This window comes from Colias eurytheme, chromosome 23 (assembly GCF_061535395.1).
Source record: "Colias eurytheme isolate Ceu_HAF_F1 chromosome 23, ilColEury1 Martin Lab GWU primary, whole genome shotgun sequence".
NCBI lineage: Eukaryota > Metazoa > Arthropoda > Insecta > Lepidoptera > Pieridae > Colias > Colias eurytheme.
The window spans coordinates 4,985,129-5,055,409 of record NC_143002.1 but is presented as its reverse complement, the minus strand read 5'-3'; the positions used below and the strand labels follow the sequence as shown (position 1 = coordinate 5,055,409).

The 70,281-nt window shown below is 35.4% G+C and overlaps 4 protein-coding genes across 5 annotated transcripts; 2 read left to right on the top strand and 2 right to left on the bottom strand.

Moving 5' to 3' along the window:
• The first annotated feature begins 9,727 nt into the window (after positions 1–9,727).
• On the top strand, positions 9,728–13,180 carry LOC149898281 (protein BCCIP homolog). The gene is made up of 7 exons (XM_090115498.1): positions 9,728–9,902; positions 10,097–10,223; positions 10,434–10,561; positions 11,155–11,291; positions 11,723–11,859; positions 12,296–12,441; positions 13,013–13,180. Exons 1-7 carry the CDS (start codon positions 9,786–9,788, stop codon positions 13,082–13,084), a joined length of 864 nt encoding a protein of 287 aa, XP_089971624.1. The 5' UTR covers positions 9,728–9,785; the 3' UTR covers positions 13,085–13,180.
• A 4,703-nt stretch (positions 13,181–17,883) lies between these two features.
• polybromo (protein) lies at positions 17,884–60,560 on the bottom strand. Of its 2 annotated transcripts, none has more exons than XM_090115648.1 (33): positions 60,216–60,560; positions 59,557–59,706; positions 58,993–59,164; positions 54,980–55,110; positions 54,289–54,543; positions 53,614–53,790; positions 52,631–52,730; positions 51,735–51,966; positions 50,819–50,928; positions 50,061–50,305; positions 49,144–49,417; positions 48,204–48,468; positions 47,748–47,846; positions 47,020–47,181; positions 45,141–45,347; positions 44,519–44,698; positions 43,015–43,163; positions 42,098–42,216; positions 40,644–40,757; positions 39,642–39,808; positions 37,272–37,338; positions 37,084–37,189; positions 36,525–36,658; positions 35,792–35,905; positions 35,259–35,382; positions 25,176–25,367; positions 23,863–24,002; positions 23,361–23,463; positions 23,066–23,107; positions 22,090–22,285; positions 21,657–21,730; positions 19,070–19,247; positions 17,884–18,567 (listed from the first exon to the last, which is right to left on the bottom strand). In XM_090115648.1, exons 1-33 carry the CDS (start codon positions 60,336–60,338, stop codon positions 18,288–18,290), a joined length of 5,181 nt encoding a protein of 1,726 aa, XP_089971774.1. In that variant the 5' UTR covers positions 60,339–60,560; the 3' UTR covers positions 17,884–18,287. The 2 variants fall into 2 exon arrangements, with proteins under 2 accessions (XP_089971774.1, XP_089971775.1); XM_090115649.1 differs by having other exon boundaries at positions 53,623–53,790.
• A 358-nt stretch (positions 60,561–60,918) lies between these two features.
• Positions 60,919–63,817, top strand: LOC149898279 (uncharacterized). The gene is made up of 4 exons (XM_090115652.1): positions 60,919–61,092; positions 61,358–61,687; positions 62,246–63,091; positions 63,605–63,817. The coding sequence occupies exons 1-4, from the start codon at positions 60,919–60,921 to the stop codon at positions 63,815–63,817; spliced, it is 1,563 nt and encodes a 520-aa protein (XP_089971778.1).
• A 1,761-nt stretch (positions 63,818–65,578) lies between these two features.
• Positions 65,579–66,868, bottom strand: LOC149898278 (uncharacterized). The gene has a single exon (XM_090115568.1). It carries the CDS (start codon positions 66,652–66,654, stop codon positions 65,644–65,646), a length of 1,011 nt encoding a protein of 336 aa, XP_089971694.1. The 5' UTR covers positions 66,655–66,868; the 3' UTR covers positions 65,579–65,643.
• Positions 66,869–70,281: the final 3,413 nt, after the last annotated feature.

The window sequence follows — 70,281 nt, the reverse complement described above, 5'->3', positions numbered from 1 at the left end:
AACTGCGATTCCACAGTCAATCGGAAGTGCTTATAAATTCCCCATTATAATATTTTCTATTCCGGGAGACTGTCCACCTTCGAGGGTGCGTGGTGCGCGGGCTGCAAGCAGCCCGCGAAGCATCCCAGGGCAGAAATCTTCAGTCAGTTGAAAATGCATAAAAATTCCCCGTCAATTTGTTAATATCTGCTAACAGCGATTCTACAGTCAATCGGAAGTGCTTATAAATTTCCCATTCAAATATTTTCTATTCCGGGGGGCTGTCTACCTTCGAGGTTCGTGGTGCGCGAGCTGCAAGCAGCTCGCGGCTCATCCCAGGGCAGAAATCTTCAGTCATTTGAAAATGCATTTGAATTTCCTGTCCATTTGTTACATCTGCTAATATAGCGATCTGTAGAATCGCTACAGTCAGTCGAAACTGTTTCATCATTTTGAGGTGTCTAATCGATAGCGGGCAGTGACTTTTCATAATAAACTGTTAAAGAGTTTACTTAAAACGCTCGTCGCTTCGCTCCTCGCTACTTCTTTGAGTATTTACGCCGGCCGCTGACGTGACTTGCTCGCTTCGCTCGCTTGGCTAGTGCGGTAGTTCAAAAGTTAACCTAACTGGCTCGTCGCTTCGCTCCTCGCTATTTCTTTGAATATTTACGCCGGCCGCTGACGTGACTTGCTCGCTTCGCTCGCTTGGCTAGTGCGGTAGTTCAAAAGTTAACCTAACTCGCTCGTCGCTTCGCTCCTCGCTACTTCTTTGAATATTTACGCCGGCCGCGGACGTGACTTGCTCGCTTGGCTAGTGCAGTAGTTTAAAAGTTAACCTAACTCGCTCGTCGCTTCGCTCCTCGCTACTTCTTTGAATATTTACGCCGGCCGCTGACGTGACTGGCTCGCTTCGCTCGCTTGGCTAGTGCGGTAGTTCAAAAGTTAACCTAACTCGCTCGTCGCTTCGCTCCTCGCTACCAATTTGAATATTTACGCCAGCCGCTGCCGTGATTCGCTCGCTTCGCTCGCTTGGCTCGTGCGGTAGTTCAAAAGTTAATAAATATTTTCTACTCCGGGAGGCTGTCGACCTTCGAGGTTGCGCGGTGCGCGGGCAGCAAGCAGCCCGCGGCGCCGTCTTTTGCCGTTGCTATTCAATTACCCTTCCTACTATGAAAATTTCCATACAAAATTTTCGAAAAAAAAAATTTCGCTTTTTAACAAAAAAATTTATATGCCTGGAAGCGGACCAAGTTTTGAAGTATTTTTTACTTCGGCGACCCCGACCTACCTGTCACCGATTCAGAGAACCATTGAATTTCGTGATGTATGGAAAATGGAAACCGGGGGTCGGAAAGAAATGCTGAGTATGTAGTTTTGTAAATCTGGCCGATTAGAGCATAGAAGTCAATTTTCAGACCGATCGTAAAGTAACCGGCGCTACCATCTTGCTTTGAAAAATTGGCCATTTTTGAAAAAAAAATTGCGTCCAATTTGAAATTTCTCCATTGCCCTGGTAGCGCCCCATCTTCCTTATCATTTTTTAGTTCTACACCCCCCACCTATCTGGCGCCGTTTCGGAGAGCCGTCGAATTTCGCGTTGTATGAAACTCGGAAACCAGCGATGGAAACTCGATGATGAGTATGCCAACGTAATGTGAGGCTCGATTAAAGCCCCTGTGCCAAGTTTCAGCGTGATCGGACCAGCGATGGCCGTTTTAGCATTTGTATGGCGGCGGCCATTTTTTCCGCCATTTTGAATTTTTTTCACTATCTGTGGTAATTGCTCGAGGTCTACTACAAGTTTAGTTCGAGCACCCCAGATGTAGCTGCTACCGTTTGCGCGGGCCGTTGACCGTCTTCGAGAGATGAGGGAAAGTTTAAGATTTCGTATTTTTCTGGATATCCTGGGAGCTGGGCGAGTACGAATGCATCATTGGTGTATTTCTCCGTTGCGCCACCTCGTCTAAATTTACGTTTTTATGTTTGCGCCAAAAATGGAAAAATTCCAAAATCGAGCGACCCACTATAGCTCCCTGGTAGCGTCCCAGGGTGGTGATCATTTTTAGTTCCGGGACCCTCCACCCAACTCGCACCGTTTCCGCGGGCCGTTGGATTTTACGTTGTATGGAAGTCGGAAACGGGGGCCCGGAGCCACTCGAACTGGGCACCGATCGATTCGCCGGCTCGAACAGAGCACGTGTGCCAAATTTGAGACGTAAGGATTCATAAACGGCGATTTTGGCAAAGTACGGCGGCCATCTTGTTTTCGCGAAAATCCCCATTTTTCTACCACCCCTGGTAATCGCCACCAGTTCCGAGCATTTTTTCTTCAGACACCCCCCCTCCAGGTGGCACCGTTTCTGCGCACCACCAGGGGTCCACTCGGTTTTCGAAGAGGATCGAGATCGCTATATTTTTCCTCTGGTCACTCGGCGCACCTCTACACGATCACGTCGTTATCCCCCCCACTTTCCACGTAGTTTCCGAGAAAACCGATGTCAGTCAGTCAGTGAGTGGTAGTGTAGCTTTATATATATATGACTAGCTGGTGCGTTGTGCGCGGGCTGCAAGCAGCCCGCGAGCCCCTTTTGCCCCTGGGTTGAAGCAATAGGGCAGTCATTAGAAAATGTGTTAGAATTCCAAGTCCATTTGTAATTTTCTGCTAACTGCGATTCCACAGTCAATCGGAAGTGCTTATAAATTCCCCATTCAAATATTTTCTATTCTGAAATGCTGTCGACCTTCGAGGGCGCGTGGTGCGCGGGCTGCAAGCAGCCCGCGGTACATCCCAGGGACAAAAATCTTCAGTCAATTGAAAATGCATTAAAATTCCCAGCCAATTTGTTATTATCCGCTAACTGCGATTCCACAGTCAATCGGAAGTGCTTATAAATTCCCCATTATAATATTTTCTATTCCGGGAGACTGTCCACCTTCGAGGGTGCGTGGTGCGCGGGCTGCAAGCAGCCCGCGAAGCATCCCAGGGCAGAAATCTTCAGTCAGTTGAAAATGCATAAAAATTCCCCGTCAATTTGTTAATATCTGCTAACAGCGATTCTACAGTCAATCGGAAGTGCTTATAAATTTCCCATTCAAATATTTTCTATTCCGGGGGGCTGTCTACCTTCGAGGTTCGTGGTGCGCGAGCTGCAAGCAGCTCGCGGCTCATCCCAGGGCAGAAATCTTCAGTCATTTGAAAATGCATTTGAATTTCCTGTCCATTTGTTACATCTGCTAATATAGCGATCTGTAGAATCGCTACAGTCAGTCGAAACTGTTTCATCATTTTGAGGTGTCTAATCGATAGCGGGCAGTGACTTTTCATAATAAACTGTTAAAGAGTTTACTTAAAACGCTCGTCGCTTCGCTCCTCGCTACTTCTTTGAGTATTTACGCCGGCCGCTGACGTGACTTGCTCGCTTCGCTCGCTTGGCTAGTGCGGTAGTTCAAAAGTTAACCTAACTGGCTCGTCGCTTCGCTCCTCGCTATTTCTTTGAATATTTACGCCGGCCGCTGACGTGACTTGCTCGCTTCGCTCGCTTGGCTAGTGCGGTAGTTCAAAAGTTAACCTAACTCGCTCGTCGCTTCGCTCCTCGCTACTTCTTTGAATATTTACGCCGGCCGCGGACGTGACTTGCTCGCTTGGCTAGTGCAGTAGTTTAAAAGTTAACCTAACTCGCTCGTCGCTTCGCTCCTCGCTACTTCTTTGAATATTTACGCCGGCCGCTGACGTGACTGGCTCGCTTCGCTCGCTTGGCTAGTGCGGTAGTTCAAAAGTTAACCTAACTCGCTCGTCGCTTCGCTCCTCGCTACCAATTTGAATATTTACGCCAGCCGCTGCCGTGATTCGCTCGCTTCGCTCGCTTGGCTCGTGCGGTAGTTCAAAAGTTAATAAATATTTTCTACTCCGGGAGGCTGTCGACCTTCGAGGTTGCGCGGTGCGCGGGCAGCAAGCAGCCCGCGGCGCCGTCTTTTGCCGTTGCTATTCAATTACCCTTCCTACTATGAAAATTTCCATACAAAATTTTCGAAAAAAAAATTTCGCTTTTTAACAAAAAAATTTATATGCCTGGAAGCGGACCAAGTTTTGAAGTATTTTTTACTTCGGCGACCCCGACCTACCTGTCACCGATTCAGAGAACCATTGAATTTCGTGATGTATGGAAAATGGAAACCGGGGGTCGGAAAGAAATGCTGAGTATGTAGTTTTGTAAATCTGGCCGATTAGAGCATAGAAGTCAATTTTCAGACCGATCGTAAAGTAACCGGCGCTACCATCTTGCTTTGAAAAATTGGCCATTTTTGAAAAAAAAATTGCGTCCAATTTGAAATTTCTCCATTGCCCTGGTAGCGCCCCATCTTCCTTATCATTTTTTAGTTCTACACCCCCCACCTATCTGGCGCCGTTTCGGAGAGCCGTCGAATTTCGCGTTGTATGAAACTCGGAAACCAGCGATGGAAACTCGATGATGAGTATGCCAACGTAATGTGAGGCTCGATTAAAGCCCCTGTGCCAAGTTTCAGCGTGATCGGACCAGCGATGGCCGTTTTAGCATTTGTATGGCGGCGGCCATTTTTTCCGCCATTTTGAATTTTTTTCACTATCTGTGGTAATTGCTCGAGGTCTACTACAAGTTCAGTTCGAGCACCCCAGATGTAGCTGCTACCGTTTGCGCGGGCCGTTGACCGTCTTCGAGAGATGAGGGAAAGTTTAAGATTTCGTATTTTTCTGGATATCCTGGGAGCTGGGCGAGTACGAATGCATCATTGGTGTATTTCTCCGTTGCGCCACCTCGTCTAAATTTACGTTTTTATGTTTGCGCCAAAAATGGAAAAATTCCAAAATCGAGCGACCCACTATAGCTCCCTGGTAGCGTCCCAGGGTGGTGATCATTTTTAGTTCCGGGACCCTCCACCCAACTCGCACCGTTTCCGCGGGCCGTTGGATTTTACGTTGTATGGAAGTCGGAAACTGGGGCCCGGAGCCACTCGAACGGGGCACCGATCGATTCGCCGGCTCGAACAGAGCACGTGTGCCAAATTTGAGACGTAAGGATTCATAAACGGCGATTTTGGCAAAGTACGGCGGCCATCTTGTTTTCGCGAAAATCCCCATTTTTCCACCCCCCCTGGTAATCGCCACCAGTTCTGAGCATTTTTTGTTCCGACACCCCCCCTCCAGGTGTCACCGTTTTTGCGCACCTCCAGGGGTCCACTCTCTTGTCCAGGGTGTTGGAGATGTCAATATTTTTCCGGTGGTCACTGGGAGCACCTCTACACGTCCACGTCGAAATCACCCCAACTTTCCCCGTAGTTTCCGAGAAACCCGATGTCAGTGAGTCAGTCAGTGGTAGTGTAGCTTTATATATTATAATAATATGACTAGCTGGTGCGTTGTGCGCGGGCTGCAAGCAGCCCGCGAGCCCCTTTTGACCCTGGGTTGAAGCAATAGGGCAGTCATTTGAAAATGCATCAAAATCCCCCGTCAATTTGTTATTATTTGCCAACAGCGATTCCACAGTCAATCGGAAGTGCTTATAAATTCCCAATTCAAATATTTTCTATTCTGAAATGCTGTCGACCTTCGAGGGTGCGTGCAGCGCGGGCTGCAAGCAGCCCGCGAGCCTCTTTTGCCCCTGGGTTGAAGCAATAGGGCAGTCATTTGAAAATGCATTCGAATTTCCTGTCAATTTATTACATCTGCTAACAGCGATTCTACAGTCAGTCGGTAATGCTTATAAAATCTCCATTCAAGTATTTTCCACTTCGAGAGGCTGCCCACCTTCGAGGGTGCGTGGTGCGCGAGCTGCAAGCAGCTCGCGGCTCATCCCAGGGCAGAAATCTTCAGTCAGTTGAAAATGCATAAAAATTCCCCGTCAATTTGTTAATATCTGCTAACAGCGATTCCACAGTCAATCGGAAGTGCTTATAAATTTCCCATTCAAATATTTTCTACTCCGGGGGGCTGTCTACCTTTGAGGGTGCGTGGTGCGCGAGCTGCAAGCAGCTCGCGGCTCATCCCAGGGCAGAAATCTTCAGTCATTTGAAAATGCATTTGAATTTCCTGTCCATTTGATACATCTGCTAACAGCGATTCTACAGTCAGTCGAAACTGTTTATAAATTACTTATTATTCAAATATTGGTTAAATTCTTGAAACGTGATCCCCGAATTTCATCATTTTGAGGTGTCTCATAGTGGGCAGTGACTTTTCATAATAAACTGTTAAAGAGTTTACTTAACACGCTCGTCGCTGCGCTCCTCGCTACCTATTTGAATATTTACGCCGGCCGCTGACGTGACTTGCTCGCTTCGCTCGCTTGGCTAGTGCGGTAGTTCAAAAGTAACCTAACTCGCTCGTCGCTTCGCTCCTCGCTACTTCTTTGAGTATTTACGCCGGCCGCTGACGTGACTTGCTCGCTTCGCTCGCTTGGCTAGTGCGGTAGTTCAAAAGTTAACCTAACTGGCTCGTCGCTTCGCTCCTCGCTACCTATTTGAGTATTTACGCCGGCCGCTGACGTGACTTGCTCGCTTCGCTCGCTTGGCTAGTGCGGTAGTTCAAAAGTTAACCTAACTGGCTCGTCGCTTCGCTCCTCGCTACTTCTTTGAATATTTACGCCGGCCGCGGACGTGACTTGCTCGCTTCGCTCGCTTGGCTAGTGCAGTAGTTTAAAAGTTAACCTAACTCGCTCGTCGCTTCGCTCCTCGCTACTTCTTTGAATATTTACGCCGGCCGCTGACGTGACTGGCTCGCTTCGCTCGCTTGGCTTGTGCGGTAGTTCAAAAGTTAATCAAACTCGCTCGTCGCTTCGCTCCTCGCTACCAATTTGAATATTTACGCCAGCCGCTGCCGTGATTCGCTCGCTTCGCTCGCTTGGCTCGTGCGGTAGTTCAAAAGTTAATAAATATTTTCTACTCCGGGAGGCTGTCGACCTTCGAGGTTGCGCGGTGCGCGGGCAGCAAGCAGCCCGCGGCGCCGTCTTTTACCGTTGCTATTCAATTACCCTTCCTACTATGGAAATTTCCATACAAAATTTTCGAAAAAAAAAAATTCGCTTTTTACCAAAAATTTTTATATGCCTGGAAGCGGACCAAGTTTTGAAGCATTTTTTACTTGGGCGACCCCGACCTACCTGCCACCGGTTTAGAGAGCCGTTGAATTTCGTGATGTATGGAAAATGGAAACCGAGGGTCGGAGAGAAATTCTGAGTATGCAGTTTTGTAAATCTGGCCGATTAGAGCACAGAAGTCAATTTTCAGACCGATCGTAAAGTAACCGGCGCCACCATCTTGCTTTGAAAAATTGGCCATTTTTGAAAAAAAAATTGCGTCCAATTTGAAATTTCTCGATTGCCCTGGTAGCGCCCCATGTTTCTGATCATTTTTTAGTTCTACACCCCCCCGGCTATCTAGTGCCGTTTCGGAGAGCCGTCGAATTTCGCGTTGTATGAAACTCGGAAACCAGCGGTGGAAACTCAATTATGAGTATTCCACCTTAATGTGCGGCTCGATTAAAGCCCCTGTGCCAAGTTTCAGTGCGATCGGCCCAGCAATGGCCGTTTTAGAAATTGTATGGCGGCGGCCATTTTTTCCGCCATTTTGAATTTTTTTCACTATCTGTGGTAATTGCTCGAGGTCTACTCCAAGTTTAGTTCGAGCACCCCAGATGTAGCTGCTACCGTTTGCGCGGGCCGTTGACCGTCTCCGCGGGCTGTGAGAAAGTTTAAGATTTCGTATTTTTCTGGATATCCTGGGAGCTGGGCGAGTACGAATGCATCATTGGTGTATTTCTCCGTTGCGCCACCTCGTCTAAATTTACGTTTTTATGTTTGCGCCAAAAATGGAAAAATTCCAAAATCGAGCGACCCACTATGGCTCCCTGGTAGCGTCCCAGGGTGGTGATCATTTTTAGTTCCGGGACCCCCCACCCAACTCGCACCGTTTCCGCGGGCCGTTGGATTTTACGTTGTATGGAAGTCGGAAACGGGGGCCCGGAGCCACTCGAACGGGGCACCGATCGATTCGCCGGCTCGAACAGAGCACGTGTGCCAAATTTGGGACGTAAGGATTCATAAACGGCGATTTTGGCAAAGTACGGCGGCCATCTTGTTTTTGCGAAAATCCCCATTTTTCCACCTCCTCTGGTAATCGCCACCAGTTCCTAGCATTTTTTGTTCAGACACCCCCCCTCCAGGTATCACCGTTTTTGCGCACCTCCAGGGGTCCACTCGGTTTTCGAAGGTGATCGAGATCGCTATATTTTTCCTCTGGTCGATCGGAGCACCTCTACACGATCACGTCGAAATCCCCCCAACTTTCCACGTAGTTTCCGAGAAAAGCGATGTCAGTGAGTGAGTGGTAGTGTAGCTTTATATATATATGATAACGGAAAAATAACAACAAATTATTTTAAAGAAGAAAGTCATGGAACGTTGTTTATTAGTGCTACATTGATTTACTTTAAAGTTAATTTTATGTAATAAAAAATATAATCAATTTATATGAGAAATATGGAAAATACTTAGAGTAAAGATATAGTATAGAGCGCGTGTATTGCACAAATTGCTTTGTGCACATCGTAGGCAGATGAGCTATAGATACTATATAGATGTGTGTGTGACAAATAGGGATGGAGAGATATCAATTGCGTGATGAGCTATCGATAAGTTATGTAAATAAATATGTATCATATGTAAATTTTATGTTCAATATGTTATTAAAGGAGAAATGTATGAATAAAGTATAAATATGTAATTTTAAATTTGTTTACCAAGTGAAGTGAAAAAGTGTTTATTCCATTTGAATATTTTTTTGTATTAATTATAAGTACTTTAAAAAAATATGTTTAATTGGAATATCAGAAAAACGTAGGCACTTCTTAAATATTAAAATTAATAAAATAAAATATCGGGTTTAGTGCTATTTTTTCAATAATAAATAGAACAATAATAATAATGTTTTAAAATGAGAAATAATTAATAATTTTAAATGAAATAACTAATAAATAATATACAAATTTTTTATTTAATTTTATCCATTCTATACCTACCAAAATCTTCAAAATCAATTTAGCGGTCCATATATCGTAACATTACATACTTTTCATTTACACTATAATACATTCGCATTCATAATATTAGAAATTGTATCATACCAAACACACCACAAAATTATTTATAATACATTTCTAGAAGAGTTTTAATTTTAAAGTAAAATAAATAATAAGTTAAAATATAGTTCTTCTAGTAAACTATCGAGTACAGCGTTGGTCAAGTCACATCACTACGATCACGTGGGTTGCGCGAGCGAGCCTGCGCGGGTCCCCTCCCACTTTCCCTTCACCCCCGCGATACTAGATTTATTTTCATATAAATAATTATAACAATCGACTTACCGATGAAATGTGATACTGGATTTCAATTTTGTGATTTTTCTAGTATCGTTTTTGCAAGATAGCACTGCACATTTCAGCATGTTTATTCGTAAATATGAATAAAATTCCAGAGCAACGCACTTCGTCAGCACTCAACCACGACTACGAACGCTCGCGGCGGGAACGTCGTGTTGTTCCCACCTGTGCCTACTGTTCCCACTTGGTTGTTCGCACTCTATAGATAGTATATTATATACTCTAAGGGAAAATAACTGTAAATTTAATCTGTGTTATGTCTAAACATTTCTGTGTAGATCTGTTATTGACGTTTGACATATTATGTCAATTGTCAGTCAAAAATTCGACAGAATCGGAATCGGCAGTCATCCGTCAAGTTTTGTTTTTGTTGGTGTCGGCGTGCAAACGTGTGAAAATGTCGAACAAAAGAAACAAAGAGATAGTCCACGATAGCGAAAGCGAAGAAGAACAAGAATCTGGCAGTGAAAGAGATTCCGATGTTGATTCTGACGGAAACTACGTCGGAGAGAAGGCAAGTGTAACATAACCTATAAGGCACATGGTATTTCACATTAATATGAGTTCTTTAACGTTTTTATTTGCAAACTAACTTTATAAATATTAAGAAAAAAAACTCATATTTTAAAATTTAATTTGTTGTAGAAAAGAATGTGATAAAACATTGCTTTATACATAGATGATTTTCTTAAAAAATGTTATTTGTAGGAGCTACAAGCTGACTTCGAAGGGCGCAATCCAGAGGACTGTGATTTTCATGGAATAAAACAATTGCTGAGGCAACTGTTCTTGAAATCAAATGTTGACTTGGGAGCACTTGCTCAAATAATTATATGTAAGTATATTTGTATAATTTAAACTAGACAAACCAGATTTAAATGCAAAGGGTACAATTACCGTACCTATTCATTAAATTAAAACAAACCATTTTAGTCCTAAGCAATTTTATTGTTACATATTAACAAATACTTTATTGAAAAAAGTGTTCAAAATATCAAAAAAACATTGATTCTTTTTAATTTACATTCAATTTTATACATTTCAGCACAAAACTATGTAGGAAGTGTTGTTAAGCAGTGCTTAGATGATGGTATCGATGAAGATGATGATGATGATGATGTTGGTGATGGAGTGTTTGGAGTCACTACAGTCATAAATATCACAAAAAGAAAGGTAAGTCTAAATATTTTTCTTTATTTTCATTGAAATAATTTTCTGCTCATTTAAACAATCTATGTTATAAAAATGAATTGCTAAATGTGTTGGTAAGCTGAAAACTAGAATGGCAGAAGTACGAGGATGATTCTTATATAGAGAAAACGTAAACATGTACTGCTGGTGGACCCCTAGTTCATTATAAAATACTTTCACTCCACTTGGGTTGATAATTTTTTGTATGTGTTCACAATTATTGTAACAATTATTATTCTAAAAAAAAATGTGTCGTGTACTAGTGTACACACGTAAGAAGTGAAACTTCTTTATAACCTTTTTTAAAAAAAAAAGTTTCACTTCAATAATTTACTATATGCAACTTGACAGAAATACATCGAATCACGCGTGGTAGGGATAAGAACAAGATGGCGCGTAACGGAAAAATGTTACACTAAATTTTTTTCCAACCCCGATAAAGAAGTTTCACTTCAACAAGTGGTGACAAAACTGACAACCCAAAAATCTTCAAAATCTATTAATGTCGTGTAAATTAACATAACTTTCTCAAGTTAAGATAAATTCTATTATATTTGATCTCTATTTCATAACAGGAAGAATCCTGCGTTAAACAAATCAGAACCCTGCTAACCACACTGGCCGATGGAAACGCTGACGAGAAGACCAAAGCACTAGTCAACAAGATACTGTCTGATGATGGCAGCCAAGTGGGGCTTGTTATTAATGAAAGGTTAAATATATATTTTTCTAATTTGTTCTTATACAATTCTTGAGCAATTTTGAGCACAAAAATTTGATTGTCTCATAGTAAGAAACTTTATTTAATTGCAATTTTTAGGGATGTATTAATAACATTACTAATCAATTGAACGCAAACTTAACAATTATTATTTTTATCCCTTTTTCGATTTTTCTTTACAATTTAGGGAAAATTGCAAATTACACAAAAAAAAATTTGTAACATCTTTTTAAAGTCTAGGTTAACCTCCAATGTTGATTATAAATTAATTATCTCAATATTATGTATTGTATTGGACGAGGCCATTGCCAACTGGCAAACGGACACTCAAAAATGGATCAAACTTAGCATATATAATACATATATGTCTAAAGTCTGTTCAAAGGCTAATAATAATAATGTATTGTAACCCTTTTTTTCAGGATTCTAAACATTCCAGCCCAAATAAGTGTGCCCCTGTTCTCCTCGCTTCAGGCAGAAATAGAGAAAGCTGTTAAGAGAAACATGCCTTACACATTCCAGTATCTTATTTGGATATGTAAAACATACAAAACTACTGGTAAGTTATTGTTTTTATAAAGTCTATTAATAACAAAAATGTACGAAAAAATGGAAAAAGTACAAAAGACAGTAATCAAAAACTTTGGTTTATGAATGATAGTGGTAAAAATAATCTAGGCCATTTATAAAAAAAAATGTCATTTATACAAAAAAAATTGAGACAAAACATTAGTCTACAAATTTAATAAAAAAAATCCTGTAGTAGGTATAATTAGAATATCATCAATATTAACTTGCATCAATATTTAAACTACTAGTGGTCCGCCTCGTCTTCGCCCGTGGTACCTGCATGTTTAAACTATCCTATCTCTCAAGTTGGATCGAACTGCACATGGTGTGCGAATTTTATTATAATTGGTTAAGTGGTTTAGGAGTCCATTGAGGACAAACATTGTGACACGAGATTTATATATATTACGATAATAATATTGCAGAAGACGAAATAGATGTGCTTTTCGCGAATCAAGAGGAAAAGCCACTAACGGACGAAGCTATAGCTAGTTTTGACGTAGATGTCACAGAACAAGCTGAACTATCTCAATGGGACTATGAAGGAGGCGCCATGACACCTTACAGAAAGGTACTTTATTTGCAATTTATATATTACTAGCTTACCGCCCGCGGCTTCGCCCGCCTTGCCTAAAACTTAATCAATTATATACTAAAACCTTCCTCTTGAATCACTCTATCTATTAAAAAAACCGCATCAAAATCCGTTGCGAAGTTTTAAAGATTTAAGTATACAAATTGACATAGGGACAGAGAAGGCGACTTTGTTTTATACTATGTAGTGATTTATATATTTACATATTAAAATGTTGTATTTTTGTTAAATTTCCATGATTTTCTAGGATTTTTTTCAGACAACGGACACGTTATTTAAAACACTATTCACTTACTAATGTAAAGTATCATGTGGTATCAAATTACAAATACTACTTTATCAAAAATACCAAAAAAATCTGCATAAATAAGTTTTAAATGTACTATTTTTCACAATTTGCTACCAAACATTAAGGCAATGTTAAGATATTAATCATACAAGTATAATTCAAAAAAGTTTTTACAACAAAACCAGCACAATTGAGTTATGAATTATGATTAACATACTGTAATTTTCTTTGACTTATATTCGATTTATTTTATTACAGGTACTTATATTCGACGGAAAAAAATTCACCCAACTCGTGAGACTTATGAAGGAAGAAGTGGAAGGTGTATAAGCTTGTTGTTAGTCATGTATTGCCTTAAGTTATGCCATACGATATGTATCGATATATTTTCGTATTTATAAGAATATAATATTTGTATTAAGCTTTCATTTTGTTTTATTTAACTGCCCTGTGTATTCAGAAATATCACTAAGTTGATAGTTTAGTTTTACATCACACTGTTTATGAGAAATTTTTAAAGAGTAAAAAAAATCGAATCCCGACTCGAGATTTGAATGCTATAAAACTAAGGCTCGATTGCACCACGTAACTTTAGCAGCAACAAACATGTTAAAGTAACGGTTAGGAAAAATAGTGTCCCTTCGTCCAGCATACTCACCATGGAATCCTGATATTTCATGAATGTCAAAAAACTGTTCTGAAATAGTGCTAAATAGTGCCCAAAGGAAAAAAATAGTGTTCTTGTACTTGCGAAGTTATAGCCATAGTTCGATGAGTATGCTGGACGAAGGTTTCGCCCAGCATACTCACCTCCGTCCGGAGAATCTGTATACGCTTCAAACATAATTCATACTTCAAAAAATAGTTCCCAAATAGTGCCAAACCACGGACATGTATCAAGATAGACTAAGCGAGTGTATGTACTTCCCGTGTCCAAACTATGTTATTGAAACTTACTTGACGCTGGCCTACACTCAGTCCGCGCTTGCAGTTCGCCAAGGAAAGACGTGAAGCTGAATAAAGTAAAATGCCGAATTGCGCCGTTATAAACTGTAGAAACTCCACAGCTGTGAGTGGCCGAGTTAGCAGAGATGTTTCCTTCCACCGGTAAGTAATTTTCTAATCAGAATATGCACTATTTATTTTAAAATCAAATAAAGAATATCTGTGGAAAACGATCGTGACAAACACGGATACCAAATCATACGAAATGATTCGGAATACATTGCGGCTTTTACTTGGCACGGTAAAGATCGCGTCGTATGATAACAAGCAATGAATAGCGTCTTCTCATTTTTCTGTTCTCATTTTTCTGTCCAATTTTGTGGTTAGTGATGTTCATTTGATGCAACAGTTCTCGATTCTAATCGATTTTATAATCGAACAGAAAAATGATAATTTGTAGGAGCAATTTTTCAGAAAAAAAGGCATAGATTTTTTTTGTCATTTAATACGACTTGACCTAGAACTTTTAAGTATTTTAATACAAAGGTACTAAAAATAAATATTATGACATGGACGCCATTAGTTAAAGTGTCATCTTGGGAGTTTTTTTAAAAAAACTCCTTATTGCTTAGACTATGTTTGTTTTTTCAGTTTTCCAAGTAACCCGAACATAAAAGGAAAATGGATCGATGCAACGGGACATAAAGATTGATTGATTGACAGTTTCATTACTTTCTTTCGATGGCCTCTCTAGTACGTAGTACATGGTAACTCAATGGGCATATGTAAGAAAAAGCTAAAACACATTAGTGTACTTGTTAGAATATTAAAAGGTTTATAACTTTATTTTATCATCCCTCTGTCTATGGTAATTATCATTTTTCTGTCTTGAATCGATTTAGTAATCGATTACGATTCATTTATTTGACTACCTCTTAGACATAGATCTAGTTTGATCTGATTTCTTTCGATTTACTTCGATGGGATAGGACGATACTAGAATCGCCGCGCGAGTGGCGGCCTAATCGATTTAGCGTAAAATGAAATTAACATCACTAAAAAGCGCTCGTGACGTCATAACGCGTCAAGGTCAGTACAAAAAATATGACACGCTTGGTTTTCATACAGATCGCGGTACTTGCGTTGTCTACTTAAATATACATGTCTGTGTGCCAAACGGTGCCCAAAAAGAAAAAACAGTGCTCGAATAACTTCGGAGTTATAGGCTTCGTTCAGTGAGTATGCTGGGCGTAGGTTCTACGCCCAGCATACTCACCTCAGTGCGCGAATATCGAACGAGCTATAGGTATAATTTACGTCTCAAAAAATTGTGCTTGAAATAGTGCCCAATATCAGTCCAATTTTTGCTTGACTTTTGACTTAGAAAACCATTAAATTTTAATGTAAACTTCTACATACTAACGTAAAATGGGGTACAGTCGTCGACACATGTTTTTGGACAAAAATATTAAACTTTTTAATTGTAGATTTTCATGTTATTGGAAATAATTATGGTATTTTCTCACATGTCAAAAACTTTCGATTAAATACATTATTATATATTTTATAAATAATAATAAATGAATGAAACTTTAAGCGTAAATGAAGTCTATTACTTCATTGCATTGTGTGTTTGTCTGAATAAAAACAGTCATTTGCAGCCAATAAAATTAATATCTTGAAAAATTGTAAAAAGGAAATTATACAGTTTCTTTTTGTATATATGTTGCAGGCAAAACTTATAACCAGTCAAAACTAGTACTGTGACATAGTTATACAAATTTTTAAAACTCTTTCCAATAGTTTCATCAATGAAAGGTTTAGCAATAAAAAACATTTTTAATTACTTACGTTATTTATTACTATTTAAAGGGCCAAAGTAATCAGAATTCTAGTTAACTAGTTCACAGCTTTTGTTAACATAAGCCGGCGTTATTATAATGATGTGCGACGAAGTAAACAAACAAAGAAACTGAGAAGCGCTTGTTCGTTTCGATTGCTTTGTGACACAAAATGGACCCTTATCACCTTCAAAATACAGATCAGTCTTGTCTAATAATCGTAAGATGTTAGGGCAGCGCCATCTAGTATTTAAACATAAACATATTCATTTGCGTCGCGGGCGCCGCGCGTCGTAAGCCCCATACCTATTGACCGTACGTGCATCCATTACTGCCACACTATATTGAACTTTATCACATGAGGAATACAGGTCAATTCCGTAAACGTTGTGGTACCGTCCTTGATCCGGAAAATGATTATTTTGAATAATTTTGTCAGTTGTAATGTAAGCATTAATAACAGCAACTTTATTTTTCATGCATGATTTACTTCATTTGATATCTTAATCCTTCAAGCGCCGTGATCTAGACAAAATATATAAAATCATTGTTCCTAGCTACCGGGGTCCCATGCGACGCGCGAAGGCTTAATCATATTATTATAAAGTATTATTAAAATAATGTGTAATTAATAATATTGCGATTCTAAAGTAAATACTCCCTTACATAGACAATTAATAATTTACACAAGACAAAAATTGTTAGAAAGAAAGTTAATAATATTGTATTCGACTGTACTCAATGTAATGTATGTAGAAGTTTACAATCAAATTTAATGGTTTTCTAGGTCAAAAGTCAAGCAAAAATTGGACTAATATTGGGCACTATTTCAAGCACAATTTTTTGAGACGTAAATTGTACCTATAGCTCGTTCGATATTCGCGCACTGAGGTGAGTATGCTGGGCGTAGAACCTACGCCCAGCATACTCACTAAACGAAGCCTATAACTCCGAAGTTATTCGAGCACTGTTTTTTCTTTTTGGGCACCGTTTGGCACTATTTGGGAACTATTTTTTGAAGTATGAATTATGTTTGAAGCGTATACAGATTCTCCGGACGGAGGTGAGTATGCTGGGCGAAACCTTCGTCCAGCATACTCATCGAACTATGGCTATAACTTCGCAAGTACAAGAGCACTATTTTTTTCCTTTGGGCACTATTTAGCACTATTTCAGAACAGTTTTTTGACATTCATGAAATATCAGGATTCCATGGTGAGTATGCTGGACGAAGGGACACGAAAAATATGATTTGCACAATTTGAGATTTTATGGAGGACGTCATAATTTTAACAATAACCGCTCGCATTTCATCTATCGTTAGCGTTATATAACTGGTGAAATTAGACTTGAGACTTTGATATTTTTAATTATGCTTAAAAAATATGCTGGTGCAACCTATTTCGATTTCATTGTAATAGTTAATGTTATTGTTAAATTTGACGTTAACCTGAACTGTAACTATGTAATTACTGTGGTACAATGGGTACAACCAAACCTAATCATAAAATTACATCACACTTGTTAGTAATTAGAAAATTATTAACCAACAACTAGTTGACAATATCCACAACCATTTTATAAAGAGGAACGGTTTATATTTTTTGTATGCAAAGAGTATATTCAAAAAGTACTGGACCAGCCGATTTAAAATTATGACATAGAACCAATTTGAATATACATATTATATAATTTTTAAATTCAGTCACAGAATACATAATAGTAGCTAATAAGATCAGAATCAGGCAACATTATACAAATTTTGTTTTAATGCTTTCATTAAAATAAATATAAATTCTAAGACCTTAGGCCTTAGACCATTGATTGAAGCGACATGATGGGTTTTTACAATTAACACATTCCTCGCTACATACACATCCACATACACCTTATTGGTGGAAAAACAACCTAACCTAACCTTATTTAGTATTTTAGGCTGAGTCCGTCAGGATTTGCTCTTGTTTTGTGTAGGGGTTCATATTTTATACTAACTAATACGCGTAAAGGGTAATTATTAAATAGTGCCAACGGTGCCATCTATTGCATACTTACTAAATCTAGTCAATAGATGTCGCCAATAGTTTAGAGCTAACAGTGGCTGTCAAATAAATTTACAATAAAATAATTTTGCGACTATAAACTGCGATGTAATCTATCCTATCTTTCAAAGATTCTAGATATCGTTAGATCAAATTGCACCCGGAGTGCAAATTAAATTTAAAATCGGTTAAGTATTTTTGGAGTCCATTGCAGACAAACATTGACACGTACTTTTTATAAATAAAGTTATTCTAGTGAATACGCTTAGATGTGAGGTGATATAGGAAATAAATAAAACAAACATTAATTAATCAATACATTTATTATTTAGTTATGATTTAAACTTATGTAAGTATACAAGATTCTTACTTAGAAAGTATAAAAATCATCTAAAACTAATGCTAATAAGGTCATTCGTAAGATTTTGAGTTCTTGCGTCCTAGAAAGTCATTTCTTGATTTCCACAAATCGTCGATCATCATTCTAAATGAATTGCCTTCAATCTTGTCATAATATAATGTTAGAGAATTTGATAAAATTATTCCAAATTAGCATACTTTTTCCTTCGATAATACAATTAAATAACTAAAAGACATAATATAGTGCGTAAGTGTAACTGTCATACGTGAATGAAAAGACCGGTTGAGATTGAACGAACGAAACGAAAAAGATCCGAAACTTATCTTCTGTTTGATATTATTCTGAAATTAAAACGACTTATAGATAGAATACGCGTCTTTCATCATGAAATCTCTGAGCGCACAGAGGCCTCTCAATATTTTCGTGTTCTGGTCCATTTTTTGTATGTCGCTTTCTGTTAGATTCTTGTCTTGAGCGAGATATCCGTTTATTGCTTCTTCAGTCATCCAATGTGCGGGTATTTTGTGCATATTGAAGTGTGCTGGGTCGGGATTAGCCGGCATTGGCGTTAGAGACTTTTCCCATGGTGTTATGTATTTCTGCTCAGAGTGCAGGCCCTCGATGTATCTGTAAATTTAAATGTTAATATTAGTATTATAGTGGTAGTGTTTAAAACATAAGGAACAACAAATTTCTTGCTAACCGAGAAATTTGTTGTTAATTGCAAATTTAGCTTAAAATACCTCCTGGAATGATATTCAAGGTTGATACATAAAGGTAATTCCTGCCAGTACCTTCCCAGTGACCGGGAGAGAGGGTACTGCGGGCCATTGGTGACACTATACACACTTTTACATGCCTGATAGTGATTCTGAATAGACTAACTAAATCTAACCTTTACCTCGCGCGCTAGAGCGCGAGCGAATGCTGCACCTGCTATCCCACTATATATACTCTACACACACACACACGCACACACACACACACACACACACACACCCGCCGGTACCCTTGACAGCGACACTGTATAACAACCCTCCCGGAAGCAACGTGCTGCGCTCACGGCACGCGAGCTACTGCCTCCCACCCACTATTCCTCCCACTATATATACCCTACACACACACTCACCGTATATACGCGTCCGAGTGTGTCACCCTTTGCACACGTGGCGGTGCGCTAACAAACAGCGGCTCCAAGGGCGGCCTGCCCCCCGCGCCCCCCACAGCGCCCCCCACCCCGCCGGCGCCCTCCCCGCACCCGGGGGAGGGGGTGCTGCGGGCCATTGGGGACATGCCTGATAGAGATGCTGTAAAAAAAAAGACGGGTTGCACTCCGGGAATGCCGGCAGAAGTGAAAACTTGATTATTAACGTTGAGCATGTTTGATATTTTAGGCCAGTGGAAATTAACATTAAATTCGCAAAGCACGATGTAGTTCTGAATTTTTGGTATGTTGTTTGGATCAGTTAGGGTGATGTAAATCCCAATTTGCAACTTCGAAAAAGTTGTGCTCGCTGCGCACCACGTGATAAACTGCGAAAATTTTGGACTTTTTTCACTTTTTGCTCTAAAAGTCATAAACTATGCGTTTCCGACAAGTATCATTCAGTACATAAATTAAGGTTATTAAATTTGCAACAATTTAAGCATAATTACAGCTCTCTAAACCTTATAACGACTAAACTGTGGCCATTCGAAGATGGTTCATTTTTCCCGAAATATTGAAATTTTTAGTTTTGCTCCCGTTTGAAGCAAAATATTGGCAAAAACCGCTCGTTCTATGAGAAGTTCGTATAATAAAGTTGTAGTGCATTTAATTTTCTTTCATTAGAGCATAGAACAAAGTCTGTGAGACAAATATTTCACACACAATATCTGAAAAACAAAAAGAAGGAAGAAATAGATTTTTAAAGAATTGAAACTGAGAGCATATAAAATCATAAAAAGGATAATACTTTTTCATTTGCAGGATAGGTAATTAACAAAATTACAAAATTTGGGAAAGTAGGAAAAAAGATTATACGCAAATAATAAACTGCGAAAATTTTGGACTTTTTGCTCTAAAAGTCATAAACTATGCGTTTCCGACAAGTATCATTCAGTACATAAATTAAGGTTATTAAATTTGCAACAATTTAAGCCTAATTACAGCTCTCTAAATCTTATAGCGACTAAACTGTGGCCATTCGAAGATGGTTCATTTTTCCCGAAATATTGAAATTTTTAGTTTTGCTTCCGTTTGAAGCAAAATATTGGCAAAAACCGCTCGTTCTATGAGAAGGTCGTATAATAAAGTTGTAGTGCATTTAATTTTCTTTCATTAGAGCATAGAACAAAGTCTGTGAGACAAATAGTTCACTCACAATATCTGAAAAACAAAAAGAAGGTAGAAATAGATTTTTAAAGAATTGAAACTGAGGGCATATAAAATCATAAAAAGGATAATACTTTTTATTTGCAGGATAGGTAATTAACAAAATTACAAAGCTAATTAAATTTGCAACAATTTAAGCCTAACCGCAGCTCTCTAAACCTTATAACAACTAAGCTGTGGCCTTTCAAAGATAGTCAGTTTTTCCCGAAAATTTCAAATTTTTAGTTTTGCTCCCGTTTGAACCAAAATATTGGCAAAAACCGCTCGTTCTATGAGAAAGTCGTATAATAAAGTTGTAGTGCATTTAAAATGAAAAAGTATTATCCTTTTTATGATTTTATATGCCCTCAGTTTCAATTCTTTAAAAATCTATTTCTTCCTTCTTTTTGTTTTTCAGATATTGTGTGTGAAATATTTGTCTCACAGACTTTGTTCTATGCTCTAATGAAAGAAAATTAAATGCACTACAACTTTATTATACGAACTTCTCATAGAACGAGCGGTTTTTGCCAATATTTTGCTTCAAACGGGAGCAAAACTAAAAATTTCAATATTTCGGGAAAAATGAACCATCTTCGAATGGCCACAGTTTAGTCGTTATAAGGTTTAGAGAGCTGTAATTAGGCTTAAATTGTTGCAAATTTAATAACCTTAATTTATGTACTGAATGATACTTGTCGGAAACGCATAGTTTACGACTTTTAGAGCAAAAAGTGAAAAAAGTCCAAAATTTTCGCAGTTTATCACGTGGTGCGCAGCGAGCACAACTTTTTCGAAGTTGCAAATTGGGATTTTCATCACCCTAACTGATCCAAACAACGTACCAAAAATTCAGAACTACATCGTGCTTTGCGAATTTAGGGTTTTTTAGTGTCGATTTCTACTGGCCTATTTTGGATTTGGAATGGTATCCGTCTTACGCTTTTTCGATCAGGTCACGTGTCCTGATGCGAGTTTAAGATTTTATACCCATTACAGAAAAAGTGCTCAACGCCGCTAAAGAAGTTTTCACTTCAAAAATGTATAGGAATTAATGTTCATTAGGAATTAATGGTCATTTCAGGATTTTTTCCACGTTTACCGTCTTTTACATCGGTTACAACAATACGTTAAACAGAAAACTATTCATAATTTGATTTAAATTTATTGATTTTAAAAGTCACTTCATTCTGAGCGCTGATGAGAATTATGGCTTCCTTCTAAAACCAAAACAGTTTTCGAGCAATTTTTTTAAGTTAAGTTATCGTAAGCAATTATATAAAAGTACACTATATATTTAGTATGGCCACTACAATTTGGTACAAACACTTAATAACTTAAAGAAATAAAAGAGTTATCTAACCTCCAGGCGACAACACCCCACCACGTAAGGTAGTCGTGTACGACTTCGGTTTCTTACTGGACGGCATAAAGTTCCTAGAAAATAAATTATAAAATATTAATTAATATTCTATAAATCCACAGACCCAGTAATGTAGATCTCAATATAAAATGAATATATTATGAAGTTTATAGCGTCAAAAAAATATGATAAAATGTATATCAGTGTCAAAACTAAATATGTACTGTGACTAAATATTGTAAAGTAAATAATGTAGTGTGAGTAAATATTCACTACCTCAATATAAAATGAATATATATGTATTATGAAGTTTATAGCGTCAAAAAAATATGAAAAAATGTATATCACTGTCAAAGCTAAATATGTACTGTGTAATAAAGTTAATAATGTAGTGTAAAGTAAATATGTAATCACTATATTGTGAAAACCTTACCTAGACCTCTCATGAACAGCAGTGAGCTTCCCATTTCCCTTGTTCACATGTAAATCTCGTACATGTCGCAACAATCGCGGTAAGTTCGGGAACGGAGCCTGTCCCTTACGGACTCTAGTACAACTGCGCCATAGACACGGGTATTCGTTAGTGCTGGTCGACCCGCCGCCGCGGTAGTGCTGTTGCACGTGGCCCGCTGCCGATGCGCATGTAAACGGGAAGGGATTGTTTAAATTTAGCATTTAAAACGTTTAAAAATCTAATAGATAGGCAATAGAACATAACCTTATTTATTTATTTAACAGTTTTATGTACCATTACAAATTGTATAATCATTAAAAGAAAAGGAAACATTCACAGCACATAAGGCAACCTTATCGCTTATCAGCGATCTCTTCCAGGCTGTCCAAGGATAAAGATTAATATTAAATGGGTACACGGGTGGCAATGAAAATAAAGATAAAAGAGAGTAAATAAAATACGAGAGTAAATAAAAAAAGAGGATATAATACATACTATTATTTTGAAGGAAAAGCTAAATCAGAGAAATGTTTATTTAAAAGAGTACCTTCTATAGAGAGTAGAACATTAATGTACAAATTGTGAGTAGTTGTTTATGTAAAATACTATAAACAACTACTCACAATTTGTCGTAAAAAAAGTGCGGTTTTAAAACATTCAAATTAGTGTCTTATATTTTCGTGGCACTAAAGTTCAAAATTTATTAATACATAAATGATAATACCGTTCATTAAAAAACTCTGCCTAAGATACACGTAGGCAGAGTTTTGCTTCAGACAATTTTTGAGCGTGATTGTGAGTTTATCGTAGCAATGTTAACAAATATTTTTTTTGGACAATGAAAAGGGATATTTTAGATTAACTAAAATGTTTTGATAATAGTATTTACACACTACAGATCGAAGGTAAGTACATTAAGTAAACTTTAAATTTGAAACAGTAGAAACATACTCACGTTCCAGTTTACTTTTCTTGGTTTCGATATAAGTTCCAATCACTAGCAGCATTAACAAATTATTAGTATTAGATATTGAAATACTATATAATTATTACATTTATATTAAAAATTAGAGACACAATAACATCAATCAATAAACAGGATTAAAATATGAGTTATTGTAATGAGAAAAAAAACTAGAAAACATCTCCTGTTAATGGATGACTTCAATTTCATTTCAATATTTTTATCGTCAAATATTTTAAATTGAGGGTAGTTACACAAAATGTGCTAAATTAGTATAAACACTTACTATTGCCACCTTCGCCGATACAATGCTCCATACAGTCGTTGATGTCTTCGAACTGATAGTCGCACGTGTCCCACGCGCATTCGTACGTCATTTCCATTGTTGTCTGTAAGTGGAAAACTTTTAATGTAAAAAAAGACCGTGAGTGCCGAGCACACGTGTCAGAAGTGAAACTTCTTTGGCAAGATTCAAGGATAACAAAATTGTCGCTTAACGTCATTCAGGTTTTGCCATGAGGCGACCTTGAAATTTTGCTCTCAACGCGCCTAAAGAAGTTTCACTTCACAACAAATTCTATTTTTCTCATCGTTTTGGGCAAAATTTGCCCACAATATAGGACACATACATCTTTAACACATCCATCCATCCATCGAAACCATTCACCCTTTCGGCTCACTACAAACACTAACACTTCGCAAACCTCCGTCATACATAACAGATATGTACCCATCCATACAACCATCCACCATCCGTGCATCCATACATACATCCACACAAAACTCACGTGTTGCGCAATTTCCTTCATCTCCTCCGCGAGTCTGGCGGCGGTCTCCTCGTTGCACTTGGCGGCTCGCTCCTCCCAGCACTGCTTCGTTGACGCCGGTAAAGAGCGCCATTCGTTACCCACAATACGGGATATTTCACCTGCAATTATAAAATATTATTGACGTGAGAACGTCTTATAATTCGATAGAACCAGCTGCACGCACGAAAAAACATGACTCATGCGGCGTTACCTCGCTCTGAGGCGTTCCATGTAAGGCTTGAAGTGCAAGCGAGAGCGCGGAACGAGCGACAAAGAAGCACAATCGGACGTTGTCACGTTCAACTATCGTCAGTAAACCGACTTTACAGACAACCAATTTTTTTAGTTAGGCATAAGGATTTTCACATGATTATCAATATAATAAACTTATATTTTTGGGTACATAACAATTGACTGACTAATTGGTGCGTTAGCATATCATATTTTTCATAACTGTCACTAGAACTGGCATGCGATGTTGAAGACGTCAAAGATTACCTTAAGTTTCAATATTACCAAGAAATTTGGCCAAAATCAATCTAACCAGTAATTTTACACACTATAGATACATATTCATAAAACACTTGATTTTACACATCATTAAGATTCCGCGTCTATTTTTCGATATACATAATTATCAATTCCATAATCGTTTCAATCAAATTTGCCCAAGCAGTTAGTATAATCATGTTCTATACCCAATTCTGCCATCTCTAAAGTTCCACCTCTAAAGTTCCACCTCTAAAGTTCCACCACTAAAGTTTCACCTCTAAAGTTCCACCTCTAAAGTTTCTCTCTAAAGTTCCAAAAATCTCACCAAAAGTGCACTCCGGGTTGTTGGCCACAATCGCCTTGCGCACTTCGCTCGAATACAATATGTACCCGGTGACGATCTTCTGTTTCTGCTCTTTCTACTTGCCCGAAATTGGTGTGGGAGATCTCCCCACATCTATACTAATATTATAAAGCTGAAGAGTTTGTTTGTTTGAACGCGCTAATATCAGGAACTACTGGTCGGATTTGAAAAATTCTTTCGGTTTTAGATAGCCCATTTATCGAGGAAGGCTATATATCATCACGCTAAGAACACCAGGAGCGGAGCCACGCGGGTGAAACCGCGAAGCGCAGCTAGTTTAATATATAATATAGAGGAAGGTTGCCTGGCAGAGATGGCTTTGAGCCATAAGGCCGCCATTTGTAAATTTTAAATGGTTTTGTTTTATGTACTTTCATTTTAATATGTTGTACAATAAAGAGTAAATAAATAAATAAATAGATAAATATAATCTCACCAAAAGTGCACTCGGGGTTGTTGGCCACAATCGCCTTGCGCACTTCGCTCGAGTACAATATGTACCCGGTGACGATCTTCTGTTTCTGTTCTTTCTTCTTTTTGCCCGTAGCGGGCGCGGCCGATTGGTTCGTGTTCTTCTCTTGGCTTGGCGTTTGTATGAGCGACGGGTTGTATGGGTTACTGTTGCCACCTGAGGTAGAAAAAATTAATTTTAAAAAAATATATTAAATAGACATATTGATGACGAAAAAAGCTCCTCCGTTGAAGAGATTTTAAATCGCGATATTTTTTCATTATCATTTCATCTCTCAAAACTCTGATAATGTTTAGCATAGTTTTGAGAAAAGTAATCATATATTTCACTATAGAAATAATGATGAAGTAAAAATGTAACAACAATAGCAAAAATGTTTACCTATAAATTATACATATAGCAAGCATGAGTATGTTACAAGTGTAAAGCACTAAGTTATTAATTTATACATTACATACATACATATATATATATATATATATATATATATATATATATATATATATATACAGGGTGTAATCGTTAAGTGTGCACAGGCGATTATTCTGTAACTATTGCAGATATCAAAAATCTTTAAACTGATATCGAAAGTACTTAACCTAATGAGTAAAATGGCCATAATAAATTTTTGAAAATAAAACGAGAAATATCCAAAAATGTTACATTAAACGCTCCCATACATTTTATTTCCCATGCATTTTGTATTCATAGCAGATTATCGAAGTGACGTCCTCATTGTGCAATACAATGAGGAGCTCTATTTGCAGTTTCGAAATGAACTTCCCTTCAAATTTGCGAAGTAATTTAAGCAGAAAACCAAAAAAAGAAAGAAAAAGCTAAAATCTTTCATATTAAATGTACTAGGTTGATCCAAAAGTAATGATAATTGGGTATTTCCTGTGTACAAAATATAAAATAACTGTTTTTTGCTTGCTCATGTACTCACTAAGTTATCACAAAAAAATCATATCAATAGGCCACGTTTCCAAGTATTTACATTAATTTGAATGTGAACCGTGCGTGCCAGAATTTTTGCCGACAAAAAGAAGAAACAACAATTTGACATTTAGAGGGTGAATTTCTAAATTCTTAATGAGATCAGGATAATTTTTTGGCACGAGTTGTGACCATGGACGTTACCCGGGTTCACCATGTTTATGCTGAAACCAAGAAACAATTAATGGCCTGGATGCGAGCTTCCAAGGTGACGATGAAGAAATTCAAAGTGACAATTAGTTGGGATAGATTAAAGCGGCAGTTTTTTGGGGCGCCGAAGGAATAATTTTGGTGGAATATTTTAAGAAGGTAGCCACTATGTTGGGCTCTTACTACACAGACCATATTAAAAGATTGCGGTAGGTTAGTAAGGAAAAGAGACATGGCAAACTGCAGGCTTGAATGTTGTTTCACCAAGACCACGCACCAGATCACAAAGCGTCAGTTGCAATGGCTGCCATTCAAAAATCGGCATTCCAAATGCTTGAACACCCACCCTGTTTGTTAGATCTAGCTCCTAGTTATTTCTATCTCTTTCCTCGGCACAAAAACACCGTCTTAGCAAAAAATTTTAAGACGATAGCGAAGAGATGGCCGCTTTGAGGGGTTTTTACGGATGAAGTCAAAGTTTTTTTTTCTAAGTTTTGGAAAAAAAATATCGAAGTATATTATCTAGTTATAAGACTATCCTAGCGAAATATTTTAACTGTAATGACCTGGTTTAATATTGATTATAATTACTTTTGGATCAACTCATGAACATGGGATAGTCATATCTCATACTAAATGTATGGGAGGGTTTCAAGTGAATTTTTTAGATATTTCTCGTTTTATTTTTAAAAATTTATTATGGCCATTTTACTCATTGGGTTAAGGTTGATGTTCCGACCGTCCCTCCATACATTTTTGATTACCTCTAAACACTTAACACAGACACTATTTCTTTAAAACTAATCATTTTATCACTTCTCTATAATGAAATGTGTGCGCGTTCGACCTTTTTAATCAATAATTTACAATATTTACTTAGAAAAACAACAGTAAAATACCGGAAAAATTTGACACTTCTACAGTAGTGTGCGTGACTTTTGCCAAGCGAAACACGACATAAAGCACGACATCTAGCGCATAGACTATATACTTATTACAGATCTAGCGCGTCAATGTCTAAACGAAAGGCGATGTTTAGACATTGACGCGCTAGATGTCGTGCATTCGCGTTCGTTATCTTATGCATAATGAGCATAATTCTAATAAATCAAAGTTCTGTGTAAAAATTGAGTAATTTCATTTCCAATCGTTCAAAGAAAATAACAATAAAATAAAATAAAACTAATGACCTTAGAAACTATGTTTTTTTTTATTTATTACTCATTATTGTTCGTCCGTCGTAGGTCTGTAAACTGTATTGTACACTGAAGGTAAATGGTACTGTAGGTACTTTAGTTCGGCGTCGTCGCTCGTCGGCTTGATATAAAATTACATTCTTGATTTCATTGACACGCGCTATGATTTGCGCGCGGAATTTCTTGTGTTGTGAATTTATTTTTGTATGCTATGCATTTTAATTGATTCAAATTGCAATGTTTCTCTAGTATGCATTTGAGACTATATTGTAAATTGTAATAATTGATCGTGGGTATAGTAATTAATTATTCTAATAACGCAATTAGTAATATATGTATTTTCGGTGGGATTCAAAACAAAAAATTGGCCCGTGATTTTTATGAAATTTCACCACATTGCAAATCACATCAATCATAGTTCATACACATGTATGACGAAAGTGATTAGTATTGTGGCTAACATTGACTCATCAGTTCATCACTGAAACCAGTGATAAATCAGTACCTATATCATATTGTGTTTGAATATTTTTAAACAATGATATAAGTATACAATTATTATAAATCGGTAAACTATCAAAGTAATCACAAACTTGCAAACATTGGTAAAATGTCCAGTAGTTTATGAGCCTATTCATTACAATCAAACAAACAAACAAAGTTTTCCTCTTTATAATATTAGTGTAGACAAACAATATGAATACGATCACGAATGCAAATTCGGGGATTTTCTAATTATTGCTAAATAATAATTGAATTCGTTTTGAAATACTCTATAATTTTTAGTGTATAAATAGACATTTATAATGTGGTGCTCATTTTTTTTGTACTGCTAACGCTATTGTAGGTACCTATTTTCGTTGTTTTATTTCAAGTGAACACGGCCATACAATTTTGTCACGAGCCGCCTATGATTGTAGGTACTTTTGTTAGGCTCCTTCGTCGTCCGCGTCGGCTCGAAAGTTCTTGATTTCATTGTCACGCGCTATGATTTGCGCGCGGATTTTCTTGTGTTGTGAATTTATTTTTGTATTATTATTATTTTTTATTTATTTTTTTATTTTATTGATTCAAATAAAATATTTCACTAGTATGCATTTGAGACTATATTGTATTATGTAGGTATAATTTATCGTAGGTATAGTTATTCTTATAACGCAGTTATATTTTCGGTGGGACAATTTGACCCGTGATTTTTCTGAAATATCACCACGTTGCAAATCACATCAATCATACACACGTATGACGAAAGTATAGTGGCTATAATTGACTCATCAGTTCATCACTGAAACCAGTGATAAATCAGTACATATATCATATTTTATTGTGTTTGAATATTTTTTAAACAACGATATATACAATATTATTATAAATCGGTAAACTACCAAAGTACTTCCGAATTTTCAGACAGACAAACAAGTAGTTTGAACACGCAGTTTTCTTATACTAGTAGCAAAAATCAAAACCATAATATTATGTTTCCCTACTATATTTTACTAAAAGTCGAGTGCGTCGAAATCGTAAATAATAATATGTTTTTCACCTTCCTGGTTATTTTCCCATAGTAAATAGTGTTTTAGGTTTGTTGTTGTAGGTAGGAATAATAATAATTATTCTTACATGTTGGTTATGAAATGTAGGTATATTGAAATAATTTACTTTTACAAATCATTAGTGATATAAGTTTTGAGTGAAAATGCTTGGATCAGCATAATATTATATGGTACTTCAAATACATGTTTTGATAAAAAAAACAATAGTGTAATAAAATAAAACTGCGTTTTATTGTAATCAATGTTGACAATTTTAAATTCCAAAATTATTGATCAATAAAATAGTTTACACCAACAAATATAACTTTTATTTTTATAACAATCGTTCATAATATAAACCGTAGCAGGTGGCGTTTTGAAGTTCTGTCTACTCATACAGAAAAATGGAAAACTTGTTTTTTTTGTAAACAATTTATTACTCATGTTGTTTGGCAACTCGAAGCGTGGTCGTCCGTCGTAGGTACTTTTGTTCGGCGTCGCGTCGTCGTCCGCGTCGGCTTGATATAAAACATTCTTGATTTCATTGACACGCGCTATGATTTGCGCGCGGAATTTCTTGTGTTGTGAATTTATTTTTGTATGCTATGCATTTTAATTGAATCAAATTGCAATATTTCTCTAGTATGCATTTGAGACTATATTGTAATAATTGATCGTGGGTAGGTATAGTAATTAATTATTCTAATAACGCAATTATATTTTCGGTGGGATTCAAAACAAAAAATTGGCCCGTGATTTTTATGAAATTTCACCACATTGCAAATTATATATTATACAATTACAATTACAATTATTATAAATCGGTAAACTATCAAAGTAATTACAAACTTGCAAAATATGCTTTTCCGAATTTTCAGACAGACACACAATTTTATTAGTTTGTTTTAGCAAAGTAGGTACCTATACCTATACGCTTACGTCGCGCGTCGCGTCGTCGAAAACGGTGCGCCCAGAAACAAACATTTCAATTCAATTTTTCAATTCAATTTCAATTCAGTTACAATCATGTTACAATCCTTTTTTTGTTCCGTAATTTATTGTATTTATTCTAATACGATTTTTTTTATTCGTCGGCCAGTTCTACTAGGTATAAAAAGATAAAATTGAAATATAATTATTGTAGCGACAGCCATAGGTATTATGTTACTATGTTTTCGTAAATATGTTTTTCACCTTCCTGGTTATTTTCACATAATCTTATCTTATACATATATAAAAATGAATCGCAAAATGTGTTGGTAAGCGCATAACTCGAGAACGGCTGAACCGATTTCGATCATTCTTTTTTTATTTTATTCCTTGAAGTACGAGGATGGTTTTTATGTAGAGAAAACGTAAATATTATGTACCACGGGCGAAGCCGGGGTGGACCGCTAGTATCTTATATATAAAAATGAATCGCAAAATGTGTTGGTAAGCGCATAACTCAAGAACGGCTGAACCGATTTCGATAATTCTTTTTTTATTATATTCCTTGAAGTACGAGGATGGTTCTTATGTAGAGAAAACGTAAATATGTACCACGGGCGAAGCCGGGGCGGACCGCTAGTATATATATATAAATGAATCGCAAAATGTGTTGGTAAGCGCATAACTCGAGAACGGCTGAACCGATTTCGATAATTCTTTTTTTATTATATTCCTTGAAGTACGAGGATGGTTCTTATGTAGAGAAAACGTAAACATGTACCACGGGCGAAGCCGGGGCGGACCGCTAGTCTTATATATAAAAATGAATCGCAAAATGTGTTGGTAAGCGCATAACTCGAGAACGGCTGAACCGATTTCGATAATTCTTTTTTTATTATATCCCTTGAAGTACGAGGATGGTTCTTATAGCTAGAGAGCTAGTTAGTTTAGTTTTAGTGCAGTGGCAGTGTAAATGTTGTTGTTGAGGTTATGTAAATTTAACACTTTAGTTAACTACCAAGATATAAAGAAATGAGGATAGGACACAATAACTATTGGTTGAGGTATTTATAAACTCATAATATACTTTTAAGAAAATCACGTTTTAATAAATTTCTAGAATTAAATTAGAACAGCTGATTCAAAATAGCCTAAAAAATCTTAATAATAATAATTACGCTTCACAGCAAGAAGAAATGTACCATATGTACCCGCACAAAGTCGATATTGTGTTGCCTACCGTTCGACTCAATGGCTAGGGTTGTAACTACCTTTAATAATTATTACCAAACTAATAAACCGAGTGATGCGAAATAACCATAATTCTTTTAGAGTTTGATAAAATGATCAGGCAGGTATTTTCTTTAATCCTCTGAATTCTCGGTTACTAAATTGTATCGTTGAAATTATTCTTAATCGCGTAAATTTAATAAATAATCATATGGAAAACACTTTTCATTTGTTTTTTTACTTTCACGCCCAACTACTATACAATAATTACGTTGTTTCGGTATTTTGACGAGAAAACGCAGGAAACATCCGTTGTATCATTTTAGATAGATTGTATATTTTGTATCTGTAGAATTGAAATCAAAGCTATGTATATGTTGTCTCCATTCTTTTCTTATCGGATTGTTGATCCCAATGCGAATGCGTCACTTAAATTTTATAAAAGACAATTAAGAACATCAAAAATAAAGTGATACGTAAATATTTCACAGTGCAATATATTATGTAATTAATAATAATTATATATTTATGAAAAAATAATTACATCAGATTTAATAATAGCAATTGTTTTGAATGTACATAATATGAATAAATGATTACATCATAATAGTAATAATCACAATTGTTTTATTTCCCATTTGTTGCAACCCTAGCATATTTTCATGTAGCAGCAGAAGTACCTACACTGGCGGCGCGGCGGCATCGTGCGACATCAAAGGCATTGCCTTACTAGGTAAGTTTATAATGACTCATTTCTTTTATTATATAATTTACGTTTTACTTTTACAGAATCCGATTCAATGGATTATGAAGACGAGTCACACAACGCCATACGATAGTGATGATGAATGAACATTTCAATAAATGCATGCGTGTTTTTTTTATGTTGTTTTGTAATTGTTAATTGTTTCTTAAATAAAGAAATAAACTAAATATTTAAATGATGATTTGTTATTTGCAACACAACTTTATATTTGAGATTCTTTACAAATGTATATTTAGTTTTGTATCATCAAATTTATAAATTTTATTCCATAGTTTTCAAAATTAAATGTAAATGACCATAAAAACATTAATAAAGTAAATCATTGATGTAAGGTCAGGGAACGTAATACATATATACATCTGACCATGTAGAAGCTAAGTCTTGTTGACTGCTGAAGTCTGTAAAGTTTTGTTGTCTGCTGAAGTCTGTACGCAATGAAAATGTCTGCCGTTTCGAAAATAAGTTTTTAAGACCCTAATAAATAAAATATATGAATGGCAGATCTGGTCAAATACTTTCAAAATTGTATTTTTTTCAGCACTTTCATAAGTGTCTGCCAGAATGTTATCCGCGTGATAATGGTCTGCCATTGTTATTTTCCGATAGTAATAATAATCTATTTTCAAATATCAAAATGGCAGACGTGGTCAAATGGTTTCAAAGTTCGCCAAAAATTTCCACCTGTCTTACCTAAGCGCGCGCCCCGTCCACCACTCTGGGCTTAGTGACTCCTCATCTCATGTATAGTAGGTATAGGGGAATCAACATACAAAAATCCAGGTCTGGTCAAATACATACAGGTAGCTTTGCGCTAGCTCTCTAGCTTCTTATGGAGAGAAAACGTAAACATGTACCACGGGCGAAGCCGGGGCGGACCGCTAGTAAATAATAAAATAATAAATAGTGTATTAGATTTGTTATTGTATCTTGTATACCTACGAATAATTATTCTTACGTCTTGTTGGGAAATGTTCAAATACCTACCTATTGAAATAATTTACTGTTACAAATCATTAGTGTTATTAGTTTTGAGTGAATAGGCATGGATCAGAAATTCAGAATATAATATGCTACTAACTACTCAAATACATACATGTTTACACAACAAACACCACTGACCTCTATAACTATAAGTTATAGAGGTCAGTGACCGTCAGTGACAAACACTATGGATACCTACGCTCGCGAATGCAAATTCGGTGATTTACTAATTATTGATACCTAGTCATTGAATTCGTTTTGAAATAGCCTGTACTTTGTAATTTTTAGTGTTATAGACATTTATAAAATGTGGTGCTCATTTTTTTGTAATAAATCATCCCGAACGCTATTGTATTTTCGTTGTTTTATTTCAAGTGAACACCTATACAATTTTGTCACGAGCCGCCTCTGGCCTCTGGGTGAAATAAACAAGTCAAATGATTTTTGTTCTAATTGTATTTTGGTAGTAGTTTGTTTAGAATTTACATTACCATTGTTTAATTTTTATTTTGTATTTGCAGTAAAATAAAAAGATGAAAAACTTCATTAGGTATATTGTACGACACCTCACTCTGAATCGCGCTAGCGAAATTTTTTCGTTACAGAGCACATATACAACTTTCGGACAATCTTCATTGAGGCCGGCCGGCAAATCGAGTATGTCGAGAAACTTCACTTATTCGATGGAGGTATTCTACCTTCCTTCCTCCACAGTTGTGGGACCCCGACGTGCATTGAACACGCAGCTTTCTGATACTAGTAGCTAAAATCAAAACCACAGATATGTCTGTGATCAAAACCATAATAATATTTTTACCTATTATTTTACTAAAAGTCGAGTGCATCGAAATCGTAAATATGTTTTTCACCTTCCTGGTTTTTTTTCTATAGTAAATAGTGTTTTTGATTTGTTGTTGTATGAATAATTATTCTTACTTGTTGGTTATGAAATGTATTTTGAAATAATTTACTTTTACAAATCATTAGTGATATTAGTTTTGAGTGAAAATGCTTGGATCAGCATAATATCATATTTGCTACTTCAAATACATGTTTTGATAAAAAAAAAAACAATAGTGTAATGTAGGTAATAAAATAAAACTGCGTTTTATTGTAGGTAATCAATTTTGACATTATTTATTTCCCAAAATTACAATAAAATAGTTTACGCCAACAAATATAACTTTTATTTTTATAACAATCCTACTTCCTACTAATGCGAAAGTTCATACATGTTTCAAAAGAAAAACTTTTACTTTTACTATTATTTCAATTTATCCGGTTTAATTAAGACTTAATATTGATACATATGATCATTATAAATACAAATAGGAATTAACAATATAACGAATACGTGGCACAACTAAAATTTTACCGATACCACCCGTGGTCATTCTCCTTTGTGGGTCATTTGTAACAGGATGGCGGTTCTACAGCGAAAAAAGAAAAATGATGGTCAGAACGCTGATACCGGATACCTTAAGATACTGTAATATAAAATATTACTAGATTAGATAAAATATTATAGGTAGTATCTTCACCGTGTGTGACGCGCTTTACATTCACGCCATCTAGAGTTAAATCTTTATCATTTTTGTATACGTCTGTGTGTGTAAACGACCCTGTATGCAATGACAGATGTTAAAACGCATAATTTTACCGAATTGGGTGGATTTTAAGGCAATGATATAACATATTTCAATAAAATATAATATTCAGTAACCGCCATGACTATTCCTAGGTTTGATGACTATTCCAATTACGCAAAAACTCAAATAAACTAGAAATGTAGAATTCAGCGCCATCTAGCGGGATATTGGCTGGGAACAGATCGTTGCAATCACCTTAAGTACTTTCAATATCAGGTTAAAGTTTTTTGATATCTGTAATAGTTACGGAATAATCGCCTGTGCACACTTAACGATTACACCCTGTATATATATATATATATATATATATATATATATATATATATATATATATATATATTTTCTGTATATATATATATATATATATATATACAATATATATATTTTCTGTATATATATATATATATATATATATATATATATATATATATATATATATATATTTTTTTTTTTTGTTTGATACAAAAAAAAATGTCAAATCTTTGCAAAGAATATATTATTTTGATTCAAGTAAGCTAACCATTTTATAAGATTCTCTATTTCCCTAACAACCATATACAGAGTTAAATAATTATTTACCATACGATATAGTATTAATTTATATTGTGATTATTTACCAATAGACAGCGGTGTAGCCGGCGAAGCTAATGAAGAATCGTCCAAAGAATTCTCTAATATCATTTCCACATCTTGACTCCCGATTGTCGTGTTTATGAGATTCGTGAATTGTGGCTTCACATCCTGTAATAATTATTATTTGGTAAAACGAAACGAAAATATTTTTTTAAATTTTAAGTTTCTAATTAAAGTGTTTATTCAATCTTTTTACTGAGTCTATTTCATTATGTTGATGTCTTTTAAATCAAGTTAAATGAAAACATAATCTGTATACAAATATATGTCAATTTGAGTTTTTAACTACCAGCAGAAAAAATGTAATATATTATTTATTACATGTTCTGTGTGACAATAATTAGGTCTATCATTGAATTAAAAATATGTTAATTTGGTATTTGTTTTGATGATCCAATGGCTTCTAGAAGAAGTCTAATTGTAATAAATGTTTAGAGTTTGAATGATGGCTTAAAACATCGTAACTCTCTATAAAAAATAAAGCCTATAAATAAATAAAACTTGTATTAGGTCTTACCATACAATCCGAGTTAATGTTATGTGTGAACGCCTTATGCGTGAACGCAGCGCTTCCTACTTCTTGAGCACTTGCAAGTAAAGGCGGGCCCAGAGGTTTTGGGAAGTAATATACCTGTAAAAATAACAAATTAATGAACATACACATTACTTTTATTTAACCTCCTTTCTTATGTTTTGGTAACAGCTAGTATGTGTTTATCATGCTCTCTCTCTCTGACCAATATCGAGAAATATAACTTTCAGTAAATAAACCATCTACTTAAAATTTGTTCTATGTCTTTCAAACACTGTTTACACTAGTTGAAGTTCATAAATTTTGACAAAAGGTACTGTTTAAGGAATTAGCATTTGGAAGCGGCACATCATATTATAATTCATGATTTTCAAGTAGCCTATATCTTCCTAAGCCCATATACAACACAAAAAACTGAACTGAAATACTTTTCTGAACTCGATAACTCTAAAAATTACAAATCCATACTAATATTATAAATTCGAAAGTATCTCTGTCTGTCTGTCTGTTACTCAATCACGCCTAAACTACTGAACCAATTTGCATGAAATTTGGTATAGAGACATTTTGATACCCGAGAAAGGACATAGGCTACTTTTTACCCCGGGAAAATGATGCAACCCCGAAAATCCCACGGGAACGAGAACTATGCGGGTTTTTCTTTGACTGCGCGGGCGAAGCCGCGGGCGGAAACCTAGTAACCCATATTATGTCGTACCTCATCAACAGTGACATCTTTGGTGTGCTCAAACTTCCTCAGGCCAGACTTTAGTTTTCTCGCCACGCGGTTAGATTCGTCATATAACGACTCGCATACAAACACGTCGTTTTCTGATATTTCTGTTGGCCGACCTGAAAACATTTATTAGGGATAACTATAAAGAAAGAGACACAATATGTTTAATTAAATAATATTTAAATAAATATAAAAATAAAGCAGGGAATGACATGTTCTTATGTAAATCTGAAGAGTTTGTTTGTTTGTCTGTTTGAACGCGCTAATCTCAGGAATTCCGATCTGAAAAATTATTTCGGTGTTAGATAGCCCATTTATCGAGAAAGGCTATAGGCTATATATCATTACGCTAAGACCAACAGGAGCGGAGCAATGCGCGTAAAACCGCAGGGCACGGCTATTGTTCTTGTATTAAGCCGCTTTTATGAAATAATAATAAAAAGCTTTTAATTCAGATCGAAATATTGAATTATTGGTATTTGCTTGTCAAAAACACAGCTTTAATACACAACATATTGAATTTACGAGATATTTTACTCACATTTAAGATAGTCATCATAGTCGAGTACAGCACATTTTCCTACTATGCCTACTAGTGGACTTGTATCGTGCATTGTAGTTAGAAGAACTTCTTGTTTGTAGAATGGCTGAAAAAAATTATTCATATAGTTATTATGAAAGGTCTTTATAAAATGAATTCTAAAGATTCTGAGGAATAACTAAATATACCTTGTTTATGATGTTCACCACTTCTGAAGGGAAAATGAGGAATGGACCGCGGAAGTAGCATTTGTTGCTGAAAAATAAATTATTTGAATTAAAGTTTTCGGTATACGAGAGCACGTGCGTGAGCGTGGGTATATGTAATACGAGAGCACGTGCGTGAGCGTGGGTATATGTAATACGAGAGCACGTGCGTGAGCGTGGGTATATGTAATACGAGAGCACGTGCGTGAGCGTGGGTATATGTAATACGAGAGCACGTGCGTGAGCGTGGGTATATGTAATACGAGAGCACGTGCGTGACCGTGGGTTTATGTTATACGTGGGCACTGCGTGAACGTGGGTTTATGTTATACTAGAGCACGTGCGTGACCGTGGGTTTATGTTATACGTGGGCACTGCGTGAACGTGGGTTTATGTTATACTAGAGCACGTGCGTGACCGTGGGTTTATGTTATACGTGGGCACTGCGTGAACGTGGGTTTATGTTATACTAGAGCACGTGCGTGACCGTGGGTTTATGTTATACGTGGGCACTGCGTGAACGTGGGTTTATGTTATACTAGAGCACGTGCGTGACCGTGGGTTTATGTTATACGTGGGCACTGCGTGAACGTGGGTTTATGTTATACTAGAGCACGTGCGTGACCGTGGGTTTATGTTATACGTGGGCACTGCGTGAACGTGGGTTTATGTTATACTAGAGCACGTGCGTGACCGTGGGTTTATGTTATACGTGGGCACTGCGTGAACGTGGGTTTATGTTATACTAGAGCACGTGCGTGACCGTGGGTTTATGTTATACGTGGGCACTGCGTGAACGTGGGTTTATGTTATACTAGAGCACGTGCGTGACCGTGGGTTTATGTTATACGTGGGCACTGCGTGAACGTGGGTTTATGTTATACTAGAGCACGTGCGTGACCGTGGGTTTATGTTATACGTGGGCACTGCGTGAACGTGGGTTTATGTTATACTAGAGCACGTGCGTGACCGTGGGTTTATGTTATACGTGGGCACTGCGTGAACGTGGGTTTATGTTATACTAGAGCACGTGCGTGACCGTGGGTTTATGTTATACGTGGGCACTGCGTGAACGTGGGTTTATGTTATACTAGAGCAGGTGCGTGAGCGTGGGTTTATGTTATACGTGGGCACTGCGTGAACGTGGGTTTATGTTATACTAGAGCAGGTGCGTGAGCGTGGGTTTATGTTATACGTGGGCACTGCGTGAACGTGGGTTTATGTTATACTAGAGCAGGTGCGTGAGCGTGGGTTTATGTTATACGTGGGCACTGCGTGAACGTGGGTTTATGTTATACTAGAGCAGGTGCGTGAGCGTGGGTTTATGTTATACGTGGGCACTGCGTGAACGTGGGTTTATGTTATACTAGAGCAGGTGCGTGAGCGTGGGTTTATGTTATACGTGGGCACTGCGTGAACGTGGGTTTATGTTATACTAGAGCAGGTGCGTGAGCGTGGGTTTATGTTATACGTGGGCACTGCGTGAACGTGGGTTTATGTTATACTAGAGCAGGTGCGTGAGGGTGGGTTATTGTTATACTAGAGCAGGTGCGTGAGCGTGGGTTTATGTTATACGTGGGCACTGCGTGAACGTGGGTTTATGTTATACTAGAGCAGGTGCGTGAGGGTGGGTTATTGTTATACTAGAGCAGGTGCGTGAGCGTGGGTTTATGTTATACGTGGGCACTGCGTGAACGTGGGTTTATGTTATACTAGAGCAGGTGCGTGAGGGTGGGTTATTGTTATACTAGAGCAGGTGCGTGAGCGTGGGTTTATCTTATACGTGGGCACTGCGTGAACGTGGGTTTAAGTTATACTAGAGCAGGTGCGTGAGCGTGGGTTTATGTTATACGTGGGCACTGCGTGAACGTGGGTTTATGTTATACGAGAGTACTGCGTGAGCGTGGGTTTTTTGTATACTAAAGCACGTGCATGAGCGTGGGTTTATGTTATAAGCCCGGTTACGCTGTAAATGTGTGTGTTTATTATTGTAGTGTGTAATGTATCATGTATGCTTTGTATGTGTGCGTCATACCATATAGTCCTGTGGCTCTTCAGTTTAAGTGCACTTGTAATAGCAGTTCAATACATTATTATACACCCTACGGTCGAGTCAAGTGTTTCATTACCACCAACCATTGCATTATCTATAATACAAAAATGAATCCCAAAATGTGTTGGTAAGCGCATAACTTGAGAACGGCTGAACCGATTTCGATAATTCTTTTTTTATTATATTCCTTGAAGTACGAGGATGGTTCTTATGTAGAGAAAACGTAAATATGTACCACGGGCGAAGCCGGGGCGGACCGCTAGTAGTGAATATTTGCATGTGTGTCTGTGTGTACTCACTCGCCGGTCTCCCAGATGGTGTCGACCTGCGCTATGAGCTGCTTGCCGCCGTCAGTGACCACATACACGTAGTCGCCGGTCTTTATAACGCCGGAGCAGACCGTGTTGTACTGCTCGTAGTACGTGTTCTCGTCGTCCGTGCCCAAAGGGTTGTACATCACCACGTCCTATTTGTATACAAAAAAATACAATTTACAGTCATACCACAGAATGCATAATAGTAGCTAAACGCTACCGAGCGGACACTCTCCGCCTCCCGCCAAAATTAAACACTTACCTAACCCCGCACGATCAGTCTAAAAATTGTCCGCATTTTTCTACAGGGACGATACGCAACGAAGATTGACAACATTAATCAAATTGACTTAAAGTAATTTATTATTTTGGATTTGTGATTATCGTTTTTCGTAGAAAATGTTTAGATATTGTGCTGTTTACGGATGTATTTCATCAGAAAAACGAGATTTTTTTTACGCTAGTCACAAATGTGCCAACCATAAAGCGTTAACACTCACATTTGCAGTCTCTACAGTGTGCCTGTCAAAACGATAATTTTGTATGGAGTGTCCGGGGTGTGCTACTACTACCATACATTCCAATTAACTAGTAATTTTACACATTAGAGCGGCCGTACACGGACTGCTTCAAGCAGTTCAGACCGAGGGCTTGAAGCCGCGACAGCGCGGTGAACTATGGTCAACGTCCAATCAACGACCGATCGCTCGAGCAGTTCGTGTACGTCGCTTAGCCGTTAACTGCTCGAGCTGCCCGTGTACTACCGCTCTTACTGACACTACAAAAGACACTTTTTTATAGAACACTCGCAACGACTGAATCCATATCAAATACAAAAGCAAAACATGCCATATCCATGTGTTTTTATTTCAAATTAATGACCGTTCCCAGATTTGATTACCACAGAAAACCTTACAAATTGTAACATTAAAAAAATTAAATTGTAACACAAAAAATGTTCTCACTGTAAATGGGCTATTATCTTACCGGCCGTTCCTTTTCCTGTACATTTTCCAAGACTTCGAGCTCAGCCAATTCGTCTTTATGCTTCTCAACTCTTTCACGGAAAACTGATACCGTCCTGTTTGGCTCCAATGGCACCTGATAAAATATTGTTATATTTATTAATTATTTAAATAAATTATTATACAATTTTGATGAGCAAATTTTACTTTCCAGATTATTGATAGTCCAGTCACTTCAGCAGTATAAAAAGATCCAAATGAGAAAAAATAAATTGGATTTATATTGATACCTATATTTTGGCGTTCTAAAAGTTGTCACAAAAAGCTTAAGAACGTTGAAACTTTGTCTCGATATTATTGGTATAAGAGTTTGTGCAGTGTTCGCGAACAAATAATGTAAAAATTATAAAAAATTGTGAATACAAAACGCCAAAATGAATCTGAAAAGTGAACTGGACTATGAAAAAATTTACTGTTAAATTCTTTTGAATTTTGACAGGACTTAAAATCAATTACAACATTTATAATCACAACATCCAGTATAATTACAGATTATCCTAACATATTATTAAGTTTTAGTCAAGTACTATTTTTATTTTATTGCATGCTATATGAACACTTCGCTTAGAGCCAAACAAAATTAATAAAAAATATAAATGACAAACAAATGTAATGCCTATATCGATCAGGTATGAAGTAGTTCTCAACTTGTGAAAGAATTTTCAATATAATTTCAGTAGTTACAAAGATACATTTTTACAAAGAAACTTGCAAACTTTACCTTCTTTGTAATTTTAGTCTTGTGAACCTTGCAAGCATGTGGCAAAACATTAAAGCTATCAATTTAATTGATTTATTAGATTAACAATTAAAAGCATGCGAAGGGTTGCAAAATTGTTAATCATTTCAAACCAAAAGCTATGTAATTTCATTTATCACTCAGGGTTGGTCTTTTTAAAAACCACCCAGGGTATAGGTATAACTTTACTGCATTTAAATCCATTCAGTAGTTTCGGATACACCACCAAGATACAGACAGATAAACAAAATGTTTATAAATTTTTGTCCAGTATCGATTATAGTTTTTAATTTTTATGAATGAAATAAAAAAACTCGATGAAGATGTCAGCATTCTTCTCAGCTTCACTAGCAAATCCCAAATTTATACATTTGTCACTGTGAAAAATATTTATTTTATGGCCAAATAAATATTCTTTCCATAGATTTTTTGATGATAAAAATAATAAAATTTCGGCTATAACATAAGAACATCTTAGACTATTGTTGAAAAACTGTATTGTTGAAAGACTATTGTTTACTATTGACTACTGTATTGTTGAAAGACTATTGTTGAAAAACTATATGCCCCCTTAAATTGTGTACGATGAAATGTTCAACTAAAAAATAAGTTACAACACAGTTTTTTTTTTATAAATTCACATACAATAATACCTTTAATATACACATTAATATTACCTCTCTAGGCACAAGTGTGACCTCCTTTTCAGCCCCCTCCCAAACCTTGATTTTCTTGAACCAACGATTTTTCGAATTGTATCGACTCTCACACACATAGACATCTTTGTCTGCGTAACCTGGTTTGAAAATATATAATATCATGTACAATGTACAGTTCTTTGGCATATTATTATAATATATGATGTTACATATGTTTTTTGTAAAATTAAATTGTAAAACTGACATGATTTAAAAGAGCAACTATGGAGTTTCTTGCCGGTTCTTCACCGTAGATACTGCTTTCCGATTCCGAATCGGTGGTAAATGTTAAAAATATGTAATGACGTTTCAAAAGGGCTTCTACAAGAAGCCTAATTGAATAAATAAATGTTTGAGTTTGAAATAAAACAATTATGTTAGAGTAGAAGTATTATTTTACATAACCTAATCTATGCAAATTATGACTAGACATTGTTTCAGCTAGACTTAAATCTATTTTAATTGAGACTAAATATTTGCATTAAAATATTAGAGAAAAAATCGAATATCTTATATATAAAATTCTCGTGTCACAATGTTAGTCTGCATACTCCTCCGAAACGGGTAGACCGATTCTCATGAAATTTTCTGTGCGTATCGGGTAAGTCTGAGAATCGGCCAACATCTATTTTTCATACCTATGTACCACGGGCGAAGCCGGGGCGGACCGCTAGTACGTAAATAAATTTTCTAAAATATGTAATTGTAGTATGTAACCATCGAAAAACAATTTCATCATTAAATGAACCCCTGTGGGTAAGAGGGTAGATTTAGAATAATAATATGAGTAATTTTTTGAGACAAAACAATTAATTAAAGTCGCAATGCAATTACACTAAAAATACACTATAATTCAAAAACTCAAAACTAAATAAAATACTTATGTTAAAGATTACCTTCAGGTCTGAACTTGAAGTACTCCTTAACATTCATAACATAGCAGCGTCCGATCACTTGATCCAAGGGAATACTGCGATGTGCTTCAGTTTTAAACACCTCTTGGTGTAGGAACTTGCGTGTGCGCACGTGGAACGTTTCGTGGGGGCTGCGATCAAATACGTCAGTTAAAAAAGATATCAAATGTTTTAATTATATTTATTTTAACATAATTATGTTTCATCATCGAAATGTGCATAGTTTGTATAAAAACATATTCTTTTTATTATATGTAACATCAAACATTCTCCAATTTAATGGTGCAAAAAAAGCAGGCATAATGTGAAACGCAATTTGCACTATAGAGGGCTCTATCGCACCCGCTACCTATACATTTTATTCATAAGATAAATATTACAAACTTAATAGCAAGCGACTTCATCCATTAAATGGTCCTTCGAGTCGAATCTTAACACACCGATAAACGAAACATTAACATAAGTCATCGGCATTTAAATCACCAAAAGCACGTGTGAATAAAACATCATCATCATAGCCATACAAATTTGATTTCGGATAATTAAATTCGGATTAAGGATAATTAAAGTCGCACTTGTAGTACTGTGTTTGTTTGTATTTATAGTGCTATATTGATCCTTCGAGCCGGATCTACGTCACAAACACGTCGCGTTTGCGAAGAGTCTTGCGATCTGCACTATGGAGGTCTTTCTCGCATCTTACACTTGCAGTATTTCATGTTTACATCTATATTAGGGGCTATTTTGGTCCTTCGAGCGGGATCTACAGCAAGGTTTTACCTAACTTTTAGACACTTAACTCACCGATAGTACACGTTCACATAGGCCATCGGCACGTGGTCTGCGTTTGTGAAGAGCCTTGCTATCTGCACTATGGAGGTCTTTCTCGCACCTTGCACTTGCAGTACTGTGTTTATGTACCTATAGGGCTATATTGGTCCTTCGAGCCGGATCTATATCAAGGTTTTACCCAACTTTTAGATACTTAACTCGCCGATAGTTCAAGTCGCACTTGTAGAACTGTATTTGTTTGTATTTAAAGTGCTATATTGATCCTTCGAGCCGGATCTACGTCACAAACACTCACCGATAGTACACGTTCACGTAGGCCATCGGCACGTGGTCCGCGTTTGTGAAGAGTCTTGCGATCTGCACTATGGAGGTCTTTCTCGCATCTAACACTTGCAGTATTTCGTGTTTACTATTGTTGTGTATGTTAACTATATTAGGGGCTATTTTGGTCCTTCGGGCCGGATCTATATCGTGATTTTACATAACTTTTAGTCGCTCAACTCACCGATAGTACCGATAGTTCACATAGGCCATCGGCACGTGGTCAGCGTTATTGAAGAGTCTTGCTATCTGCACTATGGAGGTCTTTCTCGCATCTTACACTTTTATGTTAACACCTATATTAGAGGCTATTTTGGTACTTCGAGCGGGACCTACAGCAAGCTTTTAACTAACTTTTAGACACTCAACTCACCGATAGTACACGTTCACATAGGCCATCGGCACGTGGTCCGCGTTGGTGAAGAGTCTTGCTATTTGCACTATGGCGGGCTCCCGGGCTCCTCTATCTGCTTGTACATAAACGAACTCGCCCTTGCAGTACTGAGTTTGGGGCGGAGCCCCACCAGCGGGTAAGGACTCGTCTGTGCTTGACCTGGTGTGAATTATTGTTATATTAGTATAAAAAAAAAAACCGTCGACGATGAACTGATTTGAATATAATATAAAGTTTAAAATATTGGAAACAATTTGAGTTACGCAATATGCAAGCAAAGCGCCTTATTGCACTTTGGACGTGCTTGCTCGTACAAGGCAAATTGGTTATATTCATTCATTGATGAAGAAAGAATAAAAATATAATATGTATAAATAATGTAAATTATTTTTTATTGCTATAGCACTTTTTTCGGGAAATTATTATTAGAATTTGTGAAGTTTTTTTAAAATTTTGGAACGACTTTAAACTATTCATTCAAATGAGAATTTTTTAAAGAATAAAAAAATAACGATCACGAGGCTGGATTCAAATCCCCATATTTCGCCTTACCAGAGCGGGGTTTATATTCTTTAAACATTTTTCATTAAACAATCCTTACCTAGTTTCATCATCATCATCGTTTTCTTGCAACAATTTGCACTGTTTGACCAGTTCCACGGACGTCGTCATAGTATCACGCGTGAAGTTAAGTGCGGGTGAAACTAATGTGTTCCTACAGAGTATATCGCGCTGTTCTATGTAGTATGCTTGAAGTTCTACTGCGTCTTCGAATATTTGACTGTCCGTGCGGGAGAGACGACGGGCTCTGGAATAAAGAATTTATCTTAAATGGATGGATTGTATTACATTGATTTACAAAAATACTGGAGCTCCTTTTATTAAGAGCAAATGCAATAATGACAATACAAAAAAAAGACGGGTTGCACTCCGGGAGTGCCGGCAGAAGTGAAAACTTGATTATTAACGTTGAGCATGTTTGATATTTTGGAATGGTATCCGTCTTACACTTTTTCGATCAGGTCACGTGTCCTGACGCGAGTTTAAGATTTTATACCCATTACAGAAAAAGTGCTCAACGCCGCTAAAGAAGTTTTCACTTCAAAAATGTACCATTAATGGTACATTTTTTTTATTGTAACATTATATTGTTGTGTGTTAACACAGTGTACCATAAACAATAAGTTACGCATTGATTATCAGAAATAAAACTTAACTAAACATCAATGAAAATATGTTACTTTTTTAAACATTTAAATTCTACTTCCCAACTTAGTAGCCTAATAAAACATTATAACGATAAAGGACATTGCCAGTGTTCGGACCAAGTGCTGCCCAGGAATGAATGTAATTGCAATGTGATCCTAGCATTAATATACATAAAGAAAAAATATTAAAAAAAATATCCCCCCCTGGAAAACATATAAAAAAATCACGAATGTGTACCATATGTCGATGGCCCGTGGAGGTGGTAAACGGCAGATTGAAACGGGATTTCAAGTTATTTCGCCAGGAATACTGCAACATATCCTTGCCTCACTTTTTTTCCGATCTTAAAATCGCCGCTGAGCTCACTAATGCATTTCATGTGGATTTATTAGATAATCCTCATTGCCGTGATTTCATCAATATAGTTAGAGAGGGGATGGACTCTAATAATGATTTGGCTGATTACGTCTATTCCAAAAGGCTAAACCGAAACAGAGTCGCTTTTGATAACATTAATGTTGTTCAGAACAATGTATTTCCAGTTCTCACCGCTGAGGAATTGACTTTATTCGCAGTTGGTACATACCAAATAAAACTCGCTCCGAGTTACTATAGCGAGCATATACGAAATGTAGAAACATTTGTTATCCAACAATATAACGGAGATTTAAGCGATCTATCAACATTTAATATGCCGTCTGAAAATGTCCACCTCTTCAGATTTAACTTAAGAAGTAGACATACATCGTCTAAAGTCTACCATTCCTATATATTAGTCGATTCCAGCAATAGCCAGACTGGCAGCCATAAGGAACTATTGTTGCACATGTTTTACGGGTCGGAGGACTATCGGCTGTTGTGCGCACACCATGTGCTTAGTATGGTTTTTAGGGTGGGCTAGGCACCAGGACGTGATAAGGTGCCCTGCTTTATTCTTAGATAGAATTATTATCGATGACGACGACGATGATGATTAGTATAATTATTGTATTCTGTACCAATATGCAGTATTTTATATTTTGTATCGTATTCTGTACCTGTTACACATAAAAAATGTGTATTTATTACATGTTTTTCTTAAAATCATTTTTTTTTTAAATAAATAATTCAAAACAAAACATTTTTTTTCTCTTGACTCCTGGGATAGATTTTGATGCGCTTTGGTTTACATGTTAGTATTGGCCTGAGGAACAAAATGTACCATGTCTTCATTCTGGGCAGCACTTGGTCCACCTCCCATACAAAAACTGTCAATGTCCTTTACCACAAACCTTTCAAAAACAGCGAACATATCCTGCTGGAAGTGATCAAGCCGCTTGTACAGACCCTTGTCAAGTCTGCGCTTAACAAGGTCAAGGGAAATAGCTCGAACTTTCTCACCGTTGGACGATTCGTCGTGTTCCGGCAATTCTGCCATACTGTCTGAATAGCATCTGGAATATATACAAAAAAAAACTAATATTATTAAAGAGGTAATTTTATGTAAATGATGATTGATTGTTTGTAACTCTATGATTCATAATCATAACATTATTATTCAGTTAATTTGTTTTAATGGAAAGCTTGATTCATTGATTTATTAGGTTTAAATATTGTTTCTCTTAAACAATTCCATAGTTAAGAAAAATTGTACAAATCTTCACACTTCGTAAATTGTATCAAAAAGTTTTGTAAATTTCTGTTTTTCTAAATATGTATAATTTATAAGCTTGAAAAATGTTTGCTTCAGAGATAGGCTTTTTTTCGAATCATATCTTATTAATAATCATTCTTGCGCTTCTTACATGATGAAAATATATGTATCACAAGCTTACATTATTATGTAATGTATTCCTTACGTATGTAAGGTATTCCTTACCATGTAATAACTCAAGCCCCGGAATCACAGACACAATAGAAAATCTATTGTGTCGTGGACCGATCGGGCCGTTCGGGGCTCAATGGGTTAAAGAAGAAGCCTTTTAATTAGAAAAAAAAATTAAAAATCATATCTATTTACCTGCCCTCTTCATCTTGATGATTATATACAGTGGTAAATAAGTTGAGAAGTAACTCTTGCACTGCAGCTGGCACATCTGGCACTGCATCATCGTCCTCTCTGCAAAGAATTCGGTAAAAATGTTTACTTATAACATGTCCTGTTTTTAATATTTTAAAAATAATTTTAACAAAAAAACTAAACGGAATTTAGGATGTCATCTTTGTTGATAATTAGACTCAATTATGTTTAGTACATTTGAATTGAAAGCTGAAAAATCTATGTTCATTTAATTCAATGCCACTTATTCTCTCATGCATATACTATTAAATCACCAAAAAGCCCAAAACTATTGACATTGCAAAACTATATTATATCCTCATCCTCATACATATGTTTGGTGTAATTAAAATCATCAAAAAGAAAAAATAATAATATCTAATCCCACTTAATATCAAACATTGAATACAATCTCACCTCAACATCTGCTTAGTCTGCAAGCAGACGCGTTGCAAAATCAACGCGTCCTTATATATTTGCGAATCTGGCTCATTATATTTGCACGCATTATCAAACATTAATATGAAATCTGAAGCCAATTCGTTCACAGAATTATAGACTCCGTTCTTTAGTTTGTGCGCAATACGCTCCATGTCTATGGGATTCTTTATAAGTTCATAGTAATCTGGATATTCTGTTTTGCTTGGCAGTTTCATGAATATGAGCGCTAGTTGGCGGTTTGCTGAAAAAAAAAAGACGGGTTGCACTCCGGGAGTGCCGGCAGAAGTGAAAACTTGATTATTAACGTTGAGCATGTTTGATATTTGTGCTCAACGCCGCTAAAGAAGTTTTCACTTAAAAAATTATTTATGTCGGGTCGCCTTACTTGACAAAGGATAAAAACTGTCACACGAAAATAACAAAAAATTATTTCATAATTAAATAGTAGTTGTTTTAAAGTTTATCGACTACAAAAAAATATACAATCAAATTCTCCTCTTTGTTGTTACTTTATAAATGTAATTATATTTTACTAGCTGTGCCGCGCGGTTTCACCCGCATTGCTCCGCTCCTGTTGGTCTAACCATGATGAAATATAGCCTAAAACCTTCCCCGATAAATGGGCTATCTAACACCGAAAGAATTTTTCAAATCGGACCAGTAGTTCCTGAGATTAGCGCGTTCAAACAAACAAACTCTTCAGCTTTATAATATTAGTATAGATTATGTTGCGCTAGTTGCTTATAACAATGTCGCCCGTTTCTACACAATAGTGTTAGATAGCTTTCTATTGTAAAAATATGTTTTTAAATCAATCCAGTATTCAGTATTTCAGTTAAACCTATTTAAATCTCAAACAAAAGAATATTTCTTGTTTAAAATATTAGGAATCATTAATAAAATGATTAAAACATACCCTTTTGATCTCGATAGTCGCGTATAGCATCATACAACGTCCTCAACTTTTGTTCGAACGGCGTCAGTTGCCTTGACTTCGCCGGTTTGAAAGTCTTTATGTTAGTTTTTCTCTCATAACTACTATGTAGTTCTTTTAGTTTCTCGTTTAGAACACGTTCTAGAAGGTTCGCATCTTCATATATCATTGAACCTTCTTCGTTGAATTGGCGGCAATTCGAGAACATTAGGCGGAAATCGGATACCATTTCGTCTATGGATAAATAGCGATCGTTCTGGAATAAATATTCGAATTTGGATTAATTTTATTTTTGTTTTTTTCACAGATTATATTATGTAAAATAAATGTTATGATATTTTTAGGTTATATTCACACGTAGCGCGTTGATGCGACAGAATGCTGTATTTTTTCAATACCTTAATCTTAGATATTTATGTAATATTTCAAAAGTAAATGTATAATTATTTTTTGTACCCATATTGTATGCTATAAATATATATTTAATTGTATAGTCAATTCGTATGTTTAATTATATAAATCTGTTTCACGAACAACCAAATATATCATACACTAGCTAGTAGCTGTGCTCTGCTCCTGTTCGTCTTAGCGTGATGATATATATGGCCTTCCACAATAAGTAGGCTATCTAACACCGAAAGAATTTTTCAAATCGGACCAGTAATTCCCGAGATTAGCGAATTCAAACAAACAAACTCTTCAGCTTTATAATATTAGTATAGATTAAAATAATCATAGAAAAACTCACACATGCCATGACACTTTAGAGCATTTATTAACCCATTGAGCCCCGAACAGCCCGATCGGTCCACGACACAATAGATTTTCTATTGTGTCTGTGATTCCGGGGCCTGAGTTATTTGACAATTTTAGAAACTGTAAATTTTCAATAGCATTACCTTAATATTAGCCTCAATCATCAACATATCAATTGGTCGATCGATCACATTATAATACTCCGGATATAATTTCTTGCTCGGCTTCTCCATAAACAACAACATAGGCTGTCTGCCATCAGAGCACGTGAATTCAACCAATTGCTTGGATATATAGTGCAATTTCTTCTTTAACGGCATGTTTGGTTTAAGGGCCGGGGACGGTGAGGGACTTGCTGATGGTAGTATAGGATTCACACGAGGACGGCCTTGAAACAAATTTTTAATTATTAAGCTATTGCATAGCTTCTATCGCGGGCCTTTAGCGCGGGAACAGAATCCAGAAATTGCGTAACGAAATAACCTCACGCTCCCCACGAGGACGGGCGCGGAGGTGTGGCTTGAAGGCATAGCATGCAATAGCTTTACCGCGGCAGTCCCCGAGTGACACACGTCTTTTTTTTTAAATATACACAATTATATACATATATGTATTAGTTATGGAACAATCGAGCTCAAAAATTGTCCGAAGCAAAACTCTGCCCGCACGTGTATAAGGCCGAGTTTTTTAATATGAGGTAGAATCGACTTTGTACAATCAGTATTGTGACGAAATAAGGTGTTCATTTCGATTAATGTTTTATACAACGGGGCAACGGCGCTCGGATATTTTTTGGCGATCTTTTATTTGTGAGTTTAGTTGTTATCACGGACACATAGATTGAAAAAAGTATAAATTATTGCTGTTTTCTACATTTTTCCAATTAAATATTAATAAATACCTCGTGGTCTTGGCGTGTTGACTTGGTTCTTAACTGACGATAGACTTTCGTCATCACTAGACGAGCTCTGTACTATATCTAAAAGCTCTTGCACACGTTGTTGCATTATCCTGAAATAAAATGCCTTTTAGAACAATTCCAGTAGGAATAATAGAAGAGAAATAAAAATCAGTCATTTTTTGAATATACATAGTAAAATAATTAATATGAATGTATTTATATTTGTATACTAGCTTTCCGCCCGCGGCTTCGCCCGCTTTGTCTAAAACCTAATAAACTAAAACCTTCCTCTTAAATCACTCTATCTATTACAAAAAACCGCATCAAAATTCGTTGCGTAGTTTTAAAGATTTAAGCATAAGCGACTTTGTTTTATACTATGTAGTAAAGATTATTATGAAAACCAAGGATAGAATATACGATTTTTTAAGCCTTATGAGTTTTTTACAAACATTATTAGAATAATTTAAGTATTTATTCTTATAAAAGAAGGTTTCCACTCGAATTTAATACAGTTCGGATAATAAATTATGTATTTCGTGTTTAAATAAACACATACAGTCAAAATATTATGTAATTAAGCATGAAAATTCATACATTTAAATTCTTAATATATTTCTCAAAGTACCAGGGCACCATAACCAATGAACAGCTTACCGTTGCAATTTAACAGCGTCCTTATACAATCTAGACGAAGGCACATTATACTGTTTAGCGTTCTCAAACATATTCTTATAAAAGAAGGTTTCCACTCGAATTTAATACATATCGAATAATAAATGATGTATTTCGTATTTAAATAAACACATACAGTGAATATAATGTAATAAAGCATTAAAATCCATACATTTAAATTCTAAACATAAATTACACATCTATAAAAGTACCAGGGCACCATAACCAAACAACAGCTTACCGTTGCAATTTAACAGCGTCCTTATACAATCTAGACGAAGGCACATTATACTGTTTAGCATTCTCAAACATTATATTCATATCTCCCGCCACTTCTGATACCGTGCCGTAGTTTCCTCGTCGAATTTTGTTTTTTATTTGATTTAAGGATACAGGATTTTTGATTTCTTTGTAATAATCTGGATATTCCCGACGCGATGGAAGCTTCCAGAATGGATCGGCTAATGGTGTACCTGAAATAGTCATTAATAAATGCTATACATTTCATTCTATCCTACTTCCTACTAATATTATAAATGCGAGAGTTTATGAAGATGGATGTATGTGTATGTATGTTTGTTACTCTTTCATGCAAATACTCCTGAACCGATTACAAAGAAATTTAGCACACATAAAGAGGATAACTTGAATTAACACATAGGATAGGTATTATCCCGGAAATCCCACGGGAACAGGAACTATGCGGGTTTTTCTTTGAAAACGCGAGCGAACCCGCGGAGAATTAGTTTATTATAAAGAACTGACTCTCAATCGCTTATTAAGTTGGCAAAAACTACGAATCTATTATTCGCTCATCAGAAAATTTAACCTCAGAGACGAGTAGGCAGAGTTTTGCTTCAGACACTATGAGTGAATTGTGAGTTTATTTGCAACGTTTACGTCAATGACTAAATGTCATTATGAAAATGTGTACTTATTTAATATTCTTTTAACATTTTGATTAATTAGCTCAGTAAATTTTAAAAGCAAAATTTTATCATGCATGCCCAGTAAATGTGGTGTGCTAGATTTGTTTGAATTAGAAAATGGTTCTATATATTTAAAATATAACGATTTATAAGATTTAACATCACAAACTTATTTAAAAATCTGTGGTTAAAAATAAAAATAACATACCATTTGGTCCTACATGATTCTTGACAGATTCAAGAAGTTTCCACTGCGGCGAATCTTCATTGTCATTCTTATCTTCGTCACTTTCGCTATCCTCTGAATGCTGTTTAATAATAATAAAAGTTTATTTTAGGGCTGATTTTTCAATCCTTGGTTAAAACTTATTCGTCAAATAACGTATTAAACTACCATTTCAAAATGTATTCTAATTGCCCGTATTTGACTGTTTACAGGTGACATTTTAATATTATCGTGTAATACTTTATTGGACGGGTAAGTTTTAACTAGCGATTGAAAAATCGGCCCTTAAATATACAACTAACTTCTAATTAGGTGGTAGGTAGGTAGGTGCATGATTTATTTTATATCCTGGGTTAGAGGAAATTAATTACACATTTCTACCTTATAAACTTCTAATTATTATTATTATTCTAAAACTACTTTATAAAAAATATCCAATATAAGTAATTATCGAATTTTCAAAAAACAGTCCGACATTGAGTCTGAAATTAGTCTGACATTGATAAGAGATAATTTCAAAAGTATTAATTATTGAAAAATGAATTTAGGGCCATTAAAAAGCATACATATGGTATAGTCAGCATGTCAAAACAAAGAAGTCAATCTAGTTTTCTTTCAATCACATATAGCACAGTTGCTAGTTCATCAGCATGAACTCGCTAATAAATTTCACATAAAAACCAACATCAAATTTAATCCATACTATTATAAATGCGAAAGTAACTGTCTGTCTGTCTGTTACTCAATCACGCCTTAACTACTGAACGAATTGTCATGAAATTTGGTATAGAGATACTTTGATACCCGAGAAAGGACATAGGCTACTTTTTACCCCGGGAAATAGGATAGGTTTTATCCCGGAAATCCCACGGGAACGGGAACTATGCGGGTTTTTCTTTAACTGCGCGGGCGAAGCTGCGGGCGGAAAGCTAGTTTCTATATAAGTATTAAAAGTCAAAACTCACGAAAATTACCTTAACTTCGGGCTCCCCATCAGACTCTGGCGGTTCCAATATGGCCATAGTTCGACTGGACAAGATCGGTACAACCCTCGATGAGCGCTTGCTTCTTATACGTTCTGATGTCTTTGACGGTCCACTGCGTCCGTGTTGGTCTATTTCTTGTTTACGCAATTGTATTATCTGGAAAAGAACATTATTTAATTGAAATGGATAATAATAAACAATTTAAAAAAAAAGTATCAAAAATTGGTTGTCTGTAAAGTCGGTTTACTGACGATAGTTGAACGTGACAACGCAACGTCTTAAGGCCGATTGTGCTACTTTGTCGCTCGTTCCACGCTCTCGCATGCACTTCAAGCCTTACATGGAACGCCTCAAGCGAGGTAACGCCGCATGAGTCATGTTTTTTCGTGCGTGCAGCCGGCTATCGAATTATAAGACGTTGTCACATCAAAAAACAAAACCCTCTTTTGTATTATAATTTTGTTCCTTCTTCATCTCTTTTTATATCTTTCTCTTTCTAAAGTGTTACTACAAGTATCCTAACATTAAAAATGAATCACTTTAAAAATGAATATTGATAACACAAACAACTTTTTGAAGTATTAAAAACAAGAAAACTGCCAAAACATCCAAAAAGAAAGCACATTACATATTGTATGTATTTTATTCACTTACCTTCTTCAACATTTTAGCGTCTTTATATATTTGACTGCCCGGCTCGTTGAAGTTGCACGCATTCCTGACCATAAGCAGTAGATCCTTTTCCAATTCAGTTAAATTGGAATACTCGCTCGCTTGTATCTTTTGAGCTATCGTTTTTAAATCAATCGGCGAGTCGATAACTTCATAATATTCCGGATAGCGCCGTTTCGATGGTAGAAATTGGAATGCTCCGTAGAGTGGTCGACCGTCTACATTTGCGGACACGAACTAGAAAAATATGAATATATCATTGAAGTGAAACTTCTTTAGACGTGATGATTCATAATGTTTGATTTAATTTTTCTTTGAGTAAAAATTCTAAAAAATTCTCATACTCAAAACTTAAACTCAAACATTTATTTATTCAATTAGACTTATTTTAGAAGCACTTTCGAATCGTTATTACATATTTTTAATATTTACATATGGCCAAGATTAGGCTCTTTAGATGTTACTAGTGGTCCGCCCCGGCTTCGCCCGTGGTATATATTTAGTATTCTATGTCCTTCTTCTGGCTCTAAACTGATCTTTTCAATCCCTGCCAATTTTCACTTAAATCGGTTCAGCCGTTCTTGAGTTATAAGTGGAGTAACTAACACTTCTTTCTTTTATATATATATTACACATTTCCAGCTTATATAACAAAAGCAAGACCAAAACTCACAGCATTAAAAAGCTCTTCAAACACATTGTCCTCGTCATTATTTGTCGATGTCTCGGAAATATCTTCAGCCACATCTGAACGTCTGCTTGACGAACCATTGCGTGATTGTTTTGGTGTTTTTATTTCATCACCTACAAAAAGCAAATACTTGTAATATAGTAAGAACAATTTGAAGAAATTAAAGCATAAAAACAACTTAGTATTTTTGTCTTAAAAACATATAGGGTGGAGTCTCCTATTATCGGCCGTCTCCTAATATCGGCCTTTTCGAGAAAATTGAATATAACTATAAAAATCGATCTTAAATCATAAAAGTTTTTATGCAAAAAGTTACTCTATATACATACGCAAAACCTCCCAAATTTGGGTGCGGGTACCTCAACTGTGGAACATTCAGTTGGCCATAGAGCACGCGAAGGTACAGACGTGCGTGATTTGGCGACATTGCTGAGTCAAATCCCTGAGTCGACGCTTTACGTGGATAAGTATTTTAATGGAATTAAACAAACCTATAGTATTTAATTTTATGTTCTTAAAGAAAAACAGTCAAATTTTCGATAAGATAGTGCGTTTTTACATTTACTTGTCTTTTTAATAAAATAATTGCGGGGCCGAGATTAGGGATCTATATTTATTGATAAATCTCAATATCGGCCGGGTGGTCGATATTGGGGTAATGCATGAAAACTTTAAATAACATGTTTAGCTATTTTAAATGTCAGCAGTAGCATTAATAAGGTTAGAAATGAAACAACAGCTCCGTTTGATCACTAGATCCTAAAGTCGGCCGCCTAAAAACGATTTTTATTAGCTACGGCCGATATATAGCGAATCGATGCGTAATAACGGCCACCTTAGTAAAACCTTTTCTACTAGGGAGGTGATACAAGATGTACTTATTTTAATTTTTGTTGAGCTATGCCAAAATCATGCCGTCTCAATCAAAACTCCCAAAAGATCAACAAAAAGGAAAACGTTGACCATTGCAAACGTTTCCTTTTTGTTGACCGTAGTAAAACAATAGAGGCAGTGAATGCCATCAAAATATGAGCATCAGAGAAGCATCTCGACAATACGACATTCTGAGGACCACTTTACAAGATAGACTTCATGGAAGAATAGACACAGATTGCACAGTTGGAAGAGATACCGTCTTAAACCAAAATGAAGGAGAAGAAATTGTTCAATGGTTGATACGGATGGCTATCGTAGGAACGTGATCTAGGAAAACCGCAATTGCGTTAAAATATTATAAAAGATGATAAACGAACCAATCTGTTTAACCCCTTACCGCATACAAAGCCATCTATGGACGACGAAGTTCATGAATTTTTTATAGGCTAACTATAAACAATATCTAAAAAAACTACCATACATCTTAAACAGCATTTCATCGAGAATTGAAATGTAATTAATTTATACAGTGTAAATATTATCCATCAGATATATTATAGATTTAGTCTAGCGCGTGCGACGGTTTGGGTGCGCGGAAAAAACCGTGATTTTCAAATTAAGATTTCAATATCAAAAAGGTAAGTAAAGCCATGAAAAAAAATATTACTTCATTATTTAGTCTTTCTAAAATAAGGTAAAACATTTGGTTTGGTTGTTTTTTTGCTTTTATCATGTTATTTTTGTACTTTTCCAAATCTGTCATATTTGGCTTCGTATGCATTCCGTCCAAAATATATTATGTCATATGTGGCTCGGTATGCATTCAAGGATACTTTCACTGATTGTTCCAGTATCGATCCTGGACACTTTAATCTCACTGCTAAGCATGTAAATATCATATCATCATCAATAAATACAGACTCATGCTATATGCCACTGTATGATTTTTAATTAGCCGTTTCAGAGCAAATGCCAAAGTCAGGGAAAGCTCTTATTACCAAAAGACGTGGTCGTCTCTCAAAAACTTATGAACATCGGCATCTCTGGAGTCTCCTCAGTATTCCTGACTCGCAAATTGCCGCAAAAAAGCTACGAAAAACTCCTGCAAGACATCTAGATTTTCACTTTGATTCTGTACGATCTGATGGGATTAGTCATTACCCAATTTGGAAGAACCCGTCAGATATGCCTATATTGTTCCAATTTCGTTCCTTCACGATATGTGAAAAATATAACGTGTTTTTATGTTATAATCACAAACGTAATTGTTTTAAGCAATTTCACGAAGTATAAGTTGGCTGTGATTCTGGGTGTTATTTAGGTAGGTATCCATATAAAGTACTAACATTTCGCCCTCAGCCTCGCCCGCTTTTTCAAAGAAAACCCCGCATAGTTCCCGTTCCCGTGGGATTTCCGGGATAAAACCTATCCTATGTGTTAGGCCAAGTTACCCTCTAAATTATGTGTGCTAAATTTCATTGAAGTCGGTTCAGTAGTATTTGCGTGAAAGAGTAACAAACAAACACATTCACATACATCCATCCTCACAAACTTTCGTAGTATTAGTAGGATAGGATTTATGTAAAATATATGTAGTATATCAGTTGACTTAGCATTCAGGATACAAGCCTAAGTTTAGTTTGGGGCTTAGCAACCATGTGTGTGAAATTAGTCCGGAATATATTTTATTTTATTAATTAGTTACTTTTTTCTAATTGCATACGAAGCCATATATGACAGAAAAAATACAACAAACACTGCATACGAGTCCATATATGGCGCCGTTTCATATTTTCTATAATATAAGTAAATAATTTTTTTTCTCAATTTGATCTCATATTGTAAGGTCTAATAAACACGTTTTTGCAAAAAAATAATTTTTATTTCATCTACTTAATAATTCATGCAATAAGGGGTTAAAATGGAAATTCAGGGAAAAAGTGGTATTCCTTGTTTTTAAAAAGAGACTCAATTCTTATTGAAAAGGCTCCAGAAGCTATTACGCTGGCCAGGGCTGTAGTTACAGAAGAAAGTGGTTTGATGACTTAAAATCAATCGGACACGGAAGACATACCTATTACAAGATCCACTGAGAATATTTAATAGGGATGAGACGAGCTTTAGTATTTGTCCGAAGACAGGGAAAGTAATAGGGCCTAAGGGATGGAAGAACATTTATGAAGTTGCTAAGAGCAGTGAAAAAGTAACAATAACTGTTTTGCTAGTCATATCTGCATAAGGAAAATTTTTGCCTCCCATGGTTGTTTTCCCTACATCCGTAGACCACCTAAAGTAATCGTTAATAGCACACCATCCTCCTGGTTTCTTGGTTTTATCAAATAGTGGGTGGACTAGAAGTGTATGTACTCGTAGTATTCTATGAATATGTTGCAAATGGCTTTAATCATTGGGTGATTTCTGATAACATTTCCAAACCAATTCTTTTTCTAGTTGATGGACATAAGTCTCATTTAATCCCATATCTTTATTTGTCTGAAGAATACTGAACTAGGTACATTACTTTTAATTTTTAAGACAATGTAACGAAAAGACCAATCATGATAGGTGAGTTAAAAAAATGATTTGTATCTCAATTGATAATAAAAATGTTACCAGTTTTAAGTTTTATTGATCTAACTTCACCTTAGAAAAGGTATGCCGATATTAGGGCCAAAGACGGCAGATATTAGGGTGTTAATTTGGTGTTAGTGGCCGATATTGAGGGAAATCGGCATATTCGAAATAAAAATTCTATATTTAATAAAGTAACAATGGATTCGTAATTTTGCAAATGTAGTAATGGAGTTTCAATATCTCTCTACCCAAAAAAGGCACTGTAAGAAAGAAAAAGCTATTAATGTAAAAATTACATCCAGTCAAAGTTCAAAAAAAGTTGACATGGCCGATAATTGGTGCCACCACCCTACATATATCTGCTATATTAGTTATTAAATCAAAATATTTTTTCTTTCACACAATTTGTTTGAATTTTGTTTATCTTTCCCATGTGTTTGGTTTCCCATATTATCTTTATTTTTTTAATGTGATAATTCCAAAAAATCAATTCTATATTGAACATGGGAATAACTTGAAGTTAATTCTTTTAAATCAAAACATACCATTCTCAAGTGCTTGTCTATTCTTAGTATAGAGCTTCCACAACTCTATGGCATCTTTATATTCTTCAGAATCAGGCTTATAGAATGCTTTAGCATTATTCACGAGTAGCTCTATATCAGCGGACAATTCATCTATATCCTCATATGTGTCGGTTTTTAGTTTTTGTTGTACCTGAAGAAAGAATAAAATATAAAATGTGAAATTAGTTTTACATCTGGTAAAATCATATTCAGTTATGAAATAAGATCAAGCTATAAATGTATATAAATGTTGCAGATACACAAAATTCTAGTTTCCAAAGGCCGATTGAGCCACCAAAATCCTATAAGGATTATAGAAATACCAGGAATCTTTGTTAAAGAATTAAACAAAATATGATGACTTTTCATTGTATTTCTGGCAGCCTGTTTAAACTGTTATATCTAAATTAAAATGATATTTAAACTTTTCTTTAAACTATTGTACTATACAATTTATTCATCATATTATGTCTTTACTACTGTAGTAATAACAGCCAATTGATGTATATACTATATATTATTAGCTAAAAGTAATTTACTAACTCTCAACAAATCAATGGGATGTGACACAACTTCATAATACTGCGGCTCCTGGCGTCTCTTGGGCGCTCTGATGAAAGAATCACATAATAGCGTTCCATCTTCTTTCTTGAATGATCTTATTGTGTCATACAACTGCTGGCATATTTCACTCTAGAATTAAAATAAATTGAATGATTATGTAACAAACAAAACTTGTTCAAAACTTGCTTTAGCATCTTTGTGCATAACATTGATTTATGTAATATCAAACTACACAGTTACACACTTAGGTATTGAAAAGAGGTCAATTTAATATTAATACTACTCTACTGAATGGAGGTTTTATGTCTAGTAATAGCGCTTGTATTTATGTGAAATAAAATTGGCAAGAAATGAAAAAAAAAAATACTAGCACACATAAACACAAATTTTACAAAAACTTTTTTATACTATGAGTAAATCAATGAATGAGGTGTTTGAATTTTATTTGTGCTTGTACAGTAATGAAGGTACATGCATAATTTCGCACAAAGCACATACCGCATGATAGTAATAATTATAAACAAATAAATAAAAAGTTCAAAGATATAAACAAACCGAATTACGTATCTTACACAGCACGACAGAACGAACAATAATTATTATTCCACGTAACAACGCGGCAACACATTAGCACTCACCGGTTCCAATTTCTTTTTCTTCCTCGATGGTGGTGGTCCAGGGTTACTCAGTTCTACATCATCGCTGTCGTCGCCATCAGCACCCCGGCTTGCGACGGAGGAAGCGCGACGGCGCTTGCTCATTTTGAGACTCCAAAACAAACTCGATATAGTACTAATTGCTGCGATTTGTTACCTTACAAATTTCAGTGTAGAAAATAAAAAGGGTGTATTGATAAAGGTTATCTAGCTGGATACTGGGCCAACATTTAAACTGTAAATAATTACAATAAAGATTTCACTGTTCAACTTCAATAAAAAAATGCTTCGGCAATCGACATTCGACGCTTGTGGGGCATCGACACGGTATTTCTGACAGATGTCGTTGTCAATTTACAGTTGACAACAGACACTTTATACATGACAACCCTGATATTTTTGTGCTGATTGCTTATTTTAAACAATATAATGGTTAAATATTTTAAACTATATTTTATATAACTGTTAAAATAAAATACCGTATATTATTACCAATTTTTTTTATATACTTATATAACTAATATTTTATTTTGTATAATGGCAATAGTTCGTATTAGCGATCTATTGTTTATGGATATTGAAATTTGTTTTGCGGAAAACAATTCAAAACAACTACCCTCATTATTTTTCCTGTATACGTTATTCTTCTATTCCCAAGAAAAAAGGCCAAGACCTTTGGGCCAAGATGAATAAATACTATAAAAATTTCGTCCTTTGTGGAGAAATAGATTATCATTGCTTACTTTGTCAAGAATCATTTAAAAATTTTGAAAGTGTTGATAAACATCTCAAATGGGAGAAACATCGAAAAGAATTAAAAACTCAAGAATACGCTTTTCGTACGGAATTCATTTATAAAGTAAGTCTCTTAATATTTTAAGCTATTTCTATTTTCTAATAAAATAAATAATATTATGTATAATGTTAACTGCAGTACCTATATATTTTTAAAGAGGAATGAAATGCATTGTTTGAAACGCGACGTCATAATTAAATGACCTCCATTATATTTGTTAGTTTATGTAGTGCTAAGTATTAAAAATTTTCGTTAATATCGTAATATGTAGGAACGTAAAAATATCCACATAAATTATTATCCTTATAAAATTAATTTTAATGTACAGGTTAGAAATGACTATTACTGTGAAGTTTGCAACGAACTTTCAATCAACGTCTCAAAGCACAAAGAAAAAGATTCTCACAAAAATAACAAGAAAAATCCAGAAGGTGCTAATAAGAAGAAACCTTTGGGTATTACAAGACTTGGGGATGATACGGTTTCTATTGAACAATTGAAAGTTAATCTTCTACAGTGGCATGGCATTAAAAATGATTATTGCACACTGTGCAAAAGAACAGTTCGTAATGTGTCCATACACATAACTTTGAATGTTCATATAATTAATCTGATCGGGTGTGAAACGAAAGCTTTTCAGGAGCATTACTATAGACAGGTAAGTTTTGCAGACTTTGTTTTAGTATTACTCTGAGTAAGTAACTGTGGTACAGTGAACAGTCGCAAACTACGAAGAATTTTGTAAAATATTCGTACCTACTTCGCGACCGTACTTTCGTCACAATGCATAGAAAAACGCGGTGGAATTTTGTCATGTAATCAGATAATACATACATTTTTTTCCGCCATTCGCCTCCTCGACGAAACACCTCGAATCACTGTTCACATACCTATTCGTAAGCATTTCGTAAGTAGTACAGTTATAAGTTTATACGGACGAAGTCACGACGGGCACAGAACTTACGTAAAGTCGCATTCTAGAGAGAAATAGAGAGAGAATAGTATGCATACATAGGGAGAGTCCTAAATATGCATAAATCTTTAAAACTACGCAACGGATTTTGATGCGGTTTTTTTAATTAGATAGAGTGATTGAAGAGGAAGGTTTATATGTATACACGTTGTAACACAGCGGGCGAAGCCGCGGGCTGAAAGCTAATTTAAAGCCTATAGAAATATGTAATTATGTATTAGGTACCTGCTTTTATAATTTTAGATATGTGACAATAAATTATATTGTTTCTTATGCTGCCAAGCATTCCCCAACACATCGTTGGAGACACACTGGGCTCAACAATGTGACGTCACATTTAAAGCCAAAGTCGTATTGAGCGAAACTGATCGCAAATTGATAAAAGGCGATCCAGAACTAGAAAACGCTCTATTTGCAATTCAAAAGTTATTCTTTAACATTGACACTGCCAAGAATAAAGCAGAATGCTTACAGTGTAAAGAAACAGTGAGAGCTTCTCTTGAAGCTATGCTCAAACATAGAAATAAGCATACATCTAATGAAACCGATGATTCAGATAGTAGCAAGGAATCATATGAAGTAAAGTTTTGCGAAGTCGTCGACCATGGGAAGAGAAGGCATGAACTCGCAGAGTTTGGGAAATCGAACTTTATAACCTTGAATCGGGGAGGTAGTTGGGGTTATTGTACATTATGCGATGTTTACATCTCAGCACACATGAAACAAGCTTTTGATCATGTTCAAGGGCTGCGTCACAGAGCATTCCTTGAGTATAAAGGCGTTAGAAAGTCTAAACATCATGACGAACCTCCCCCAGTTAAAGTAAAAATGGTGTCTTTTCTGTCGCACATCTACAGAGTTGAACACAATAGAATGTATTACATTAAAGATCATCTTCCTGTGGACGAATTAAGTTTCATGCTTATGAAAGAAATAGGGAAGAAAGCTACGAAAGTAAAATGTTTTGTTTGCGAAGTTACAATAGATCGGAATGCTGCTACAGAGCATTATAAAACGAAAACCCATAAGGAGAAATTGTTGGCTTGTCATGTATTCCCTTCGGAAGATGGAATGGAGTTCGTTCGACTGGTAAGTGTTATCGACTATATAGGTATAGTAATTCCAGCTCGTTGTATATAAGTGAAGTCCCATGTCCCCAAGTGGGGTAAGGGGCAGATGCATTATACATCTGTTTCACTGATCGATTTTCTTTAGGGACAAGTAGGTGATCAGCCTTCTGTGTCCTACCAGACCAAGACTTTTTTTTTCTTCGTCTCCACCGGGAATCGAACCTAGGACCCCTCGATGCTACGCTCATGCGTCAACCACTGTACCAAGGAGGCGGTCAACTATCGTTGTATTTATGCAGCATAGTTAATAAATTAATAATTATTGTATTTATTCTCTCCGATACTGTTGCTAATGAATTTTGTGAATACGAATACCAATTTATAGCGAGCGCACTACCTACTTGGGTACTTGTTTTCGTTATTCGTCTTGGCTTTCGCACAAATGTGTACCTACGTATACACATACCTAAATACGGGATAAAATTTTCTAATTGAAGGATTTTCTGTTATGTAACAAAAACTCTGTTTCCAGATCCGTCCAGACCTATATCACTGTGGCATATGCAACAGGGCTCTAGCATTTTGGGAATCAGTTAGAAGCCACGTTAGAACCTTGCCGCATACGTTCAATAAGAGCCAGAAGGTTCTCCATTGTGATGAAGCCCGTCAAATGCGACAGAAATATGGAGTTCGGAGTAAACATGAAAACATTACTTTTCAAATGAAGAGGCTAGGTTTATCGTAAGGTTTAAGATCTTTTGAAGCATGGAGTGGGTTGCTATTTTTTAAGTTTATTTTTTTTTCGTCTATAGTCTGTCGTAGATTATGCAGCATAATAATGTTGCGATACGAACACGTTTTTGCAAAAATATGTTTATGACCGTTTATAGATTGTTGTTTCGATACTTAAGTAGTTAGAATTTACTTTATTTTTTTCTTAAAGTGAAATTACTTACACTTTAGGAAAATCTTAGCCACCAATAAATTATTGTCTATTTTATTTTAGAAGGAATGTACAGATATTAATATCTTTGAATGATTGGATATAGCTTAAAGAACTGTTTCACTTTATAAATTGGTGGGTAATTTAAATTAAACATGATTTTTATCATGATCATTGGTGGTTTAATAAAAAAAGTTGATTAATTAAAAAAATAAAACACATAATAATTTCATCTTTTATTTCTTGATTTACAATGTTATCATTTCTTAAATACTTATTATAGGTGGGAGTAATTCTTATAAAATAACTTTAGCCTATAGAGATAAAATAAAATTTAAATCCTTCCACATACCAAATTAAACCATATAAGGTGAATAGCTAATTTATGCATTTACCCAGTTGTGGAATTAAATCTAGTTCCTGTATATTTTAACAACAAAGTATTACTTATACAGGGTGTCCCACTGTTGGTATACTAAGCGCGAAGGGACTTGTAGTTTTGCATACACTGATCACGTAAAAAATACTTAAACAAACAAGCTTTTGCAAAATTTTTCCTGAAAATCCATGCTTTCTTCTCTAGCTTTGCGCAGCCGGCATATACCACTTCTCTAATGTGAGCATTTTGTCTATGAAAACAATCTTAAATGATAGCTCACGTGCGGGTGGCAAAGTTGGGCGGGTTGCTTGTTATGGGTGTACACATTGAGTTTTAAGAATTTATCTATTTGAAAAAAAACTACGTCTGGAATTTTATAAGTATTTTTTACGTACTCAGCGTATGCAAAACTATAACCTCCTTGGAGCTTATTATACCAACAGTGGGACACCCTGTATAGTTTGATTCAAACTTAATGGCGGTTTGGAAGTTATCTGCGAATGCACGATTGCGCAGGTATCCGACCCTTAACGTTCCAGTAATACAGTTGAACCTCGATAACATAAAAACCTCTGTAACTTCACAAAATAATATGTTCCCTTCCCATCAGAGCCCAAAACCTCTTTAACTTAAAAAACGCAACCTCTATAACTTAAATAAATAATCTCTGTATTGGCCCTCAATAACTTCAAGAAATGTTTCCACAACCTCTATTACATAAAATTTTTTGTCAATGAGTCATTTTGAAAGAGTGTCAAAACAAAAAGTTTCGGTATTTATTGCTTGCACGTGTGTACTATGTATTGTTAACGTAAACAATACATTACCTATTGTTTGCTTTATCGAAATTCTTCAAATCTTTGCGGCGGTTAGCTTTATGACAACGACTTACTTGCATCATAAGTTTTTGATCGTTGTCCTGGAAACATCACTTTACTTACTGTGTGATAAAACTGGCTTAAAATTAGTCCAAAAAGAAAACTAACAACCCTCACCTACGCTGATAAATTAAAAGCTATAGAAGCAGTGAAAAATGGACAGACCCTTGATAACTTAAAACCTCTATAACTTAAAATATTTTGTGTTTCCCTTGGACTTTAACTTATCGAGGTTCTACTGTATCTAAAATTGTTTTCTATGCATCAGATCGTTCGATTTTCCGAGCCGCCATTAAGTTTGAATCGTACTGTACTAGTCTAAAAAGGTATAATTAATAGTACAAGTAATATAAGATTATGCTAAATACAACTCAAATTGATTCATTAAACCACTGCGGAAAATGGGACAACAACAATATAAAATCACTCTCAGATTGAGTTCTAACATCCTTTAAATATTTCACTGCAGTTGCAACATATTCCTCTTTTATTGGTGATGGTAATTCATTAAAATCTACATCTAGAAGCACAACAACATGGTTCAAATGTGTTGGATATAAATATGAAATAGCATATTCTGAACAATTAATTTTCACATTACTAATAAACAATTTTATAAAATCATTAATTTTCACATCAAAATTTGTACTCACAAATAGTAAATTTAATATATCAATACATATTTGAAAGCAATATGGGGCTATAGAACAAGTTTTGAACAATCTCTCATATTGTTGATTAGACAATTCAGTTAAATCATTTGCACCTTCTAATAACTTCAAACTTGTGGTTAATAAAAGTTCTTCAATTTCAGGTTTATTTTTAATTACAATATCATTGATATTACTATCGTTTGAACTTTGATTCCATAAATTATTCAGTAATGTTTTAGATTGTTTATCATTTGCATTCCAATGAATTAGATTATCCGTTAATGAACTTGCTTTTGCTTCACAATTGAGATTGATCAAAGCTTGTACAACTTCAGTATTTACATGACTGTTGTGACTTGAGTTAATGGTTAACTCCTTAAAGTTTCTAATAAGGAATGCATTTAATTCTTTATCTATAACATTGCTTGAATTTGTGCCAGATTCCTGAATATGCTTTCTGTAAAAGTCTGTTAACAACTCCGTGTGATCTTCATTAAATTTTATGTGATTTTCCGGTTCGATTCTGCATATTTTTCGAATATTTTCTAGAATTGAAAGGCGCAAATTGTTATTTACATTCGTATTTTGTTCCGATGCGAGTATTTTGACGAAACTCTTCGATAACGCCTTCGTAACATTTTGATCCAGGAGAGGATTTGAATAAGTGAACTCTGGACATATTGTTTCTTTGTTCGATTTTATAACTTTCTCAATAAGTTGAGGATTCATGTTTCACTTTTTAGTCCCAGCAACTACACAAACTTCTTTTTAAATTATTCTAGTCATTCAATAATGTCATTTGCTCTTAATTTCACCATTTAAACGAAATAAACTAATGAAATTTTGAACACAAAGCAAGTTTATTTTGAAAACTTGTTAGTAAAAAGTGCATTTTTGGTAAAATGGGAAACCAATTAACAAAGTGATTAGTGAACCAAACTCACCAAAGTTTATAAACACTGGCAATTGACAATTGACATTTGTCAAGTGTCATTAATTTATTGTAAGACTTGTAAGAGATTGACACTATTTTATGTTTGCTCCTTAGATATTTCTATATTAATTATTTTTATTTAAATAAAATAAACTATTAATTCATTGCTTGGACATAATATTAAGTTTTAGTATTTATTATTTACATACACTAATTTAATTAATGACTATTGAATATCGCGCCATCTAGTGGCAAGTAGCAAAGTTAAAAAAGCTTTTTCTAGATTTCTAAATATGCATACAGATGGCAGTAACCGTTTATACTAAGTTTTATAGCATTCTTGAATGCTTTAGCTTTACACGTGTTTAAAAACGATAAATTTTTAAAGAATAGAAAAATGTGATTGTATTTTTTAATGTCTGGTTCAAAATATTTTTCTAAAATACCTAAATCTTTTTAGCCATCCAGAAAAGATAGCGTGTCGATTTTTATCAAAATATTCATAGATATTACTGGATCCTCCTTCCATTATTTATAAAATTATCATTATTATCTGATGGTTTTTACATGTTAACAACGTGAAGTTTATGAATGACAAAATATAAGGAACATAGCATCAAGACTCATAATTGCAACTAGATTTGCAAATACAATATCAATGGAAAAAACCCTTAAAAAGAAAAGAGAAAGCATCGCCAGGATCGCGATGGCGGCGCACTGCGAACGCCTTCTGCTCCACCTATTTTAAGTCAAGTAGGTAAGCTTTTTATTGCATATTTATAATTAGGTAACCGTTCGCCCCTACCTTTGGATTTATACCTACAACCTAGGAATGATAAAAAAAATAAAATATTTACCATTTAATTTCTTAAAGAAATTACATAGATACATACAGATTTAACGACTTAAAGCCTTAGATCATAATGATCTAAGCTTAAAGCAAAAGACAGGTATCTAATAAATGATTATGTGTATTTTAAATACCTACCCTGATAGGCTATAGGTATCTATGTAGATATATTTTGATGATTGATATGATTTGAAATTTTTATAATTACTTAGGTTATGGCCTATGGTTCGTCTGGTATACCTACATTAATTTCTGTACCATTACCTACCAACTTTAACAATCTGTAAATTATGTTTATAAACTAGGTATGTATAAAGTATCATTTTCGTTTGGCATTATTTCAAATCTATAATTAAATTAATTTAAGTATATCAATGTTATTTCAGAAATAATTAACTTCCATTATTATTTTTAAACTAGCGGTCCGCCCCGGCTTCGCCCGTGGTACATATTTACGTTTTTTCTACATAAAAACCACCCTCGTACTTCAAGGAATATAATAAAAAAAGAATTATCGAAATCGGTTCAGCCGTTCTCGAGTTATGCGCTTACCAACACATTTTGCGATTCATTTTTATATATAAGAAGATTGAATTCCAAAAAACTTGTCCAAATGACATCAAACGTTAGTCTATAATTCTGTAATATTTCAAGGATTAGAGTATATAAAAATAAATTGCTTTCCACCTAATACAATAGACATCAGGTTTTGTCTACAAAAATTAATAGCCCTTAATTAATTCAAGTTCCACTTCTGTACATAACGTCTTAATTAAAATTTTCGCCATTAGCGCCTACATCTGCTATCCGTAGCAAGTAAAAAAATCCCAAGTACCTAATAATTGTAGAAACGCACCTATTAAGGACCCCTTAACACAATTTCTGCTTTTGTTAAACAGAAAATTGACTATTAAATATTCCCACCGGCAATTTGGTGTTGAAATAATAAGCAATTCACATTTGCTCTAATGTTGCCGCCTTAAAAATTCGAAATCACGAAAACGCAATAAAACATTAAATAAACGTACAAATGTAATTCAGAATAGATGTAATACACGATAAGGGAAAGCTTCAGCGATGGTAAATTAACATACAAATTTTGTATTAAATTTTAATGTCTTAATTAGTTGGAATTCGCACCGTTATACGCGGGAAATAAAAATGATATTTTAATAATTCATAGTCTATGGTCGATGGAGGTTTCGAAAGTCTGTGGGGCCGCTTAATAAATTACCATCGGGACCTCACAAGAGGCCCACGAGGTCTAAATACGTGGGTTTCACCAGCGATGGCTCCGCCCGCGACAGAGAAGGAAGATTATTATTTCGTAGTCATAAGCTCCAATTTCATTGTTATTGTATAAAGCAATTGATGTTAGGTAATATTTTATAGATGGTACTAGAAAGGAGAGTTGAAATGTATTAATAATGGATTGATTTCTTATAAGTATACAGTACCTACATAGTATTATTATTATGTAAAAATAAAGAAGGTAAATAAAAGTTAAACAATTTAAACAATAAAAGCTCTAAGGTTTCTAAGAAAGCTTAAAAGCTCTTTTGGCAAATGTGGAATAAAAATCTTGACCATAACTAAAATGATTGACCTCGGAAATTAATTCGTTTAACATATTTTTCATAAATATGTACCTATTAGGTATAGGTACATACCTATTTGTAAATAGTTAGGTATGTTTACCTATAGTTAATAATCATAATATTTTTTACTATGAATCGATGAGAAGTATTTATATAAAATAATGCCAATAATTGTACCTAACTATAGTACGACATAAAAGAGATGAAATTAATTATTTTGGAACTAATTCGTTTTTCATTACCTGGCAACTCTGAATTGCCAATGTAGCTGTCAAGTTGAATAAAAATTTGTTGTTTTTTTCATGAAGTGGAGAATTATTGAGATAAAATTGTTATTTAGAACAAGAAATTTAAATAAAAAAGGAGACAGCATGAAAAAGGTTAAACGTAGCGGTGTCCGTGATGTCGTGTATAAAGTTTTTATTCGGTGTTTGTCCGAATTTCAAGCTGGAAAGTTATTGACTGATTTGGAAAACGTTTACAAACGTACAGCAGAATATACCGGTGAGATTCCATTTATTTTTGCTCAGTACTACGTAAAATAGAATATGCCATTAGTGACGAGTGTTTAATGTATGTATGTATGGCGAATATTACGTTTTCGCGAGTAGAGAGAAACGAGTTTTTATAGTGCGACCAGCACAATTTGAGTCAAGAAGTTATATCCAATCCAACCAGCCTCAAATAAAGTACCTAGTTTAGATTTTACTACATAGTATAGTGATAACTTTTTTCATACAGCTATCTATTAATCAATCAAACCATAAGAAAAAAAATCATATTTTAGATTTAGTTTACTAACTACTTACTAGAGTAGCGCATGGACGCTGGCCTCCTACATTAAAAAAAAAATAATAAAATAAAGGAAGTTTTAGTTTTAAGCTACTATAAAAATATATGTTAAATGTACTATTTGATTTTATTCATCTTAATTCGTTTGTTATAGGGGTTTCTGAAAGCACAGTACGCAGGAT

Coding starts and splice junctions, on each gene's coding strand:
- LOC149898281 (XM_090115498.1), top strand. CDS start 9,786: ATGTCGAACAAAAGAAACAAAGAGATAGTCCACGATAGCGAAAGCGAA. Junction 9,903..10,096: donor GAAACTACGTCGGAGAGAAG/GCAAGTGTAACA, acceptor TGTTATTTGTAG/GAGCTACAAGCTGACTTCGA. Junction 11,292..11,722: donor GGGCTTGTTATTAATGAAAG/GTTAAATATATA, acceptor CCTTTTTTTCAG/GATTCTAAACATTCCAGCCC.
- polybromo (XM_090115648.1), bottom strand. CDS start 60,338: ATGAGCAAGCGCCGTCGCGCTTCCTCCGTCGCAAGCCGGGGTGCTGAT. Junction 59,707..60,215: donor AGAAAAAGAAATTGGAACCG/GTGAGTGCTAAT, acceptor TTTTAATTCTAG/AGTGAAATATGCCAGCAGTT. Junction 53,791..54,288: donor ACGCTAAAATGTTGAAGAAG/GTAAGTGAATAA, acceptor GTTCTTTTCCAG/ATAATACAATTGCGTAAACA.
- LOC149898279 (XM_090115652.1), top strand. CDS start 60,919: ATGAATAAATACTATAAAAATTTCGTCCTTTGTGGAGAAATAGATTAT. Junction 61,093..61,357: donor GTACGGAATTCATTTATAAA/GTAAGTCTCTTA, acceptor TTTAATGTACAG/GTTAGAAATGACTATTACTG. Junction 61,688..62,245: donor AGGAGCATTACTATAGACAG/GTAAGTTTTGCA, acceptor TTATAATTTTAG/ATATGTGACAATAAATTATA.
- LOC149898278 (XM_090115568.1), bottom strand. CDS start 66,654: ATGAATCCTCAACTTATTGAGAAAGTTATAAAATCGAACAAAGAAACA.